This window comes from Terrapene carolina, unplaced genomic scaffold (genome assembly GCF_002925995.2).
Source record: "Terrapene carolina triunguis isolate 2854851 unplaced genomic scaffold, T_m_triunguis-2.0 Scaffold69, whole genome shotgun sequence".
Lineage (NCBI taxonomy): Eukaryota > Metazoa > Chordata > Testudines > Emydidae > Terrapene > Terrapene triunguis.
This window is the reverse complement of record NW_020664420.1, coordinates 65,193,760-65,265,848: the sequence shown is the minus strand read 5'-3', so window position 1 is coordinate 65,265,848 and position 72,089 is coordinate 65,193,760.

Genomic DNA, 72,089 nt, shown 5'->3' with positions numbered 1-72,089 from the left:
CATATAGTGGCATTATAAGGTTTCTTTATGCCTCTACAGAGACAAAATGCACAGCTTATCACTTTAACTGGAGTTAGCAATCATTTTAAGTCAAACACAGCACTGGCATGGGTTAGATTACAAGTAAAACAAGTTTATTAACAAAAGAATATAGGATTTTAAGTAAGTTCAATTATAAAGGGTAGATTTAGAAATGGTTATAAACCTTTGTTCAAGGCAGTTTCCTACCAATATATCTTCTAGCAATATGGCTGACCACCCCTCTGGTCAGGATCTTCCAGAAAGTCCAAAATGCTTGTTTGCTTTGTCATCTTGGGTTCCTTGCTCCTCTCTTTTATAGTCCAGTGAACATTGGAAATGGATTCTTCTGAAGATTACACACCCCACCCCCGAACACACACACACAAAAAAAGTTTCATTCAAGCTGTGAGGAAGGTAACATGGAGTATCCTGGTGAAGATAAGAGAAAATACCATAATGCCACTATATAAATCCATAGTATGCCTACATCTTGAATACTGTCTGCTGTTCTGGTTGCCCCATCTCAAAAAAGATATACTAGAATTGGAAAATGTACAGAGAAAGGCAAGAAAAGTGATTAAGGGTATGGAACAGCTTCCACATGAGGAGAGATTTTAAAAGACTGAGACTATTCAACTTGGAAAAGAGATGACTAAAGGGGGGGGGGTATGATAGAGATCTATAAAATCATGAATGGTGTGGAAAAAGTGAATAAGGAAGTGTTATTTACACCTTTCATGTAAGACAAGAACCAGGGGTCACTCAATGAAATTAATAGTCAACAACCTATTAATTAAAACAACTAAAAGGAAGTACTTCTTCACACAACACACAATCAACCTGTGGAACTTGTTTCCAGAGGATGTTGTGAAGGCCAAAACTATAATTGGATTCAAAACAGAATTAGATAAATTCATGGAGGATAGGTCCATCAATAGCTATTAGCCAAGATGATCAGGGATGCAACCCCATACTTTGAGTGTCCCTAAGCCTCTGACTGCCAGATGCTGGGACTGGATGACAAGGGATGGATCACTTGATAATTGTCCTGTTCTGTTCATGCCCTTTGAAGCATCTGGCATGGGCCACCGTTGGGAGACAGGGCACTGGGCTAGATGGACCATTGGTCTGATTTACTATGGCCGGTCTTATGGTCTTATTCAAATGTTTTTGAAAACTTATGGACATCACTTGAATAAAAAAAAAGCAGAATTTAGCTTACATTGCACACAGTGTAACATTTGGCTTTCAATCCAGTGAAGTACTCCCTCCTGCTGTCTATGACTGTAATGAGCAAGAATGGCTGGAAGATTATAATTAAGAAGAGGGATGGAGCTACTGCTGTATATCGGGGAAATAGGATTTTAATCAAATAATTAAAAAACAAGTCCAGCAGCTATTCAATGTATTTACCTTTTCCTCTAATTAGGTTGTTTTCCCACACTGAATTTTTGAGAAACCAGTATAGTGTGCTTTTATGGATTTATTAAAAGAATAAGCAAACAAATATAAAGCAAAGCAAATATGACACTAATTTACTTCTAATTTCTCTAAACTAATCAAATATAACACAATGCAATGATCAGATTAACAGCGCATTTGAAATTGAATCAGTAGATCAAAGGTTCAATGTATCTGGCTCACCAGTTACTACAATAGGTAGTTAAATCAATGTATAAGGTTAACACAAGAATTACTTTAATACTTTATAGGAAAGTTAAGGAAGAACATATTTCTTTTAATCTAATTTAGGTTAGAGTCTGCAGTTGACTCTTCCCTTTGTTTTAAGGAAGTACAACACTTAGAATGACTTCTTAATAGTTTAAAGCTTCGCATTTTGTTCCACCTTACAATTTCTGTTAGACTCTGTTTACTTAGCTTATTCACCTTTCCACATTAATTTAATGTCTGCATCTGTGATGAGGTGGTTCTGGCGGAACCCAACTGAGAGTGCCAACTCAGGACAAATTGCTCAAACAGGGCAGTTACAGCCCAAGGCTGGGGTTTTTCCACCTCTAAGGCAAACCAAACCAGCCAGACTAAGAGGACTTCGGTCTCACCCCACTGGCTAACCGCAAGTCTCACAAGCAATTTAGACACTCCAGTTTCCCAGTATCACCACCAGTACCACTCGTTATGGGGACAAATGGTTATGAAAACTAATACCCCAGTAAAAGAAAAAAAAGGTTCTCCTGATTCCAAAGGACCAAGCCCCAGACCCAGGTCAATATATAAATCAGATCTTACCCACAAATCACGCTGTTGCCAATCCTTTAGAATCTAAAATCTAAAGGTTTATTGATAAAAGAAAAAAGATAGAGATGAGAGTTAGAATTGGTTAAATGGAATCAATTACATACAGTAATGGCAAAGTTCTTGGTTCAGGCTTGCAGCAGTGATAGAATAAACTGCAGGTTCAAATTAAGTCTCTGGAATACATCCCCTGCTGTGATGGGTCATTCAGTCCTTTGTTCAAAGTTTCAGCTTGTAGCAAAGTCCTTCCAGAGGTAACAAGCAGGATTGAAGACAAAATGGAGATGAGGCATCAGCCTTATATAGTCTTTTCCAGGTGTAAGAACACCTCTTTGTTCTTACTGTGGAAAATTACAGCAAAATGGAGCCTGGAGTCACATGGGCCAGTCCCTGCATACTTTGCTGAGTCTGAAGGCAAATTGGCCTTCTCTCAATGGGTCCATTGTATAGCTGATGGTCCTCAATGGGCCATCAAGCAGGCTAGGCAGAGCTAATCCCAGCTTGTCTGGGATGTCACCCAGAAGCATAGCATAAGTTTGCCATACAGACAGTATAGAGCCAATATTCATAACTTAAACTACAAAACTGATACACACATATAGACAGCATAATCATAACCAGTAAACCATAACCTTGTCTTAGACACCCCATTTGACCCCCTTTATACAAGATTTGGGTGCCACTACAGGACCTTGGTTGCAACAATGATCTATATGGTCCCAGTTTATGTCAATAACGTCACAGCATCATTCTGAAACTCTTACAAAGATGCAGAAATCAGGCTGTTATAGCAGCTTTGGAATAACACACTATTAACCCAAATTAATCTCTTACTAATTAGATAACTGATTTTGGGAGGAGGTGGGGTTAGTGTGTAGCTGAAGAAATGATTAGTGACACACAAAAATACATTTCTAATGGAACGGTGAATTCAGACTGCTCTGAATAAAATACAAAAGCACACTCATGTTTTCTTAGACTCTCTAACTCTTGTGATTAGTCTTAGTTGCAAATTAGTTCTGATGTTGCAAATAATATCATCTTGTTTCACATGCGGGAAGGTGGTTAGTCTCTCCTCTCTCTTGGTTGTGGGCTTCAGAGTTAGGGTCTTTCATTTCCCCCGGGATGGCCAGTCCAGAGAAGAGAGCAAGATACAACTTCAGGTGGTGCTGGGGGGAGGCACTCTCACAACAACTTTCCTTTTGTAGGGTTAGACTCTTTTGTAGGGTACAGTGTCCCCTGGCTCTGCCTCAGAGACCACCTTGTCCAATTAGAGATTTCAGCATGTTGGCTCCTCATGGACTAATAATTTGGTAACTCGATCTGAGATGGATACTTTCTTGCAAGATATCCGGCTTATAAAGAGCAGGTTAGAAAGCGTTGGCAACAGACATCAGGCTAATGGAATAACGCTCATTCTCATTGTGCTAAATATAATTAATGGCTCATCAATTACCCTTTCACGCACTTCCATTCCTTCCTTATAACAAGTGAAAAGAGAGTCAGGGAGGGACCAAGCCCATGGTGAGTGCATGGCTTACTTCAGTGCCTTTTCACCTAAAATCAAGATAAAGACATGGAATGTGTCATTATTGCTGTTGTCTTTCCTACTTTTTGATCCTTGAGGTATGTGTATATTGTAATCAAAACAGCCTGGCATGTTTCAACAAAGTTCTAAGGAAATGAACCCAAACATCTCATGCTGAATGCCTCATAAGAGGAGTAATAATGTTTCATAAAAGATTGAAAGTGCTGATGTGATCAGTGACAGTCAACAGCAGTGTAGTGTATTGTATTGGAAGTTGGAAGAGAATTTTAGTATCATTAGCAGGGGTACACAATGATGGTTATGTCAGACATTGGTGCCTGGTTTTATTCTAGCATTGTGATGAGGAGGAAGAAACAACTTGATATGGGGATGTGGGAAGAGACAAAATAGGGGAGGGGAGAGCAGGTGGTTTGTGAATGGGAACCCTGGCTCAGCCACTCAAGGTAGGAAAATCGTTTTTCTCTCTATCTTTTCTTCTTCCCTCATTATGTGTGTTTTTGTGTGTCTCTCTCTCTCCTCCTCCTCTTGTCCGTTTCTTTTGCTATATGATTCAACCTCCACAAAGTTGTTGTCTGTCTCCATGTATGCTTTGCACTATTCCTCAGTTGTGCTTTGCGCATGCTAAGAGCAGCAGAATGAAAGTAAAAATATCCCAATCTCTGAAGTGCTCTGTATAATTTCTTCAGTAGGAGATAGAAAGGGGAAGGAATTGTCTCATTCTGTATGATAGTCACATATGATAAAACTTCTTGAAACAGCCCAAGTTAATCTAAAACACAGCAGCTTGTACATTTAAAAACTAAAACCCTACCAAAACTATACACTCCACTGCACACACACTTTTCCTTTTGGGGAGAGAGAGAACATACCACTCATGACAGATGTTAGTCATGTCATTTTGCACTACTGCAAGGCACTCAGATTCCATGGTTAGGGCAGTATAAGAACCTATACAAAATAGTCTCTCTAAGGCCATCAGACTGACAGGGCTGTTTTGGGGGCTTCCCACTTTTCCCTCTTTTTCTTTCTATATCTTCAAAAATTTATATGGAAGTTAAACATGGTTCCCCTCTGTTAGTCTGTTTTTTGTGGCCTCAGCTTACTTCACAGTCACCAAAATAAATCACATTCAAAATCAGAAGCAGGAATCATGACACAGCAATGCTGCTCTAATTGTTGTTACCCTCTGTGTATTTCATCAGCACTTCCATTGCCTCCTGTGCTTAGAAATATTTAAATCCCTCATTGGGTATCAAGTATCAGGGGGTAGCCATGTTAGTCTGTATTCACAAAAACAACAAGGAGTCCGGTGGCACCTTAAAGACTAACAGATTTATTTGGGCATAAGCTTTTGTGGGTAAAAAACCCCACTTCTTCAGATGCATCTGAAGAAGTGGGGGGGTTTACCCACAAAAGCTTGTGCCCAAATAAATCTGTTAGTCTTTAAGGTGCCACCGGATTCCTTGTTGTTTTCATTGGGTATAACTTCCTCAATTTGTTTAGACCCTCCTTCCCCCACCTGCATGGGGCCCTTAACTGGATTAGAGAGTCATATTTAAACAACATTTCAGTTACATTTTACATGGTTTAGATAAGCAGGTGTGGCTGAGCTAGGTTCCTAGGGGAAAGCACATTTTAACATGGTTCCACCTCATCCACAGAAATTGGCCAAAATTAGTTTAGCTGTAGCCATATTTACAGCAGGTTTCTCTGTATATACCCTGAATATCAATCAATTTTTATCATCTTAAGACACCAGTGAGGTAGGGAAGCGTTATCCCTATTTTACAAATGGGGAACTGCGGTGAGACGGAATTGAACCTACACTGCCTGAGTTACATTGTGGCTCTCTAGCCACTAGACCATCCTTCCTCTGTATGGGATCCTTACTCATCCAACAGTTCAATGCATAAGGAGTCTATGGCACTTCTTAAAGTTAATAACAAATAGAGAACCTACCAGACAACCTAACTGGAACTGGGATGCTTTGTTCACTTAAATTTACCATGCTGGGAAATAGTTTACTGCTGATCTATTATAAGCCTTATTTAAACAGCTGGGTTTAGAGACTGGACATTATATTACATAATGATATTTCTATTCAGTACTCATGAGATGTATGAAATTCCTTATTTCCACTCTCCAGTTCCCAGTGAAATCCACAGAAACTTTCCCATCCTTTTTGTAAGGCATGTCCTCCCTTTCATTCCCTGTGGTAAAGGATTTTCCTGCATTCCAGTTGAAGGGGAAAATATTCATCCCAGTTAACATGCTTGAATTTATTCTTCCACTGGCTACTGCCAACATAATATCCCAAACTGTGGATAAATCTTACTAGCACTTATATTTTAAGTTGATCACATTTTCTCTTTCTCTTTAGAATCTCTCTGACTCTACAGGACTGCCAGTTTCATTTCCATGCCACAGATTCACTATCTCTTACCAAGCTATAAACAGAGTAGTGTATGATGGGGGGAGATATCATTTGTGGTGTCTATAGCATATTTCTGTTTCAGACATTGCTTCTCTTAGCCTCAGACTTTCAATATATTTTCCCTTTAAGTCTTATTCTTTCTCAAAGAGCCACATAACAAACTCCTTTAATGCTGAAGCTGCAGCCGTCTCACGCCGTGACAGACACTTCATTCAGTCGTTGGCGGGGCATTTTGGCCAGACGGGTGCAGCTGTGGAATTAGAACTTTCCAGTTAGTGAGTAATTACATTGGTGTGGGATTTGTGACCTCTGGATTCAGACTAAAAGACTAATATATTCCATATATTTCTACAATACCATAACAATCTAGAAATGGATTCATTGGTGAAAAGACCCCTACCGATTATGTCATTTATTTTTCTCAGAATGGTAGGGACAAAAATTCAACAAGAAGCATTCAGCAAGATATTTTGAAGCAGATTTATTTTCTCTTTCTGCACCATTCCCACACTGCCATGTTAATAATTTATAAATTTTGTGCTGGTTGTCCTGAATATGTACATAACTATTTTCAGTTAGTGGTAAATGCCTAATCATCCTGTTCTGTGTGGCTTGCATTGAACTGAAAGCCATAACAGGTTGCAGCTATTTTCCATATATCCTCAAATGACAGAAACAAATTCCCTATGGCAACCCGTCAATTATTCTAAAAAGAATTATTACATTCTTCCGGGTTGCTTTCAACTGCTTGGATATGCAAGCGTTGAGCACCCAGGTTAAAACTAGCATATCTAAACTGTAATATAACTTACTTTCATTTCATGTGGGTGTGGGGGAAAGAAATGATTACAAAATGTATGTTGTGTGGAAAGTGTATGCTTCTGGACAAAAGGCATGAATATATTTGAGATGTTCTGAATTGTTCTAAAATTCAAGCAGCATTAGAATAATTATTTTGATTATGATATTTTGTCACTATGATTTAGAGAGAAAGGAGAAAATATTCACATGGTGTTCACTGATCTGGAAAAGACCTTTGACCAAGTTCCAAAAGAAGTTATCTGGTGGTATATAATGGAGAAAACGGTACCAGTATTTTTCATGTGGCTTGTTCACACCATGTATTTAGGTGCAAAGTCAATTGTCAGAACTTCTAGTGGTGAAACAGATCAATGATCGGTAAGGGTGGGAGTGCATCAGAGATCAGCACTAAGCCCTTTCTTGTCTCATTCTGGATACCCTCAGAGGGAACATACAGAACGAGACACCTTGGTGCATGTTGTTAGCAGATGACATCATGCTATGCAGTGAGAAGAAAGATAGTTTAGAAGAGGATCTTGAGAAATGGAGAAATGTGTTAGAGAGTCATAGGCTCAGACTAAGCAGAGGAAAAACAGAGTATATGGTATGTAATTTCAATAATGTGAACACTGAAGAATTATCTCTGAAACTAAATAGAGTCACAGGACAATGGAGGGTTAGTAGGCAGCAGAACATGTTACAAGTTGTTGTAATGGGCCATAAAACCTGTGTCTCTGTAAGTCCTTTTTTGTGTCCAGCAGAGTTATGAATTTAAATTCCCAGACTCATCTTTTGAAGCTGTTGTGCAGGTTTCCTTTGAGGACGAGGAATGATAGGTCAGATATGGAGCAATCATTTGGTGAAAAGTGTTTGCCCATGGTTAATACAGGGTTTTTGTCTTTTTTTATAATTTTTCTGTGTGAGTTCATTCAAGAGTGTAGTGATTGGATTCACCCACATAGTTGTTGAGGCATTTGATGCATTGGACAAGGTACAACACATATTATGATAGGCATGTGTAGGGCCCATGGATCTTGAAAGGTATGTTGGGAAGGGTATTGATCATTGCAGCAGTGGAGATATGTCTGTAGGTTTTGCATCTGTTGTTCTGACAGGGTCTGGTGCCTCTTTGAGTTTGGTCTGCCCTGGTCTGTGGGGAACTTGGCAAAGTTCAGGGATTGTTTTAAGGCCAGAAGAAGGTGTTCAGAAAATTTCTTTTGGGATGTGGTCCCCATCAGGTATCGGTTGTAATTGTTTGATACTCCATATGAGTTCTAGGTAGGGGTGGGGGCTAGGAGCGTGGGGTCAGTGTTTTTTTGTTTTTTTTTCTGTATGGAAGCAGGTTCTCCTGGGCTATTTGGGTATATATCTGTGAGGCATTTGACTTTATACTGCATGACATTTTTAATTAAGAAACTAGAACCATACAAAATCTATGTGGCCCATATGACATGGATTAAAAATGAGCTATCTGATAGGCCTCAAAATATGATTGTAAGTAGGGTCCTGCAGGGATTGGTTCTTGGCTCTTTGCTATTGAACACTTTTATGAAATCCATCAGGTTTAAAGACAACACAAATATTGAGGAAGTTGTAAATAATGAGGTGGACATGTCCATAATACAGAGCAATCTAGATTGCTTGCTAAACTGGGCACAGACAAACAATATGTTTCAATTCAGCCAAATGTAATATCATACATCTAAGAACAAATAAGGCAGGCTGTACTTAAAAAAGAGACACTATCCTGGGAAGCAGTGATTCTGAAAAAAGGCTTGGAAGTCCTGGTGTATAATGGTCTGATTATGAGCTGCCAGTGCAATTCTGTGGCCAAAAGGACTGGTATCAGCCTTGGATGTATAAACAGGTGACAATCAAGAAGGGAGTAGAAAGGCTCTACTATGTCTTCATCTAGCACTGGTGCAAGCACTAGCGGAATACTGTGTCCCATGCTGATGTCCACTATTCAGGAAGGATGTTGAAAAATTGGAGATGGTTCAGAGAAGAGCTATGAGAATGATAAAGGGGTTGAAAATATGCTTTATACTAAAAGACTCAAGGAGCTCAATCAATTTAATTATCAAAGACCAGATTAAGGGGTGACTTGATCATAGTCTGTAAGTACCTACATGAGGAACATAAATTTGATAATAGAGGGCTGTTCAATCTATCAGACAATGGTGTAACAAGATCCAATGTTTGGAAATTGAAGTTGTAGAAATCTAGACTAGAAATAAGGTGCAAATTTTTAACATTCAATGGTAGTTAACAGTTGGAACAATTTACCAGGGCTGTGATGGATTCTCCATCACTGGACACCTCAAAATCAAGATTGAATATTTTGCTAATAGCTACACTCTAGTTCAATCTGGAGTTAATTCAGGGAAGTCCTACAGCCTGTGTTAAACAGGATGATCAGTGGTCCCTTCTAGTTTTATAACCTATAAATCTATTCAAATCATGGCATCTAAGCACCTTTACACAATACAGAGCTGCCCTTCTAATACAACTCTTGTCATGTACGTTTTGCTTTGCAGTGTGTTGAGGTGTTTACTCCACACAGGAAATAAAAGGGTTAATGTGGGCCTGAGAGGCCAATGAACTTACCTGGTTGCACCTGGAGCATAGGCCAGGACTAATTGAAAGTTGAGTCCAAGTTGAGGAAGGAGCTGGGTGGCTAGTTTAAAGTGAGAAAGTCTAGAAAGGAAAGGGAAGAACTTGGCAGTCACTCTCTAGGACTAGAGAGCAGGGAACCCAGGAGAAAGAAGGGGAAAGAGTAAGACTTGGAATTCTTTCTGGAATAGAGAATGCCACTAAGTTGCCAGGAGAAAGACAAAGCAGCCATTGGAGTGGAGCAGGCTCTGGTGGGAAGCCCTGATAAAAGGGGTAGGATCAGGACTTCCTGAGAGAGAGCCCTGGGAGGTTTTTAACTGAGAAACTGTTCAAGGGAAACTTAAGAGGGATGACAGGTGAAACCTGAGGAGCACAGAAGGAAGTTTGTTTGTATTTTTGGGTGGAGATTTATTGGTGAATTCCAGTTGTGAGTCCTGGCCCTGAGACAAGGATAAACCTACCAAACTTGTGGGAATAGGCCTGGTAAAAAGCTATGATGGGAAGAAGCCCAGAGAGGTAGCAGGGTGCATCTGAACAGAAGACCTTGTCTTCTCACTACAAGGTCCCTGGGCTTATATCAGGAGGGATATCAGGGAAGGTGTTAAGTTCCTCCTTTCTGCTGATAGAAACCATTAGAACATGGGAAAACCCTGAGCCAAGAGGGGATGAGGACCATGCAGCACAGAGCTGGGGATGTTTGGACTTTTATTTGTTGAATGTTGTTAATCTGAATGGTGTGGGACTAAATCATGACCTGGCTGGAGGGCTGAGTTATGGGAAGAGAAATCACTCCAGAGTGGCCATCAGCTGGAGGTGCTAAAGAGGAGAGCAGCTGCTATGCCATGTCCACCTATGAGGAGGTGCTCTAGTGGTGAGTCCACTTTTCTACATGCAGACTGAAGGGAAAACAGCTTCAGTCAGTATTGCTGTTCTACTCTATATCCAGATGGTGAAAAGTTGCAAGATGTGCACTTAAAACCTCCTACTCTCTCTTCTACAGGCACCGAGACATCACCCTCTCTACACTCTTTGCCTTTACTGTTAAAAGTTTTGGATTTGGCCTAAACTAGTCAGGTAGTTTATTAAATACCTTGCAAATTAGAAATGTTTGAAAATCAGGTCACTTATAGGAATCGAGTTTAGTATGTGTCATCTCTCCAAACCCACCACTCTTTCAGCCTTACAGCTTTCCCCATGTACATACTGGCTTATGCCATCTTCCTTGTGGCTCTTGTTGGGGATAGTGCTCACAGATAGTTCCTTCACCCTAGAATTCACTGTAAAATTAAGACCATTTTTGGTAGCAGCTTACATGCACTTTTTGCCCAGAGGGGAGAAACTACCCAAGGGGCAAGGCAGTAGAGAATCACAGATGCTGAGCCACATCCTCAGCCCCTACTCATGTTACTTTATTCCACCAGTGTGATGCAAAATGACTTTAAAGTTGCCCTAGCAGGACAGCTGAAGATTTCCCCAGCTTTGCACTTCCACAAGGACTGATCCCTTGCAGCCAGAATGGTCCCTAAGGGGCCGTTCTTGTTGTCAGGAACAAGAGCACCCTGTGACTGCTCCGCCTTGCACCACCATCCCAAGCAGTGGGGGAGACATGACTCTTAGCAGAACCTTTGCCTTCCCCTTGCACAAAGTATGAGTGTAGCCTATCTGAGGACTGTACCCAGGACCTCCAGCAGTACCTAGCACTGAATATCATCTAGTTTAATAATTCAAATTCAGATAATTTTAATCAAGCAGAAATAAATAAAAATTAGTTAATATAAACACACCTCAGACCAGGGCCGGCCAAAAAAAAAAAAAGGTGCGATTGGCGGCACCTCGGCGGCAGCTCTATTGCCACCGCTTCATTCTTCGGCGGCAATTCGGCGGCATGTCCTTCCCTCCAAGAGGGACTGAGGGACCCCCTGCCGAATTGCCGCCGAAGAGATGGACGTGCCGCCCCTTTCCATTGGCCGCACCAGACACCTGCTTACTGCGCTGGTGCCTGGAGCCGGCCCTGCCTCAAACTAACATCATGGAGCAGACAAAAGCCTTAATTTACCAAATATGAATATCACAGTCCTATAATTTAGATGCAATATCATTTAAATCTTCTTGACAGGTAAGGCTGTATCTCTGTGTCCTGTTAGTTCCATATCACATGTCCCAAGTGCAGAGTGTCTGTGTGCACCCTTCTTTCCCAATTTGTCCTGGAAGTGACTCCCGGCTTTGTAGAGAGGTTGCTTTGTTTCCTCCTGGTCTGATTTTAGGGAATGTAACACCTTTGCAATGCAGCTTTTGTCATCCACTGTTGGCTATCCTTTTCCAAACAGAGAGAAAAGAAAGAGTCACTTGTATACTCTGTCCTCAATTTTTATTCATATAAACATCAGAGCTTGCCCATAAGTTCAGCACAACATCATACATCATATTTGAAAATATAGTTATAATCACATACAAATTGTGTGGCCACTGAGGACATTCTTAACTCAACTCTATAAATCACTTAGCTGGTAAAGTTCTTTTAAGGCCCCTACACAATTAAATAGCAGACACCTTTATTCCTTACAGGACAGTCATTTTTCATGACTGACATGTTGAGATTATGTTCTCCAGCCTAGAAGTCAGGATGTATGACTTACTCCCAAGAACTAGCAAGCCACAGGAGCTGCTGTAAGAAATATAAGATCATTACCCTCCACAATGACCATTGTATTTACTTCCACTTGCTAGGAGAACTTGAGTCCTAAGATCATGCATGGGCTCAGACAAACTTTCCCAGTGAAATGACCAAGCACAGTGATAAAGTGATTCCAGGCAAACTTTAAAAATAATTTGGACAACTCTTACCTAAATCTTCAGCAGGTTTGCTCCTGCTCTATCTAATTTAGTGAGTGGGTTTTTTGTTTGTTTATTTGTTTTTTGTTTTAAAGAGAGAGCTTTCCTTAGAACTTACACAGGTACTTCCACAAAGTTTTTTATTTAGGGTCGGAGTTCTGTACTTTGACTCACACTAAGTACTACTTTGTTCAACAAGTAGCCCCACTTGTAGAGAAACTACTTGTGGAGTAAGGTACCACTCAGTATGATGAGTAAGTGTACTAGGATCTGGCCCTAAGTGTCCATCTCAAACTCTGTATGCACTTTTACATTTTTAAAATTCACAATGGGCCTGATCCAAAGCCTACTGAAGTTAATAGAAAGGCTCTCGTTGACTTTAATCGCTTTGGATCAGGCCTAATAGCTGAAAAAATTCAAGTTATGATATAATAATCTACTTATCTCACTGTGATAATTACCCACTCACTACAATAACAAAGCTCCATGTCCCCCAGCACATCTTCCCCACATACTAATTCCTCCAGTCTACCAGTATAATCTTGGTTTTATGTGGATTCAGCCTCAGCTTGCAAAGTTTCCTGTAATTTCCTTTATGCTTTCATAGGTAACCTGTCCCTTAGCATTCCCCCTTTCTAGCCAAAAGAGTAATGTATGCTCTTAACACAATAACATATAAGAACAGCCATACTGGGTCAGAACAAAGGTCCATCTAACCCAGTATCCTGTCTTCTGACAGTGGCCAGTGCCAGGTGCTTCAGAAGGAATGAACAGAACAGGTAATCATCAAGTGATCCATCCTCTGTCACCCATTCCCAGCTTCTGGCAAACAGAAACTAGGGACACCATTCCTGCCCATCCTGACTAATATCCATTGATGGACCTATCCTTTTCACTACCATGCTTGCTGTCAAGGTCCTTCAGGAATTAGACTGTAGAGTGGTACTTCTATTCCTATAAACATGTTTAAAGAGAACAAAGAGCTGGGATGTTACTGCATTTATGTTGGGACCTATGAATACATTTTTATAACAATTGTACATTTAATTGATAAAATGCCTTTACCTTACAATAGTGATATTTATTTTGTTGGTCTTATGTCTGGTGTCTTCTCTGTTAATTGATTGCATTTCAGATTTCCAATAGCATTTTTTTGAAGTCTAACTCCTTCAAGATACCAAGGTCAAATCTCTATGTGAAGATTAATTTTGCTCTGACTGAACTTGAACTCTTAATATACAAGGCAAGATTGACAACATGATTTCTTTTACAAGTATTTTAGTGTTTGGAATTAATCTCCAAGATTCTTGTAAAATTCATTCTAAAGAAAATGAGCTCTTTACAAATAATACATCAAATGGAAACCTTTACAGGATGGTTTTAGATTATAAGGGATAACAACACTTCAGAAGGCTGATATAACTTAATCTTTTGAGTGTCAACCAAAGAAATGGTGAAAATGAGAAAAAAGTTCACTTTCTGCCTTGCTCTACTTAAGGGACTTGTGCACTGATCATGTAGCACAACTAGGTTTGCCCAAAATTAATTACTAAACATTCACCAGAATTCATGAACCAACATTGGCATGACTTTCAAGTGTTAGCTGATCAGGCCAGAGGATTCTTATTTAATGATGCTTAACGTGTCTAATTAAAGTTAAAATAGGCAGTGCAGTAGCGCTACAGCTCATTGCTCCAGTAGCACTAGTATTGATCTTTCTGCATATAAAGCCTTGAATCTGAATCTGAGCCATAAGAAAGGCCAAGAGAAAAATTCACCAAAAAGCATTTAGCTATCAAGCAACGGATGGGTTTGAACTTACAGCTAGCCTAAACTGCTGGAGTCAGCCATCTTAACAGCATAGCACTGTGATTTAGTCCCTCCCATTACAGCACACAAATTCATAGAAAAAGTAAATGCAACACTGGTTGTAAGAAGCAGAAAGGAAATGTGGTTGCAATGTTTCCAAGTTCAACAAATATTAAAATGCTGCATTTTAAGAATCTGCAAGTTGTTCCGTAGAGTATTGCTCACATGCTTCTAAAATTTTGGTGCCCTTAATTTTACCTATTGATTTTGCCCTTCGATACAGCAGTTCTTTGTACATTCACAGTCTCTAAATACCTTGGTATCCAGCGCCATGTTTCTATATAATTCCTTTAAATGTCATAGCTGGAGATACCATTTCTGAAAGGAAAATTACTATGTAGGCCAACATGAATAGGCTGTTTCTGTAAATTATGTCACTATTTGAAAAAAGGTGAATGCAGGGCTATTTTTGTGATAACCACAGATAAACTAAAACAGAAGTTATTTTAGTATTAGTCCCTCTCCACTATTTCTTTAATATCAAAATAAAATGAATTTGTTAATGGGAACAAATATATATTTTCTAAAGTCTTTGAAATATCAATAGATGTATAAAGGAGGAACTGTGATAATGGAGTTAATATATTTCAGTCAAATCCTCATGAAATCTGGAAACTCTCACAGCTCTAAGTTTTAGGACAGATCAGATCTCTAATTAGGAAAAACCCAAACTTAATTTGCTATTTAGATCTAACATTTAATTTTAAGGAAAGCAGTAAATATTTCATCTGGTTCAAGTTTGTGATGTAATACTTCACTGGTAATTCACTGCACAGAATAACATCTTTAATAGAAATGGCAGATTAAATGTATGTTCTATTTATAGTAGCTAACATTTTTGAATGCCAGATACTCACTGGTTAGCCAAAATGAGATAAAATTAAAGACTGTACATTAAACTAAAGTGATGGAAAAACTGTGGTTGAGGTGAGCCGTTCCAAGGGGGTTGACTCCCAAAAGGAACAAAATAAACGTAACTGCAATGTACAAAATGTATTTTTAGTCATTTAATGTGTCCAAAACATCATTGCAAAATGCACCGATGTACTCACATATTACCAAATTCAATTTATTGCAAAAATGCTTGTTTAATATTTTAAAAATGTGAAAAATATGCCGAAGCTTGATACCAACCAGATGGACCACACAATGATATAGGGCTGCAGAGAGGGGAAGAGGGATTAGTTTGGGAACTGCTTCTATTCTCGCAGGATTCATACTTCCATCTGCTGGGAATGAAACCAAACCCACTTGGCCCTGTGCATATCTAGTCAATGCTAGTTCATGTTAGAAGCTGGATTTAGAGGAAGTACTTTGTGGCTTATCACTCGCAGGGTGGCGGAATTAAGGCTGCAATAGAAATTGAAAGTTGGTATTGCCTCATCCTCTTATGTACACATAAGCAACATTTTAGTTACAGGGAAAACATGATTCTGTGAATCACACATATATAACACTTATTCTCTGAAATAGAGTCATGTTCTCTTGGGTTAGCTGAGGATGTGACTGTTTTGGAGAACGGGGGCTTTGGATAAGTTAAATCCGAATAACCAGGAAATCCTACTGGCCAATTCCCCAATTATCTGCCAGGAGCAATTCCCAACGAAAAAGGGCTAGGAAGCAGAGAAGGAGTCTGAGCACCAAGTGTGGTTTAGTAAGGCCCTGTTTCCCAAACTCATCTTTCTGGGCACCTTCCATGATAAATAATTGAGGGACCAGGCCACTGACACATTGGCTAGTCTGATTAGTCAAACCTCAGTCTATCTGAAGCTTTTGGGTTCCCCTGAGATCTTTGGGTAATTGGGATTTTGCTTCATTATAGTTTGCTTCAAATGGAAAAGTTCATTATTAACCTATATCAGACTGAGACACCTCCACATTTTCAAAAGTAACTAGTGATTTGGGGAGTCTCAGCTCAGGGGGCCCAGTTTGAGACATCTTAATGATGCCTAGTTTTCAAAGGATGATTGCTAGAATGAATATACTTACTTTCCATTTTGTGTACGAAGGGACTGAAGATGACAAAACTTTAATCCCTTAGATTCTTTCTCCTCACCTGATAAAATAAGGTCTCCCTTTCTTCTGAGGGACTTTAAAAGATTATAGAAACTAGAGTCCCCAACACCAGGGATTATTGTTTACACATTGAAAACAATTTGATGTAGGTCAGTTACTTTCCCAGTCCCCATCTCTTGTTCTCTGGGCTGGAAGGGACTGCAAGTTTCACAGAGGGAGAAATAGCATTCAGTTCCTGGGCCCTCTTTCTCACTACAAATTGCAGCACAGAATCATAGAAATGTAAAGCTAGAATGGACCTCAAGAGGTAACCTAGTTCATCCTCTTGCACTGAGACAGGACCACTAAACCTAGACCATCCCTGACAGGTGTTTATCCAACCTGTTCTGAAAACCCTCCAATGACAGGGATTCCACAATCTCCCTCCATAACCTATTCCAGGGCCAACTTTCCTTATAGTTAGAAAGTTTTTCCTAACATTTAATCTAAATCTCCCTTACTGCATATTAAGCCAAGGACAAGAAGTATCATCTTCAGTGTACAGAGAGAACAAAAGATCACCTTTCTCTTTATAACAGCCCTTAATATATTTCGAGATTGTCATCAGGTCCCCACTCAGTCTTCTTTTCTCAAGACCACACATGTCCTATTTTTTTAAACCTTTCCTCATATGTCAGGTTTTCTAAACCTTTTATCATATTGTTGCTGTCCTTTGGCCTCTCTCCAATTTGTCCCCTTAGTAACAGCATAACTGGCCCTTGAAACAAAATTGGGTTTGGCTCTCTTGTTCCAGTCCAGGTGTGCCTTAGTTTGGTATAATGAGAAGGACAGGGCTGTCCCTGGGAGTTATCAACAAGAGACGACCCAAAAGCAAGAGAGAGTTCAAAAGCAAGAGGCCAGCGAGGGTGAGAGAAGAGATGAGGATATCTAGAGAAGTAGAGAGTGAGAGAGAGCTCAGGAGCAGAGCTGGGCCGAGAGCTTTAGGAAAGGGATATCCTTGAAGAAAGGAGAGGTGAGAGTTCCCTAGCTGAACAGTGGATCCAGATCAGGCTGGTGAAAGCAGAAGACAGTCAGGGCATCACCTACAAACATTCCCAGGCCAGACAACCATGGCCAGAGAGGGTTGAAGGCTGAAAACAATAGAGGCAGATGCATGCTGTTTCTCTGAGCCAAAGAGCTGAAGTCAGAGGATCAAAGCGGGTTGAATGATGGAGGGGTGAACCCACTGTTGTCTCCAGGTGAGGGCTAGAGCCAGACCTGAGAATGAAAGAGGGCAAAGATGCACCCCAGCTAGGGGGCTTGAGGTGATGCATAGTGACAGATGCTAGAACTGTATGTGAGAAGTGAGGCATCGGATGCCAGAGCTGTACTTGATGTTGATGGACTTTTGAGACTGGAAAGATTGAATGTACTGTTTGGACTGTGCTGAGGATTATGAATTGTGGTTCTAGGATTTTTGTAATAAATTAACCCCACAAAGGGCTATTTATATTTAGAAAGCTTACACAGATTTACTGGGGACTCCACGTAAGGGGAAACTGAGGCAGAACTGTTCTGCCACAGCCTGATGCTAGAGGCTGTTCCAGGCACGGTTGCCTTTTCACATATGGTGGAAAATTCAGGTAGGTGATCACCAATTAAGAAAAGGGGACCTGTGAATGCCTAGAAGAGGGAAATCAAGGCGGGGGCCACTTGCTGGGCCACCCTGAGATCATGAGGGGTCACTTTGGAGGCAGCCTCCCTATGATGGTCTTTCCTGAAGTGCAACACTCAGAACTGCAATACTCCAGCTGCAATACTCCAGCTGGGGGGAGGGATAGCTCAGTGGTTTGAGTATTGGCCTGCTAAACCCAGGGTTGTGAGTTCAATCCTTAAGGGGGCCACTTAGGGATCTGGGGCAAAAATCTGCCTGGGGATTAGTCCTGCTTTGAGCAGGGGGTTGGATTAGATGACCTCCTGAGGTCCCTTCCAACCCTGATATTCTGTGATCTAAGTGCTGAGTAGACTAGAAGAATTACCTCCCATCCCCTACATACAGCACTCCTGTTATATCATTCTAGAGTGTATCTTGCCTTTTTTGCAACAGCATAACATTTTTGACTCAAACTCAATTTGTGATCCACTGTAACCCTCAGATCCTTTTCAGCAGAACTACTACCTCCCCAGTTATTCCCCATTTTGTATTTGTGCATTTGATTTTTTTTCCTTTCTAAGTGAAGTACTTTGCAATTGTTTTCACTGAATTCTTCTTGGATAACTGGTCAAGGTTATTTTAAATTCTAAAGCTGTCCCCCAAAGTGCTTATAACTCCTCCTAACTTGGTATCATCCACAGATTTTGCAATCATACTCTCCACTCCAGTACCCATTAATGAAAATATTGCATGGTACCAGACCCACATGGATCTCTGCTAGAAATGTCCTCCCATTTTGACAGCAATAATTATTATAATTATTCTGAGTGTTTTTTGTCAACCAGTAATGCACCCCCAATTCATCTAGACCACATTTCCCTAGTTTGGTTGAGAATGTCATGTGTCAAAAGCCTTACTAAAATTAAGATACATCATGTCTCCTGCTTTCCCCCCACCCTCCCTCCAATAGGCCAGTAACCCTGTCAAAGAAACAAATTTGGTCGATATAGCATGATTTGCTCTTGACAAATTCATGTTGGTTATTACTGATCATCCTACTATCCTCTAGGTATTGTAAATGATTGTTTAATTTTGCTCCAGTATTTTTTTGAGAATTGGTGTTAAGCTGACTGGTCTACAATTCTCTGGGTCCTGTATGTTCCCTTTTTTTAAAGATAGGAACTATGTTTACCCTTCTCCAGCCCTCTGGGACCTCCATGTTAGAACACAACTATGAAGAGATGAGTTAATTAACGTGAATTTGTGTTTAGTGCCAACAAGCACTAGTCATGTACAACATTCTGTCAGCTAGTCATGGTAAAACTCAGGTTTAATCTAGTTGACATAATGCTTGTTGAACCCAGTTTATCCTTCACTGCAATGAGCGCAAAGTCCTGGTCAGCATCATGTAAGTTATCTTGACTCTTTATAGATAAATTCTAATGTGATACAGTTTTGTTGTGAAGACAAGCTGTATGTGGAAGTAAAGCCTCATGTTGCTTAAGAACAACCCAATTGTTTAGGTATGGTGTCTAGTTTATAGGTTTCAAAGGGGATCTGGTGGCTTTTCTTGGACTAGAAAGACAATGGTTATGATGCAGGATGTTAGCGGATAGTTGGCAGTAAAGCAGAGCAAAACATTGGGGTATCTTTTCAGCTTCTAAAAAGGGAACTTTGGAAAGAACATTCCCCTGTGGAAGAAACACTGAGATTCTGACTGTATGAGTATACATTTGATTTATCCAACTTAGCAATGGTTTGAAAGATCTCAAGTATAAAAAGATGAAATTATAATATCAATATGCACATTACAGCTAAATGAAAGGCGAGAATGTTAATTTATTGTGTTCAGCTGAATATCCCAATTATTTATCCAAATGTAAACCCACACCAGGGGTTGATTAAATACTCGTTATTAATGTATATAATGTAATATAAATCTTATATTATTTGCTGACCAACCATTTTGGGGGTGAATGTTTTTATGTGGATGTACTGGTGTAACAAGTAAAAATAGGTAAGGTCATGAACTAAACTAAGTAAAATTGGTACCCTTTTCTGTACTTGTGGCAACTGGAATCAGATAACTTCAATTCAATCATGCTGTGAACCAACTTCTATCCAAATAGTCTCATTCCCCAGGGGTGCCATAGCAAGCATAATATAGATTTGTCTTGTAGACTGAGGAAAGTTATTACTACCACTATGGTAACTTGGGAAAACCTGCTTGGTGAGTTTTATTAAAATCAGACTAAAAATTAAAAATGAGAAAACATTAGGACAGCAAGAAATAATATATGTATGTAAAAAAAATCAGTCTGTTTGTAATAAGTCCAGAAGAGCCAGGTGCCAGTTGGCATTTGTGACAATTAATTTATATCAATTATTGTGCCTTTTAGGAAGCTAAGGACCATCACTTCATGTTGGGCCAGACTCTGAGGTTCTCTCTCAGGTTTTCCTCAGTCCTTACTTAGGCAAGTTCCCAGTGACTTCAATGGGAGTCTGCCAGAGGAAAGATTTGGCCCTTAGTGGGGGGAATTTGGCCACGGTAGCACTGTGAACAGCATTTATGTTAAGCAAGGTACATGTGGAGTCAGAGTTGTGATTGTGCATAGAGAGCTTCATCCTTTAGTCTTGTGATAAAAGTAAGAATCCTGGAAAAGACTTGGAATATATGGGCTAGACTAGAGAAGAATCTCCATGTACATGTTTTATGAAACCCAAACCAAACACCCACTAAGGAACAGGGAATTCCAACAGTGAGTCTTGGTGTTTACTGGCTGTACGCTAACATCTAAGTGGTTTCTGACCATCACCTTGCTCATGGATATGGGGAATGGGCTAGGACAAGGATAAAGAAAATCAGGTAGGGAAATAAATATAAATATTGTTTATTAGGCTTCCATAAGTCTTTCCTCTCCTTGATTAATGATGACTATAGCAAAACTAACCCCCTGACCAGGGGAGGGAGGGAAGTAGTTGTATGTGGTGCTTTTACAAACTGTGTTAAATAATCCAATCCTTTTCTCTCCCTGCCTGGTATCGTATTTGCAAAGAAATTACCATGTCAAAAAAGCATTAAAAGTGCTGAGTTGAGGTTCAGTCCTCACCTATCAATTTCTCACCCTCCCAGAACCCTTTTGGAAAGACTTCAAAAGATTCCACTTGGACCCCCCTGATTGTTCTTCCCTACTGATTTGTCAGAGGTGGACTCAGTAGATGTCACTGTACCTAAAATACAGCAGTCCAGGGCACCAGCAAGGTATGTGCAACCTTTGAGGAATTCAGGCAAAAGAAATAATAGTTACTATATGTGTGGGATCTATTGATGAAAGCAAGAAAGAGCAAGATAATTACAGCTTTTAAGTATGTACAAGTAATTTGAAGGGTGAAAATGCCAAGATAGTAAAGAAGTTGCTTAGGAATAATTGAAAGAATCTGAGCAAAAATTAGGCTATGAGGAAATGTTTTGAAATAGTGAGCTGTATGAAACTGCAGTAGTTTTCCAAGAGATTTGGTGGAAGTGACATTACTTGAATCATTTTAAAACTGGAACAGACAAGCACTCAAACATATGTTAGCGGGAACAATCCAATGTAGACAGGGAATGGACAAGATGACTTTGTTTTTCTCTCTCTCCAATTTCAGTGATTCTATGAGCCTGACACCCTCTATGCTAGATTAGTGTGATTCAGCCTTGTGTGTTTCAGTGTCTTTGCTCCAGTCCCAAAGGATTTGGCTGGATTTTCAAATTCCAGTGGCTGCATTTGGGTCAGACCCCACTCTCCTTGAAATCAATAGGAATCCTTTCCATTGACTCTGGGTGAAGCTGGTTTGGATTCTAAATGACCTGCCCTCTTTCTAATGAGACCCAGCAAGGTCAGATACTCTTTAAAAAGAAAAATTATGAGATCAAACAAGAGTGGTGTCAATCTGAATTTCCTGACAATCCAAATTTAATGGTAAGCCACATTGGTACTTTTAGACTTCAGATGTGGAAAGGAATTTCCTGTATCTATTTGAAAATAAAAATAAAAAGCAATCACATAAGGAGAGATTTTCAAAATCAACTAAGGCCAACTCCCATTGTCTTGCAGTGGTAGCTGGAACATAATTCTTTCAGGTGTTTTTGAAAATCCCACTCATAATAATAATAATAATCGAGAGCATGTGTTCCTACCAGTTTCTGCACCCTGATGATCTTGCTTAGATGATGCATCCCTTTCTCCCACCCTTCTATGTCTTGTCATTTTGGACAGAATGCTCATCATGGCAGGGACTCTGTCAACGTCTGTGTTTGGAAAGTGCCAGCATAGTTTTGGCTGCTTCCACAATCTAACTAATAAAGAAAAGAGCAAGCCTAATCAGCTAACAATAGTGAGCTCACAAACTAGTTGTGAAGGAAACACTTCAGTAGCAACAGAGATATAACAACAGTACATTTCTTAAGGGCCAGAATCTACCACCTTAGACTCCACATATGAGTAATCTTACTCCACCACTAGGCTTATTGGTTTCAGTGTGAGTATGCGTCGGCGAATATAGCCCTAGATCATCAAGAAGACAAACTGATGGAAGTAATCTCTTCTGTCAAATTATTGAGAGGCTTTTGGAGTCACAGGCCTTGTTTCTACAAGGTGCTGAGATGTGCTTAAAGTTATGCATGAACTTAAGTGTTTTGCTAGACTGGGGATAGAATAGGCCAGGGTCTTGAAGGATTGAGCCAATTAAACACATGACAAAAATATAACATTTTGACGTAATTTAGTAACTATTTTAGACATCTTAATTTTAAAGATGTGCCCAAACTGCCAACTTTGGATGCAGATGCAAACTTTCCCAAAAGTCTGGGGGGACAGGGAGATATTTTGGATCTTAAGCAACCTGAACCCGTCTCTAGTTTGTTTGTTTTTAAATCTGTCTCAAAGCAAAAACATTGAAGACAAAAAACTGGAAGTGTTTTTTGAATGATGTGTTTTATAAAGAATTCTTGATGAACTTGATGTATTGCCTAAAGCATTATCAAGTTGTATGCTTCAGTAAGCCCTTTCACAGCACAATGTACCTGTTCTTCTGAATGGGGAGGGAGGAGGGAGAAAAGATTAGCATTTGCTTTTTATGCTTTCCTTTCATTCCTTGTAACATGATCACCATCTGGATTTTGCATACTTCTTGCTTTATGGATCTGTCCCCTCACAACTGTATCTGAAAATCATGTGTCCCAGGTTGTTGTTTTTTGAAAGCATCTATAGTATAGAAGTTGAATAATGTCTATTGTATGGAATCCAGATACATGGATATGAAAAAGGAAAAGATCAAAAGTATTTTTAAGACAAAAAAACTCTATTCAAGTTTTTACTAAGAATTCTTGGGTTACATTTTGCAAGGTTAAGGAGGGTATGATATTGAACAAAACTGGGCACCTAAACAATGTGCAGCCTCTAAATTATATGTTGTTCCTTATAAGGAAGAGCATGTGTGTGTTTTCACATCCTCTGGTCACTGTATCTGAATGATGAAAGTAACTCATCTGAGGTCAGAATAAAAGCCACAACAGTAATCTATAGAGAATGGCATATTCTCAATTTTACTTATACACATGTACAATACGATGCATCAGTCAGACACTAGTGAACTACTACAGCAGCTTTATGCCACCTGGGTATTCATCAGAACAGGGACAAGTGCACTTAAAGCAGGGCTGGCCTATTATTTTCAGCTGCATTAGTCATTTTAGTTGTGTTTATGGAAATAAGATTTTTTTGGAGGAATGCACATAGTAGTCATTGGGACTGGTCTCGGAATGTGTGCACATGCAGAATTCCAACTGAAGTCAATAGGAGTTCCCTGCACAGAGGGCGTAAAGAATAAAGCCAATTCATTGAAAACTGAGTCCTCCTCTGGAAATAATTTTTTGCTTTATTTTACTTCTAATTATCCTGCACTGCTTCAAGGGCAGCATGCAACCCACAGATGAGTCAGCCATTCCACCAGTTTAGTCCTGTTATTTGGCAGAACAGCATGGAAAAATGGTAAATAAAATTCCAGCCAAGAGTGGGAAAATGTTTTAATCTGTGCCTCGAATTGATTTCTACACACAAAAATATGCAGCCAATCCCACCTATGTCCTGCAGTTAGAGTGTATATAATCAATGTGTCTATTGTATTTATTGCTACCAACTCCCATATTAGCGTTTCATTGTAAAACCACAGGATGTTCACAAAAGGGAAATGGGTCAACTGCTCCACTAATTTTAATGGGTCTCCATAGTAGTGAAAGCAATTTAAATAATTAAAACAATGAAATTCATTTATATTTTGTTTTTGTTTGCTTATCTCTTATATTAGTGCTTTTCATCTGTATAAAATTAATATTATATTGTGCTGTATTAGACTTCAATCTAGTCTACCCTTCCACTATTTGTGGAAATATTGGAAAGAGTCCAGCGGAGGGCAACAAAAATGATTAGGGGTCTGGAGCACATGACTTATGAGGAGAGGCTGAGGGAACTGGGATTGTTTAGTCTCCAGAAGAGAAGAATGAGGGGGGATTTGATAGCTGCTTTCAACTACCTGAAGGGGGGTTCTCAGTGGTGGCAGTTGACAGAACAAGGAGCAATGGTCTCAAGTTGCAGTGGGGGAGGTCTAGGTTGCATATTAGGAAACACTATTTCACTCGGAGGGTGGTGAAGCACTGGAATGCGTTACCTAGGGAGGTGGTGGAATCTCCTTCCTTGGAGGTTTTTAAGGCCCGGCTTGACAAAGCCCTGGCTGGGATGATTTAGTTGGGAATTGGTCCTGCTTTGAGCAGGGGGTTGGACTAGATGACCTCCTGAGGTCCCTTCCAATCCTGATATTCTATGATTCTATGATTCTATATTTATGTGCAGACTCTTCAACTTTTCCTGGGAGTCATTTCCTTTGGGATCTCATGCTCTTTCTTGTGATTTTTGTCAGGCTTCTCCTTGATTCTCTTTTCTAGAACCTAGTGAAACAGCAAGCATGCTTTCTATTCTGGGTTGGAGGTTATTTCTCCTGGCAAATGTTATCATTTCCCTATCCTCCACCAACAAAATGAATTGGCGAAAGGAAGGAGGCAATGGCCAAGCATGTCTATTTTATCTCTAACTTCTAGCATTCATTTTTACTTACTAATAATAGGAGGTTTTGTAATCATTTCTAGAGGTTTTGTAATCATTTCTAGCCATTGGGGGGGGGGGAATCTGTGATATGTGCACAATTTTACACCTAATAATTGCATACCCAATTATCATGGATTAGACAAAGTACTCGCACATGGACATTTTGTATCTGATCCTGCTCCCATACAATTCAAAGGCAAAGCTCCCTTTATTTTACTGGTTCTGGATTGAGCCTCAGTTGTTTATATATAACCGTGTGCATCAGATACTGTGAGGAAGAGTTGCTCAGTTTGAATGCAGACAGGAAAACTGGGCTTTGCTATTACTTGATTTATTTATATAGAAAATTGGTTTCCAACTCTTGGTGCTTCATAAAATGACTATAACATAATCCACAAAATAACAATATCCTTTTAGATGAAAGAAATAGCTCAAAGCCTCCCATACCTATCAGATATCTAAGATGTAGATGCATGCACATTTGTGGTATTTGCCTAAAAATATATAGGTATGCAATTGTGCACATGGTCTTTCATCTAGACCTCAGGCCTCATTTTTTTTCTCAACATATGTCCATTGTTGCCACTTGGGGCTACTAACATATACTATTAAAAGCTGCAGAGAGTGAGAAAATAACCCAGGTGTTCCATTAGGGCCAGATCATGGCCTGTGCTGGGTGCCCATGCTGGACAGTATGGGGGCAGATGGTATTTCCTTACTGTGTTATGCCAGCTACTCACATCACAGAGAGACGCATGGGGGAAACAGCTTCCACAATGTTCTTCTACCTCATCTCACCCACATGCTTGGGGAATGAGAGGCAGGAGTGAGGAATAGGCAGACACTTGACTTCATCCCATAGTGAGTGTGGGGACATACACTGAGATAGTTATAGGGTTGGCCCAGCATATGTCAACTCTCCAGAACAGGGAAGGAACAGGGAGGCAGGGCTGCTCCTGGGGCAGCACAACAACAGGCTGCCCCATGTACAGAACATGTGACAATTTATCTCTTAATATTAAATCACAATTCCATTCCCCAGCACAAAGGAGGATCCTGGTTACATGAGGTTTTCCTGACCAGCACTAAAGCAATAATACATTATTTGAATGTTCTATTCCCCTTTTCTTAATAGAGGTCTCCTATTTCATTTCCTTTCTTTTACTTAGCAGGGAGACTAGAAGAAATAGCTTAAACTAAAGTGTATACAACTCTCTTGGGCAACAGCCTTTTAGGCTGCTCTAGCTTGCACCAGGACATTAGCGGAGTGCAGACAGGCTCCAGGAGGATTGTGGGAGGGGGCAAAAATAGATTACAGCACCTTGGCACCCATCCATACTCGGCTACACAAGCAATCCTCAGCTATAGTAGGAGATCTGGCCTGTAATGTTTTATAGTCTGCTCCATGGCATCTGACTGTGTTGCTTTTGCTGACAATTTCCCTCTCAAAGAGAGGCACTGTTTCTGTATGAGACAGTGAAACAGTATTTAATGTGACCATTGCTTGGTAGACTTGCTCTTAGCCTGAGGGCCCAGCTTTGGACTAAAATAAATAGTCTGTGTAGCCGGTTTCCATGGTCTGCTGGATTGCCATGTAGAAAAAAAACGGAATTGTTTTGACGAGAGTTGGTGAATAGGCTATGTTTAGACAGGCTTGGCCTATTTTTAGCAATTTAAAAATACTACTAAAACTGTTGAGCTGTCATTAGAAGGCACTTACAGGGGGTTCAGGACAAAGCCACTACAAGTAAATTGGCTTTTTGCATCTGGAAGCTGAGAGTCTGAGGCTATGTCTACACTACAGAATTAGGTCGGATTTATAGAAGCCGGTTTTATAGAAACCGGTTGTATGCAGCCGATTGTGTGTGTCCCCACCTAAAATGCTCTAAGTGCATGAAGTCGGCGGACCGCGTCCACAGTACCGAGGCTAGCGTCGACTTCCGGCGCATTGCACTATGGTACCTATCCCACAGTTCCCGGAGCCTCCGGCGCCCATTGGAATTATGGGTTGAGATCGCAATGCCCGGATGATGCAAAGCAGTGCCGCGAGGGGTTCTGGGTACATTGCGTCAGGCCCCTCCCCCGCCGTCACAGCAACGGCAGACAATAGATTCGCGCCTTTTTACCTGGGTTACCTGTGCAGACAACATACCACGCCAAGCATTGAGCCCGCTCAGCTCAGCTCACCGTCACCATATCTCTTCCGGGTGCCGGCAAACGTGGGACTGCATTGCTAAACAGCAGCAGCAGCTTACTGCCTTTTGGCGGTAGACGGTGCAGCATGACTGGTAGCCTTCATTGGCGATCTGGGTGCTGGCAGCTGTGGGGCTGGCAGCCGTGGTGCTGCATTGCACCAGCCCCTTGCCTTTTGGTAGAAGATGGTATATTACGACTGGTAACCGTCGTCATCGTACTGCAGTGGCTGTCGATCATGGGCACCCGGGCAGACAATGATGGTTATCAGTCGTAGTATGCTATTTTCTGCCAAGTGCCCAATATTGTCTGCTAAGCACCCAGAAGAGGCCGAGGGCTATCTGGGTGCTGGCAGACATGGGGCTGGCAGCCGTGGGGCTGCATTGCACCAGCCCCCTTGCCTTGATGATGATGGTTATCAGATGTATTATTCGCAGGATGGGGCAACATTGCTACACAGCAGCAACCCCTTGCCTTTTGGGCAGAAGATAGTATATTACGACTGGTATCCATCGTTGTCATACTGCAGTGGGCATCAGATCGTGCAATATACCTGAAGGCTTACTGCCAAGCGCCCAGTATTTGCTGCCAAGCACCCAGAAAATGCCAAGGGCTATCAGTCATGCTGCACCGTCGTCTTAAGATGTAAAAAATAGATTTATTCTCCATTCATTTGCTTCCCCCCTCCCTCCTGCTAAACCCAGGCTTTTGAGTTCAATCTTTGGGGGGGGGGGGGCATTCTGTGTGACAGTTGTTTGTGTTTCTCCCTGATGCAAACCCACCTTTCTTGATTTTAATTCCCTGTACCTGTACGCGGTGTCACTCGCCCCTCCCTCCCTCTCTCCCTCCCTCCCTTCTTCCCCTGGTCCGTCAGATACTACTTTCGCGCTTTTTTTCAGACCAGACGCCATAGCCAGCACTGGGATCATGGAGCCCGCTCAGATCACCGCGGCAATTCTGAGCACTATGAACACCACGCGCATTGTCCTGGAAAACATGCAGAGCCTCCTGGACATGCCAAAGCCAAACCAGGACCAGCTGAGGAGGAGGCGATTGCAGCGCGGCGACGATAGTGATGAGGAAATTGACATGGACCTCTCACAAGGCACAGGCCCCAGCAATGTGGAAATCTTGGTGTTACTGGGGCAGGTTCATGCCGTGGACCGCCGATTCTGGGCCCGGGAAACAAGCACAGAGTGGTGGGACCGCATCGTGTTGCAGGTCTGGGACGATGCCCAGTGGCTGCGAAACTTTCGCATGCGTAAGGGCACTTTCATGGAACTTTGTGACTTGCTTTCCCCTGCCCTGAAGCGCCAGAATACCAGGATGAGAGCAGCCCTCACAGTGGAGAAGCGAGTGGCGATAGCCCTGTGGAAGCTTGCAACGCCAGACAGCTACCGGTCAGTCGGGAATCAATTTGGAGTGGGCAAATCTACTGTGGGGGCTGCTGTGATCCAAGTTGCCAGGGCAATGAGAGACCTGGTGATATCAAGGGTAGTGACTCTGGGAAACGTGCAGACCATAGTGGATGGCTTTGCTGCAATGGGATTCCCAAACTGTGGTGGGGCGATAGACGGAACCCATATCCCTATCTTGGCACCGGCGCACCAAGCCACCGACTACATAAACCGCAAGGGGTACTTTTCAATGCTGCTGCAAGCCCTGGTGGATCACAAGGGACGTTTCACCGACATCAACGTGGGCTGGCCGGGAAGAGTACATGATGCTCGCGTCTTCAGGCAGTCTCTTCTGTTTCGAAAGCTGGAGGAAGGGACTTTCTTCCCAGACCAGAAAATAACAGTTGGGGATGTTGAAATGCCTATCGTGATCCTTGGGGACCCAGCCTACCCCTTAATGCCATGGCTCATGAAGCCATACACAGGCAGCCTGGACAGCAGTCAGGACCTGTTCAACTACAGGCTGAGCAAGTGCCGAATGGTGGTGGAATGTGCATTTGGCCGTTTAAAAGCGCGCTGGCGCAGCTTACTGACTCGCTCAGACCTTAACGAAAAGAATCTCCCCATTGTTATTGCTACTTGCTGTGCGCTCCACAATATATGTGAAAGTAAGGGGGAGACATTTATGGCGGGGTGGGAGGTAGAGGCAAATCGCCTGGCCGCTGATTACGCGCAGCCAGACACCAGGGCGGTTAGAGGAGCACAGCAGGGCGCGGTGCGCATCAGAGAAGCGTTGAAAACCAGTTTTGTGACTGGCCAGGCTACGGAGTGAAACTTCTGTTTGTTGCTCCTTGATGAACCCTCTGCCCCTCCCCCACCACCCTGTTAACTCTACTTCCCTGCAAACCAACCACCCCACCCTCCCCTACTACCCTCCCCCCTTCGAGCACCACTTGCAGAGGCAATAAAGTCATTGTTGCTTCACATTCATGCATTCTTTATTAATTCAGCACACAACTAGGGGGATAATTTGAAAGGTAGCCCGGGATGGGTGGGGGAGGAGGGAAGGAAAAGGACACACTCCAATTTAAAACTTTAAAACTTATTGCTATGGAAATCATCTAGGGTGGAGTGAGTGGGTGGCCGAAGGCCCCCCCACCGTGTTCTTGGGCGTCTGGGTGAGGAGGCAATGGGACTTGGGGAGGATGGCTGCTGGTTACAGAGGGGCTGTAGCGGCGGTCTCTGCTCCTGCTGCCTTTCCTGCAGCTCAACCATACGCAGGAGCATATCACTTTGATGCTCCAGCAGCCGGAGCATCGACTCTTGCTTTCTGATTACAAGTTGACGCCACCTCTCCTCTTCAGCCCGCGTTTCAGCACGCAACTTCTCCTCTTCAGCACGCCACCTCTCCTCTCGCTCATATTGGGCTTTTTTAAAATCAGTCATTGACTGCCTCCACGCATTCAGCTGTGCTCTGTCAGCGTGGGAGGCAGTCTGAAGTTCAGTAAACATTTCGTCACGCGTCCTTCGCTTCCTTCTTCGAATATTCACTAGCCTCTGCGAAGGAGTAAGATTTGCAGCTGGTGGAGAAGGGAGAGGTTGTTAAAAAAGATACATTTTAGAGAACAATGGGTAGACTCTTTCACGTTAGATTTTGCTGTTCACAACATCACACAGCACATGTGCTTTCGTTACAAGGTCGCATTTTTCCTCTTATATTGAGAGTCTCCTGGTTTGGTGTGAGAGATCACTCACGCAGTGCCAGGACACAGATTTCAGCTTGCAGGCAGCCATGGTAAGACATATAGTCTTTGGGCTTTTTTAACCTTCTTAACATGTGGGGATGGTTTCAAACAGTTCTGCCCTCATTTCCCATACCAAGCACCCGTGCCATTTAAAATGGGTTTGCAATGTAAAAGGAGGGGCTGCGATTTCAGGTTTAACATGCAGCACAAACCCAACTAACTCCCCTCCCCCTCACACCCAATTCTCTGGGATGGTCACTTCAACCGTCCCCCCCACCGCGTGGTTAACAGCGGGGAATATTTCTGTTCAGCAGACCAGGAAGGGGCACCTCTGAATGTCCCCTTAATAAAATTGCCCCATTTTAACCAGGTGACCGTGAATGATATCACTCTCCTGAGGATAACAAAGAGTGATAAGGAATGGATGTTGTCTGCATGCCAGCAAACACCGGGACCATACGCTGCCATGCTTTGTTATGCAATGATTCCAGACTACGTGCTACTGGCCTGGCGTGGTAAAGTGTCCTACCATGGCGGACGGGATAAGGCAGCCCTCCCCAGAAACCTTTTGCAAAGGCTTTGGGAGTACATGAAGGAGAGCTTTCTAGAGATGTCCCTGGAGGATTTCCGCTCCATCCCCATACACGTTAACAGACTTTTCCAGTAGCTGTACTGGCCGCGATTGCCAGGGCAAATTAATCATTAATCATTAAACACGCTTGTTTTTAAACCATGTGTAATATTTACAAAGGTACACTCACCAGAGGTCCCCTGTGTGCCCTCAGGGTCTTGGGTCAGTTCGGGGGTTACTGTTTCCAGGTCCAGGGTGACAAACATATCCTGGCTGTTGGGGTAACTGGTTTCTCCGCTTCCTTGCTGCTGTGAGCTATCTATGTTCTCTCCATCCTCATCTTCCTCGTCCGCCGAACCCGCTTCCCCGTTTCCAGAGAGGGACTCATAGAACACGCTTGGGCTAGTGGTGGCTGCACCCCCTAGAATGGCATGCAGCTCCGCGTAGTAGCGGCATGTTTGCGGCTCTGCCCCGGACCTTCCGTTTGCGTCTCTGACTTTGTGGTAGGCTTGCCTTAGCTCCTTAATTTTCACGCGGCACTGCCGCGCGTCCCTGTTATGGCCTCTGTCCTTCATGGCCTTGGAGATCTTTTCTAATGTTTTGCCGTTTCTTTTACTGTTTCGGAGTTCGGCGAGCACTGCTTCATCTCCCCAGATGGCGATCAGATCCTGTACCTCCCGTTCGGTCCAGGCTGGAGCTCTTCTGCGATCCTGGGACTGGGACTGGGACTCCATCATGGTTACCTGTGCTGATGGGCTCTGCATGGTCACCTGTGCTCTCCACGCTGAGCAAACAGGAAATGAAATTCAAACGTTCGCGGGGCTTTTCCTGTCTACCTGGCCAGTGCATCTGAGATGAGAGTGCTGTCCAGAGCGGTCACAATGAAGCACTGTGGGATAGCTCCCGGAGGCCAGTAATGTCGAATTCCGTCCACACTAGCCCAATTCCGACCCCCTAAGGTCGATTTTATCACTAATCCCCTTGTCGAGGTGGTGTTAGGAAACCGGTTTAAAGGGCCCTTTAAGTCGACAGAAAGGGCTTCGTAGTGTAAACGTGTCCAGGCTTAAGTCGATTTAACGCTGCTAAAGTCGACCTAAACTCGTAGTGTAGACCAGGCCTGAGTCTATACAGGCTAGTTAGCCAAGATCTAGTTAATGGTTCAGAATTCAGCCCCAACACCTACATACATCAGGGACTGAGTAGTGGGGGGATCATTTTGTTCCAGAGTCTGTTTTCAATGTATTTTGCTGCTGGAGGAAGGAAATAACTCAAAGCCTCATACATCAGTCAGTAAACTGGGCAATGTAATAAAAAAAACCTATCAGAAAAGGAGAGAGGAGAGGAGAGGTGGGCCTTGTCGACAAAAGGTTTTGTCCACTAAGCAGTGGAGGTGTACACGCTGAAATGTTCCTCCTGCCGATGTAACTCCCTTTTTATGCTGACATAATACAACCACTTCGACTAGAGGCGTAGGGCTTATGTTGGTGTAGTTAGAGTGATACAGTATCTGTGTAGACACTGTGTTACTTACATGGGCTGTTGGCTGTCATTCTTGTCAATTTAACAGTTCCATTGGAGCCATGAAATTGACAAGAAAGCCGGGCTGCTGTCCACCCACTCTCCACCTCAAGCCGGGCTGCTGTCCAATCTCCAGGTTTGAGTGGCCATCTGGGCTCCCAGCTGGGAGCCCTGCTGCCCCCGCGGTCCCACCTCCCTGCTCCCTTCCGGGAGCATGGCAGCCAACCTGACACCCAGTATGGATCTCCCCCATGGAGGTGAGAAACACTGGGGGGCAGCTGGGCTCCCGGTGGGGAACTGTGTGGAGCTGAAACCCCTGGCTCTGAGCCCCCCACACTGCCTCTCTTCAGCTGGTGGAAGCGTTCCTGGTGAGGCGCACACCACTGACAGAAGGAGGGTAGTGTGGACATCAGCCACCCCAGTAATTAATGCAGTGGCTGTAAGTCGACCTAACATAGGTTGACTTATTTTTGTATTATAGACATAGCCTTAGAATCTGGGTTTCTGCTGCCAGTTAGCAATACTATATATAGTTATCATGGAGTGAACGCATTGACTTTGTGGACTCGGATTAACATAATCTTGCAATGCAAAAATCATTGTAAAAAAAGGCCAGTGTTGCTCTTTGAAGTATCAATAGGGGGGAAATAATAAATAAAAGGAGGAAATAATTATAGTTTACATTTATATATTGCCATTCATCATAAGGATCCCATAGCACTTTATAGACAATGGGCCAAATTCTCTACAAATTTACATTCCACACAACCATATTAATTTCTGTAACACCTGTGCATTCCTTGGACAACTAGCATCCAAGAACTGGCCAGACCAGACACTGCTGACCAGATCTGCCCTAGCCTGAATGGAGGGATAAAAGCAACAAGAAAAATATAAGGAAAGGTGACAACGATGTTATAGTGCTTGAAGAATGTCATAAAATGAAAGACAGAAAACACTAAATTTTTATAGTCTAGAGAAAAAAAAGCCCATGGACCAGGTAATCACAGCCTAAATTCCTTCAAGGTTAAATTCAGCCTAAATTCCTTGGCAAAACTGGGCATTTGTCCCACTTGCTCTTGCCAGTTGATCATCACTTGGCAAAAGCAAACTGGAGAAATGCACAGTTTTGTCAAAAAAGTGGGATGCAACCCTTAGCAGGGTGTGGAGGAACATGCGTGGGCGAGTGGCAACGCCGGCCCCGCGTGGGTGGGGCAGCAGGGGTGACTTGGGCCAGGCCCGAGCATAGGGGGGGAGAAGGGGGCCTCAGGCTGGTCCCACGCAGGTGGGTGTCAGGGCGGCACGGGCCAGCCCCGAGCATTGGGGGGGAGAGGAGAGCCTCAGGCTGGCCCCACGCAGGTGGGTGTCAGGGCGGCACGGGCCAGCCCCGAGCATGGGAGGGAGAGAGGGCCTCAGACCAGCCTTTGCAGTGTTGTTTTCCCTTTGGGAAAATATGATCACCCTAGATATTAAGGATATTTTCAGCACAATTGGGCAACAGAACAGACTGACTAAGGAAGGGGGGAGATACCTTTAATGGAAATTTTCAAGAAAAACTTAAATGTAGCGCTCGTGGGAATGATGGAGTGAGCAAGCCTGTAAAATCCAGGTTGATCAAAGTGGTATTTTCTAGCCCTACTTCCTTTGAGACAGAGCCTGCCACTTTCTCCACAGCCCCAGAAAGGCCTGCCTGCCATGGGACTAGTACAGCAGTAGGTGTGTGGGAAGCATATTGGATTCAAGGAGCTATTTTCATCTCCACACTCAAGGATTGTGTGTAAATTCTTCTCGCACATCCAAGTGTGAGCCAAGCTGTTTGAGTACATGATTGTATGCACAAAAGGAAACCTCCATTTTAACAACACAGTAGGAAAGGAAGATCGAAGTTTCTGCTATTTTAAAAAATAACTTGCTAAAGGGACAATGAGATTAATTATTTATCAGCAAAACATGGAAGTTGCTACAGTAACAGAAAAAGAACATCTGTACTTTAATTATCCAGTGGCTCCTGTAATACTACTTGTACATGTGTATTTTTGTAAAATATAACAGTCATTTTCCAAGCTGTATTTATTACTAACGAGATTCGATAGTATAACAGAATACAATGAAATGCTTGCAGATATGATAGAGCACTATGTCCAGACTCTCCTTAATATTATTAAAGTATATTTTGGTGTTATTGAAAATCAGAGGCAGAGAGCAAGTTATGGCATTATGCAACTTTCCCCCCACATCTCTGTAAGTGCATCTTACCTTTACCTACCCTTTACCTTACTCCTTACCTACAGCAGGTCCTGTGTGCTGTTCCAGATTGATTTGTGGTCTTAGGATGTGGATAAATATGACAGGAGGGGATAGATTGAGACCTCCCAAACCATTTCACTTGAAATGGATTTAAAACCAGGTCACCACTGGTGAAAAGTTAGTGCATTCACTCCAAGGTGTTGGCAGTTTGAGAGAGCCAGCCATGGAAAAATCTATCTTGCCGTTCAAAGTAATTAAACTACTGCCCAGCCAGATTTCTTCCAACATCTTTTCAACAAACAACCTTTATGCTAACATCAGCACAGTTGGATGTTTTTGATCAATCAAATAAATTATTGAATTTTTTCTCACTATTGAATCACAGTTGCATAAAGCTTGACTAATTTACTATCCAAATATTAGCATGATATGGCTCTTTACTTGTATAAGCTGCTTACTACTATATCAGTCTAGTGCAGCAGAATGGTGAAAGTGACAAAGAAAAGATCTATATACTGGCATTGTGCTCAGCTAATAAAAGGGGCCAGAAAAGTTGCTAAGACACTGGTAAGGTATTAAAATATGAATATTTCATATTGATACACAGCATATATGAATGCTAATCTTGCTCACTGTAGTTCCTACATACTGTAGCCTTGGGGCATTAGGGAATAGTATATTTCTGATTAATCCAGGGCCCATTCTATACAAGCACATGGGCATAGTCCTGATAAAGTAAAAAATGTTTTTCCATATAAACACATTAGTAGTCTAAACAATTTAGAGATATGAGTAGCACAGAGGCTTTGATACTAGATCATTGACTTTCCTAACTGTGTGTTGGGTTGACTCCATTGGAATTCATTAACAATTTCTAGAACAGTTCAAAAGTCTGTAAATTTGAATTTTCAGCTGGGTCTGTGTGCTCACTGTTTACAGCAATTCAAAAGTTTCAGTCATAGGATTCAGATGTAAACTTCCACAAAGCTTAGGGCTGTTTTGATTTGAAGTTTTGATTTGGACCCAGTTCAGATCCTATCACCTAGAGAGATTTCTTCAGTGTCAAGACCACAACTAGAACGACTAATAAAAGTCCTGGGAGAACCCTTAGAAATCTCATATAGAGTCAAGGACTAGCAGAGAAAACTCAAAGGCAGAAGAAAATATGACTTTACAGTGGATCAGAGATAACAGCAACTAGATATTGTGATGCTAAGAGGAGTTATGCACCTTGTTTTAAATTAAATCTGAACAATAGGCTGAATCCTCAGCTGCAGCTGAAGAGTGAGGGCAAAATGTGGTTTAAGGATCCCTATACATCCCACTGATTTCCCGCACCCCCAAATCTTGGCAGAAGCCAGCTCACCTCCCAGTGTCATTTAAGGCAGTCCAAGATAGCATTCCAGCAGCTGGATATTATCAGAGTGTGGTAGTGCTCCAGTCATGCCTCCTTCACCTGCAATTCATTGGCTACATTCTATTCCCTACACTGAGGAAATCTCCAATGAGTTGGTTAAGCTAGCTTCTGCCTGCCTTAGAGCAGCATAAAGCAGGCTGAGTGGGGGACAAGATCTGTCCCCATGTGCTTAGTTTTATGGCAAAATAGTGTATGTCCCTATGAGCTCTGGTGTAGGGGGGAAATCCATATTCAGTGTTTTGTCCTTTCCTTCATATTGTATTCTGAGTTCCTCTGGAATGCTTCCGAGACTTGAGAGAGTATTTGATACTTTTCCAAATTGCCGGAAAATTGTACATGTGCTAGAAGGTGTTAAAGTTTCTGTAAAACTGTTTTCAGGAATTTTGCGGTGAGATTAGAGTTGAGACACATTACAGCTGTATATTAGCCACAGTATGAAAATGCAAGTGAAACACTTCTGCGTGTTGCTGAGGCTCTGTTTCATTCAAAAATTCAACATGAAGCATCTTCCTCTGCAAACAAGCCAGCTGCTCTGCATTTCTAATTATTTTGGTCAAGTATGATATTTCAGCCGAGAAAAATCTGCGATGCTGTTGGGGAATTTATAGATAGCATATGGAAATTATAGTCACATTATAATAAAATACTTACTTTTAATAATGAAATACAGACATTATGCCATGAAACATGTACTGTAGGTGAAACCCTGCCCTAGTTAAGCATTCAACTTCCCTTGAATACAAAAGGGCTTATGTGTACATACATGAAGGCAGAAATTGACCCTATAGATATTGTCTACAGAAGGAAATACAGACCGGAGGCACTCACTATTTCTACTGTGCCTAACACATATGGTCCCCAACCTCATTGGACCTCTGGGTGCCACTCTAATACAAATAAATTGTAATAATATATGGAAGCCTGGAGAAAGTATGTGTTATGGTGCACTAGATAGTGAAGAAAGGAACAAAATTAAATTAATAAAGAGAAGGTCAGCGGCAAGAGTCTTGTTTGTTAGCCCATCTCTTCACAGAGAGGAGGCTAAAATGGACTCAGCTAAGTTTAGCAGCAAACCAGAGGTGACCAGTGAAGAAAAGAGAGATGCTCAAATCATCGTCATCAGTAACATCTTGCTCAATAACAGCTTATGTAGGTAAATGGTAGTGAGATGACTTGGGCTGGATTTAAAGACTAAAGACAACACTACCATCCTGCCAGTCACTCAGGTCTGTAACCTAGACGTCATCTTCAACTCAAACCTCTCTCTAACTCCTCACATCCAGGCTATGACTAAATATTGCAGATTCCATCTGCATAATACCTCGAAGATACGGCCTTTCCTATCCATCTACACAGCTAAAACTCTTGTCAAGCTGTCATCACCTTGATTAATGCAACATCCTTTTCTCTAGCCTTGACAAATGCATTTCTCCTTCGACCCATATCCTTTCAGAATGCTGCTGCCAAGATGATTTTCCTAGACCGTTCTTTTGACCATGTCACCCTCTCTGCATCCCTCCACTGCCCCCTTGTCTTCAAGTTCAAAGGCCTTCCTGTCCTATCCCCAGTCCCACCCCACCTATCATTTCTCATTCGCTATTGAGAGATCAATTCCCAATCTTTGATTGGCCAATAATGCCAGCCTCTATTACCCACTGGTTAAATTTTCAAAAAAGCACTTTTGTGGCTTCTCTCATGCTGCCCCTCATATTTGGGAGAAGCACCCTGTAAATATCTGCAAAGCCACTTCATTTTTCTTCTTCAAAGCCCTCCTTAAAATTCTTCTTTGCCATGAGTCCTACAAAAATTATGATTAGGCTGCTGGTGTGCAGATACCATTGCCTATTGTGTTGTCTAATGTTGTTGTTTCTTTGTACTCCCTGGTCTTTCTGTATCCACCTGTCGTCTTATATTTGCATTGTAAACTTCCTGAGGCAGAGACTGTCTTTTTGTTCTGTCTTTTTGTTCTGTTGTTCTAGCACAGTGGGCTTTTGGTCCATAATTAGGGCTCCTAGGTGCCAGGTTAACACTATAATCCATAAAGAGAAAACTGTTAAAGGATATTTGAGAAAATGACAGATAAATTTGATTGACTGAACATGTAAATAAACATAAGAGGAATATAGGTGTAGCAAGAAAGAGCAAGAAAAACATTGTATGCTTCTGAGAAATTGCCAGAAATTGGAAAGAAAAACTCCTAAACATGCACATGTCAACCTGAGGAGTTATGAGTGAGTCAAACATTAGCCTCTTGTGGCATGAGGCATTCTAAGAGTGTAGTTCCAGAGTGGACTCCAGTGGTGGAGTACGGTACAGGAGGCAGATGCGTGGTTAGATGTGACTGGCAAAGAGGTGGTGTGAGTATTAAATGGAGGTGGAGTTCTGGGAGGCATATCCTTGGCATGATAAAGACTCAAAATGTCTGAGGATGAGAAGAAAGCCAGAATATAGAGTGCTAGAGACCATCCCAGACAATCTTTGAGAGGGACTGAGAGACAAGTGTTCAAATTGAGAAGTCGGGGGGACAACTAGAGATGGTATAGCTCCAGTCTCATATCTGATACACAAATCTGGGCTCTAGTTGCCAGCTGACCCTTAAATGCCAGCTGAACATCTCCATCAGAAGACTTTGCAAAGCAGAATAACCATGTAATTTGTAAAACAACATTCTGTACTGTTTTGGAGACTGCTTTCAATCTCAGCCTTTGTATCAGCCTTCAATGAAAGAACTAAAGTCCTTATTGTCAATACTTCTGAAAAGAAATCTTGCCTCACATTATATTTTCAAAATAACAAAAAGCCCTGTCAAAGTCAGTGCAGATTATTTTGGAAGGATTCTAATGGAGAGTTGGATTATTTAGGGATAACCAGGCGGTTTCGATGTTAATTAGTTTGAAAGAGTTATTAATGTTAATAGCTGAGAATTAATCACCCATTCTGAAATAATCTGAGTCAGTTTAATAATTCAGTCAGAAGCAGACTTTGTATTGGTTTTAAATGGTTAGAGTCATAGGACTAGTTTAAGATGCTTCTTGTATATTGCACCAAAGGTTTTAATCCTGAGGAAGAGAGAAGGGAAAATATTTTTGATTCACTTAATGGAACAAATGCACTTACAAATGATTGTTTGGCTATATTACAAAAAACATGTTTTATTTAGAGAACTGAATACTTCAAAACTGTTCAGAGATAGGAACTGTTCACAGTAACAAGTAAACTTAACTGCAGAAACAGCTTGTTGTGTCCAAAAAGGAAATGGTTTTAACTTTTGTAAATGAATGTGTGTGACTTGATCCTTTCTGAAGCTCTTTTCTTCTTAACAAGGAAATAATTTGCAAATTATTGTGACTAAAAGGGGGCTGCCTGGAGAGGGATGGGCTCCGCCAGGTTAGAAATTTGCCCAAGACACACCAATTTGCCCATGTCAACCATGTCCATACCGGATTGGTCGCAGCCTGGGTTAATTATGACCGCGCCATCCATCTCCCACCAGGGCAGACGTGACAAGTATACTACTGATGAAACCCCAACAAAGAGGATCTGTGGAAGAGATAACATCACCATAGCCACATGGAATGTATGGACATTGAGACAAATAGGAAGGTTGAAAGAATTCATGTACGAAATGGAACAATACACCTGGCACCTCCTAGGAATCTCTGAGGTTAGATGGAAGGCACTCACAGAAGAAGGCCATGTACTCTATTACAGTGGAGAGGACAAACATGTCAATGGCGTAGGATTTCTTGTGTATAAAGATATCAAGAATTCAGTATTAGGATGCCACCCAATGCCCAGCAGGCTTATTTCCATCCGTCTAAAGGCAGTAAAGTTTAATATATCCGTGGTACAAGTTTATGCCCCTACAACAAACTATTACGATGAGCAAATTGAAGATTTTTACAATCAGCTTCAAGACATCATTGATAAGGTACACAAGAAAGATATCCTGATTGTACAAGGAGATTGGAATGCTAAAATGGGTACTGATGCACAGGCAGATTGGCGAGATTATTGTGGCTCTTTCTGTAATGCAGTAACCAATAAGAGAGGATTGAGACTTTTGGAGTTTGCCAGCTATAACAATCTGGTTCTCGCAAACACATTAGGAGCACATAAAGCATCCAGACGATCAACATGGCACGCACCTAATGGTCTACATCACAGCCAGATCAACTACATCATGGTGCAAAACCGATTTCGTTCTGGGATTAATAGAGCTAAAACAAGAGCTTCCCCGGTGCTGATATTGTTGTGAAATCACTCAAGAATGGAATGGCCACAGGTATTGACAACATCCCAGTCGAACTGATGAAATTCAGAGGAGAAAAGGTAATAGATGTACTCACCAAGATCTGCAACAAGATCTGGCAGACCAGTGAGTGGCCCTCCATGTGGTCACAGTCACTAATAATCACTCTGCCAAAGAAAGGCAACCTGAAATTGTGTCAAAATAATTTGCCTTTTAGCCGCAAAATATGGCATTGAAATCAGTGCAGAGAAAGCCAATCTGATGACAAACAAATGTGATGGGATCAGCTCCCATATCACTGTCAGTGGACAAGAGATGGAGACATTGAAACAGTTCAAGTATTTGGGGGCAATCATCACTGATGAAGGATTCAAGGCAGAAATTTGGGCAAGAACTGCACAAACAGCAGCAGTGGCAAAGCTAAATCTGGAGGAACAAGAACATCTCCCTGGAATCCAAACTGAAACTGCTGCATGCATTGGTCATCTCCATTTTTCTGTATGCATACAAGACATGAACCCTTACAGCAGAACTTGAACAGAAAATACAGGTAGTAGAGATGAGATCCTTCCGTAAAATCCTGGGCATCTCCTACTTTGACCACGTCACTAATGAAGAGGTCCGCAACATCATCACCCAATGCACTGGGTCATATGAAGACCTCCTGACGACCATGAAGAAGCACAAGCTGAAGTGGTACGGCCATGTAACAAGATCATCTGGCCTATCCAAGATCATCCTCCAAGGGACAGTACAGGAAAAGAGAAGAAGAGGTAGACAGAAGAAGAGATGGATTGACAACATAAAAGAGTGGACAGGAATGGACTTCGCAGAGACTCAAGCACTGACACACAATCATCAGGGGTGGAGACAATTGGTTGATTCCTCATCAATGATGGTGCCCCAAGGACCAATATGGTTATGGGAGTGATGATGATGATGAATTTGCAGATCAGAATAAAAGCTCAGATTCCCAGCTGCACTGGGGCCATTTTGTGCCTGTCTACCAGATCAAGGCAGCTGTAAATCTGGCAAACCCATCCAGTGAAAGATTTCCCCTGTATATGGAAATCTTCCTGTAGTATAGGACTACCGTAGTGACTCTTCGTCCCCTCAACCACCCTTCCTGCACCTTCTCTTCCAGCTCCCCTGTGAAGAAAGAGCACCTATGGGGAAATAGGTGTGGCTGGGGTGTCCCTACCCCCAGTGATCATCAGCTGCTGGAATGACCCTTCAGGGATCTCTAGCAGCTGGCATAAAACAGCTCAACTTGACGCTGCTCTACTTAACACAGGACAGGGGAGCAACCCAGCATGTGGTCATCCAAGGACTGAGGTAGGGGGAAATGTTTCCTTCCTCTTGCTCCCCTTAAGCTGAGGCAAGCACAGTTCAGATGCAGCCCAGAATCTGATCCAATGTCGAAAGGCGTTACCTGTCCATTTTAGGTGGTTAGTTATAATTCAGACTTCTTTAGTCTCCTCGTAACTAGCCTCTAAAAACTTTAGTAAGGTTGGTAATTATCCCATAAAAGTATCTGCACTCAGACTTGGCAATCGGTTTTACCATCTGTAGGCAAATTTTAAAATAAGTCTCTGCAAAGATCAAAAACAGGTGTTTACTCTTTCCTAAATGCCTGTTCACAAATCTTATAGGATGGGGCCTAGGAGAAGGCAGACTCCAAAGTTTATATTCACAAAGATTTAAACAGAACAAACTATGTGAAAATACATTCTCATAGGCCTCAGTCCCCAGCTCAGTCATGCTTACACTGGGCAGCAGCTGAGGAAGGGTTGGAGGAAGGTTGCTTAGATCCACCCATCTCCTCACCCAATCCTGGGGTAGGTCTGGATCTTTAGGTTGTTCTGAGTTATGTCGGTGACAATGGCTTCCTCTCACCTTCTCCATGTACTTTCTGTAACTCCTACACTGAGGGGTAGAACAGGTGGCATAGAGCTTGCTATACGTCAATAGCATAGAGCATCTGGATCCAGGGCCAAGGATCTTGCCAATAAAGTTAAATATTTGAATAACATCAAAAAATATCAAAAGAGCAGTGCCCCTTTGACTTAGCTGATGTTGCCATCCTCAGTGATCTTTGTCTATGTCCCCTACAACCATCTTTGCACTTCTTTTGTGCCATTTATCATGCATGGAATGTCCTGTGATTTATATTTAAATATGTATTTTAATATACATAGAACAAAATTTGCCTTATAATCATTTGATGGATAAGCATTGTACCCAGGTGTGAGGGACAAAATGCCATGAGGTTCTGCCTCATATGGTAGGTATAGCATTTTGATATGACTCGAGGAACCACCATCTCCTTTTGCTGCACCAGAAGAGAAGCACCCTCATGAACTGATTTGAGAAGTCCTTTAGTAATGGCCATGTACTGTGATTACCTCTTTTCCTGTGTTGCAGAGTTTCCTGAGAGCCATGGTTCTACAAACCTTTTAAAGCAACTGTGCCAGTGCATACATGAGGCTCTGAAATGTTCTAAGCCTTGGGCACTGCTGCTGGCAGGGATTTTGTAGAATTCTGACATCTCTTTAATGGAAAAGTAAGTTTGGTGTATTGCAAATGCAGGAGCTCGAGACGGCATATGCGGCTTGCTTCCTTCTGAGATACTTCTAGTCTCATTTTCATCCTCCTTATGTTCCAACCCCATTACTCCTGCTTCTGATTATGTACTCTACTGCTGTTTGTCTCTCTCCCACACACAACAGTAGGGGGGGTTCTTTTTTGAATGACTTCTTGGAGCAGACAATGTTCCTGTGTGTGGCAGGCCCTCCTTCACTTTTCTGGCACTTGTTCTACAGAAATAAAGAGATTGTGTTTCTGTTGTAGTAAGGATTTAAAGAGAAAAAAGCATTTTACCCCAATGCTGCTAGTTTTCTTTTTGGGTTGCTTGGCAATGTTGCATATATCCTCTGCCCTATTCCTTTCAGTCCTTTAAACTAGCACAGCTTTTCTAGATAAAGAAAATGCGGTGGATCTAATATACCTAGATTTTAGTAAAGCGTTTGATACAGTACCGCATGAGGAATTATTGGTTAAATTGGAAAAGATGGGGATCGATAGGAAAATCCGGAGGTGGATAAGGAACTGGTTAAAGGGGAGACTGCAGCGGGTAGTACTGAAAGGTGAACTGTCAGATTGGAGGGCGGTCACCAGTGGGGTTCCTCAAGGTTCGGTTTTGGGTCTGATTTTATTTAATCTATTCATTACTGACCTCGGAACCGAATGTAGAAGTGGGCTGATAAAGTTTGCGGATGACACGAAGTTGGGAGGTATTGCCAACTCGGAGAAGGATCGGGATATTCTGCAGGGAGACTTGGATGACCTTGTTAATTGGAGTAATAATAATAGGATGAGATTTAATAGTGAGAAGTGTAAGGTGATGCATTTAGGGATGACTAACAAGAATTTCAGTTATAAGCTAGGGACGCATAGGTTGGAAGTGACGGAGGAGGAGAAGGACCTCGGAGTCCTGGTTGATCGCAGGATGACTATGAGTCGGCAATGCGACGTGGCTGTGAAAAAAGCTAATGCGATCTTGGGATGCATAAGGCGAGGTATTTCTAGTAGGGACAGGGAGGTGCTGCTTCCGTTATACAAGGCGCTGGTGAGACCTCACTTGGAGTACTGTGTGCAGTTCTGGTCTCCTATGTTTAAAAAGGATGAACTCAAACTGGAACGGGTACAGAGAAGGGCCACTAGGATGATCCGAGGAATGGAAAACCTTTCCTATGAAAGGAGACTCGAGGAGCTTGGTTTGTTTAGCCTAACCAAAAGAAGGCTGAGGGGGGATATGATTGCTCTCTTTAAATATATCAAAGGGATAAATACCAGGGAGGGAGAGGAATTATTTCAGCTCAGTGCTAATGTGGACACGAGAATGAATGGATATAAACTGGCCGTGGGGAAATTTAGGCTTGAAATTAGACGAAGGTTTCTGACCGTCAGAGGGGTGAAATTTTGGAACAGCCTTCCGAGGGAAACGGTGGGGGCGAAAGACCTCTCTGGCTTCAAGATTAGGCTAGATAAGTTTATGGAGGGAATGGTTTGATGGGATAACGTGATTTTAGTCAATTAGGCAGTAACAGCCATCGCTGGTAAAATGAGGGTCTGGCTAGAGAATCTTGCCTGTATGCTCGGGGGTTCTGCTGATCGCCATATTTGGGGTCGGGAAGGAATTTTCCTCCAGGGTAGATTGGCAGTGGCCCTGGAGGTTTTTCGCCTTCCTCCGCAGCATAGGGCAGGGGTCGCAAGCTGGAAGATTCTCTGCAACTTGAAGTCTTTAGATCACGATCTGGAGACTTCAACAGCAGAGTTAAGGGAAAGTAGGGGGGTCAGCTTTTGTGGCCTGCATCATGCGGGAGGTCAGACTAGATGACCATATTGGTCCCTTCTGACCTTAAAGTCTATGAGTCTATGAGTCTATGAGCTTGTTGCAGATGTTTTCTCTAGGTCTATTTCTGGTACGATCCTTCCCCTCTCCAAATTTTTCCTCTTACACACATCACCATCTACCTCTCTTCAACCCCGGTTTTTATTCACATTTATTTGTTTTGTTTTGTTTTTTGTTTTTAACATTGTGAAGCAAATCCTCAACTGGTATAAACTGGTGAGGATCTGGCCTTGTGTCTCTTTGGCTCTGTGACATTTTCCTTTAAGGATTCCTTAATAAACATCAAATTTTCATCAACGTTCTTTCCCCTCTTCTTGCTTACTGCTACTGCTGTGTTCCATGCAGACAGAGAACATTTTGGTGGTGTCCTGTTCTCAAGGACCGCAAACATGATTTGGCTTTTCACTTTGCAGGGACAAATCTTCACAGGTAGAAAGAAACCCAAAGGCTTTTCAGATGTCTCATTTTGGCAACTATGTTCCATATCATTTTAATTTGTATCCTGATTTTCCTTGGGTCTGAATCTCCACTCCATTAAGCTCATGGTGAGCTCATAAACAACAATAGAGAGAGACTTAAGAAACTGAAGCCAATGGAGAAACACTGGCATAACAAAGGCAGAATTAACCATGTGATTTTTTTACCTTACCACATCTATCATGCTTACATCTTGAAAGCTACTGGGAGTCATGTTAACCGTTGTTCCTGTTTTCTTCTCTCTCTCTCTCACATTATGAAATCATGCAAATAATAGCAAGCCTGATACATGTTTGTTGGTTTAGGGATCCCATTCCATTCTGTAGTTTGCAGATACAGCCTTTGCATTTAAACTTTTAAATAATTCAAACTTCTAATTAATTTTTATATTCTTTAACATATTAATATCAGGATACCAGTAATTAAATTGTTATTTCTGAAGACAAATCCTTTATTAAGTCTGTTTCTACTGATAAAATAAATATCACAAAGTGTCACCACATGTCTGTATGTACAGTGTTTCTGGTATGCATCAAACTTGAGTGAGTTTAACAAATATTTTTAGTACCCCATGATCTGGTATGTCAGAACAAGATAGACAAAAACAACACAAAAGTCTTCTCTCCACTGGTCATACAGATGTCTTTCTCATTACTATTAACAAGACATAAACACTGTATTGTGTAGAAAGCATGGTTACTCTGTCCAGAATGGACATTTACCAGCTCTATGAATTACATTTACCATATATTTGTAGTATTTCCCATTCTAAGTAGAATAAATCAAAACCAGTCAGTTGCACACCAAAAAATGAAAGCTTTAAGGGGTTATTATTGATAGAGATTGAAGCAGTTATAATACACATAGCTTGCAAGTGAAGTGATCTGATTTTTCTTGTTTTAAAGTTGATATATAAATTGCAAATTCTTGTATGAACTTACTATGCCTTTTCTTGTTTTAACATTTTCTTGTTAGATTGCAATAGATCTGATTATTTCTTTGAGTTGTTTTGGGATGATTGGAGTTTAGATCCCTCTTGCATACAGTATAGAGCATTGCCAGCAACCCCTTGATGTAGTAAACATACATTCCTTAATGATGTCCCCCGTGTTAAGGGATGCTTAGGTCTCAGAGCATCTAGGCTACCACTTTTATCTTCAGATAGCTAGAAATGATAGAAATTAGAGAGAAAAGACCAATTAGGTCATTTAATCCTTCCCCCTGCCAGTGCAGGACTGTTTTCTACAGTACATTAAAGAGTGCTTTATCCAGTCTACTTTTGACTAGTGATAGAATTGTCACTACTTCCCCTGGGCCTCATTCTGAGAAAGCATGCCTGTGTGAAAAGGGCTGTGATTTTATGGACCTGCAAACCACAGCCACAACATTGTAATAAAGCTCAGGCCACCTACAAAGCCGGCCAACTGACAGATACTGCTGGATAGGATATAAGGTTTAGAGAAGCAGACACCGGTTTGGGGCCACACAAGATTTCCACTGGCAATGCCTCTGCCTGTGGGGATCACACCCACTATTCTCATTCTATATTCCCTTGCAAAAACCTGCTGCAAAGGTCACATCCACCGCACATCTGTGGGTGTAGAGACCCATTGTGGAGGTTCTCTGCTGCTTTACCCAGCAGCACCATTGAAAGACAGAGTTGTTTGCTGCTTGTCGTGCTAACGAAACCACACAAGATAACGCTGGATTGGGCCCTTGAGAAAGAATTCTGTAGTCTAAATGAAACAATATTTCCTAATGTCCAGCCAAATCATCATGTTCATCTTGCGACACCTATTTATTCCCTCTCTCAGTCCAAATCATTCTCTGAAATGGCTCTCCTTACATAAAGATCTTCAAATATTTGTACCCAGTTATATTCCCGCTTAGTGGTAACTAGCTGTATTTAGTTCTTTTAACCTTTCCTCCTTCCTCAGTTCTTCCATATTCCTAAACATCTTTATCATTCTCTGAATTCCTTCAGTTAGTTAATGTCTTTCTTATACCGAGGCACCTAAACTGCATACAAATTAGCTGGACCTAGTGAGTATAAAGAGTGACTGTCAACTATATGGGGATCTCTGATGTCATTCAGGTTTTGGGGCAGAGATTAACTAGTTAATTTGAGTTTGGGGCACAGGTCACTGGGGATTCTTGTTTTTCTTCATTTGTGTTTGTTTGCTCTTAGCTGTAGACAATGGTATAAGAGTAAGTCTTTATCCCTAAGAAAAGGGAAATCTGGAATCAACAGAAAATGCTTATGACGACAAATATTCTTAAAGTCTCCTAACTGCTTTAGGACTGTCAGTAACTAAGTTAGAGTTAACCCCAACTTAAAAGATAGAAGAATCATAAACAAATATCCCTACATGACCAAGTGAAGGAAAGCTCTGGGGGTTTTTCATACTTTTAATTTGTACCTTAAAACATCAGCACAGTGATATTTGAAGCACCGTGATATCACTAAACTTAACATTAATTGAGAACAGGCCCTCCTTTATCCCTGATGTCAGCCAATGACCTATGCCCAGGGGTGAGATGCTGTTATTCCTGTAGAGAAATCTTTTGTTCAAGCAGGTGCAGAGGCCTCTGTGTCAGACCCTGCCACATGGTAGGTCTATCATTACAAAAACAATCATATCTGTTTGGGAAACAGACTGCTGGACCAATTGCAAAAGAAAAATAAACCCAGAGAGACTGGCAGTATTGAGACTTCTGGTGAATAAAGCAGTGATTGATTAGATCAGGGCCATTAATATCCCCTATCTCCATTGACTAAGCACTACTTATTGCTTTGGCACACTTGGTGGTTACAAGAACTTGGCTAACTTTGATCATACCATATGCCAGGCTGCTGGCTACAAGCTATTTCATTTGCAACTGTTGTCTATGGCTTGCCAGTCATCTAATATAAGGAAAATGTAGATGATGAATTGTTGACTATTATTTTGAAGCTCTGTTCAAATCTGATTAATTTAACTTTGTACCATGATGTATATCGGCACCTGATGAAAAAACATAATTTATATTTCAAGACTTGCAGTCCTTCCGATTCTATTGTTCAATTTCCAGCAGTTGGGAATGTTCCCTAAAGCCATCTAGCAGCCAACCTTATTCTGTGGTACAAATACATATGTCAGCATGGCACATGTGGAAGTTTTTGTTGGTGAAGGACAGGAGAAGATAACTATTGTGTTTATCTTAACAGCCTCCCATCCCCCACCCCACTTTTTAATAAGGGAATTCAGGAAAAACATCTTGAAGCATTGGTTATTGAGTGTTTATAATCTTATTACATTGTCTTATTCTTGTATGAAAAGTTTTGTTTCTTTTTGCACTCAAGGCTTTCTCAAGCTTTCCATTAAGATAAACTATATCCCAAACCAAAATAATAAAAAAGTCTGAAAAATACTACTGTGTGCTTTGTATTAGGTAAAATCAGAACACCTATTCCCAATGTTAGAGAAAAAATAAGGGAATTCCCCTAATTAATACTCATTACAATAGCTTCCCAATCACCAGGGCAAGGCAGAATCCTAACAGACTCTGTGATAGGAAGGCCTGGCCCTTCATGGTTTAAAGAGAGAACACATCTAGACAGAAATCATCCTGCCTTGAGAGTTCTCCTGTGAAGAGGGAATTTTCCATTGGCTCTTTGGCTGGTTTAAGGCTGCTGTATGCTTCTTATATCATGAGTGGTGGCCTTAGTGTAGAGAGACCAACTCAAGCTATTTTAAACCATTAATGTGAGCAATGTACTAACAAGTCAAAGAATTTAGTGCCTCAGAGAGGTAGAGGACTAATGGGCAGGAGTGGCGCCAGGGTTTTTGGCACCCTAGGCGGGGGTCCTTCCACGCTCCCGGTCGTCGTCGGCAATTCTGCGGCGGTGGAGTCCTTCCGCGCTCCCGATCTTCGGGGCACTTCGGCGGCGGGTCCCGGAGCGAGTGAAGAACCCAACACAGAATTGCCACCGAAGACCCGGAGCGCGGAAGGACCCCCCGCCGCCAATTGCCGCCAAGGGCGGCAAAATGCCGCCCCTCCAAATCCTGGTGGCTTAGGTGACCGCCTAGGTCGCCTAAATGGAAGCGCCAGCCCTGCTAATGGGAAGAAGAGAACTTTCTCTTATAAGACAGTGATGCATTCTGTGTAGTTGCTGTGTATGTATTGAGGATGAGGAGGATGTTAATACTTCATCTCCATCACCAGAAATCGTCACACAGCAACTGAAATATTGTAGCATAGCTGATATGTAACATTGGCTTCCTTTACAACCTCCAGAGCATGAGAAGAAGAGAAAAAGGTGACCTGGTTTGTTTTTCCTTAATAAAATAAACTAGAATCCAAGAGTTTTTTGTTTCTGTCCATTAGTTATCAGTTATGATGTATAAATAGGAATTTCAACATCATTAATCATATGTTTTCTTCTATTACATGAGCAATAAGAGGAAAGCAAATTTCTGTTATTGTGTGAGGAAATTGGCATGATGTTTGAAGAATCTGAACAGTGATGTTACAAGCTGCTGTGACATAAACAGCAGCCCTCTCTCTACACAATTGAGGACCCCCATGCTTTCAAGTACACTCTGACTACCTGTGATTGCATTGATAGGCTTAGCAAAACAATGCTTTAAGTACTTGGTAGCTCAATTTCAATAATTCAAGCTGAATTCCTATAGAGCGGTACAAATATTATTAATAATATTTATGATTATCATTGTGCTGAATAAAGTTAATCATACCTTGTGTTTGATCAACAGTGGCTCAGGAACCACTTTGTACTTTTGCTATGGGGTTTTTTGGGCAGGGGCGGCGGGGGTGTGTGTGAAGTAATATTGCTACTTGGTTATATTAAATATTTTGTAAATTTAGTACAGTGAAAATGAGAAAATAACAATGGGTAGTAAATTACATTCTTCACATTTTTCCTGTTCTTCTCTTGGTACATAAACATACAAGAGATGTAGAAGCATGAACAAATTGCTAATTTGACTGTCAGTGTTCACAATTGCAATAGCTATGTAAAAGATAAATCTGACTTCTGTGTACTGGGATCTCATTCAGGCATTGTATAGTTCCTTATTCTCACATGTGCAACAGAGAATATATTCTCTACTATGAATGGTGTTTCAAGGACAAATGGTTTCCAGAGGCAGCATGTTACAATACCAGAGAGAGTTCTATACTTACTAACCTCAGAAACATCTTAAGTAATCAATCAGCCATAGATCTAATTGTCACAGCTGAAAATAACCATAATTTAAAACTTAACATAAACAAATCCAGAGCACAGACAAGAGCTTGTTTGTGTAATCTTTTGGCAATTTAGCAATCCCATGCTGAAGCCGCCACCAGAATCAATGGAATAAACAGTTTCCATTGGAATACTGGAATAAACATCCCCAGGTCCCTTGAATTTCATTTGTTCATCCAAGTAAAAACAGAGGTATAGAAGTACTCCCAAATTAAAGAGTAAACAAATATTCACATTAAGTTCCTGGATGTTTCTCATCAGATAAATTCTCCCTCCAGCTCATGAAAACTTGGTCCAAATACAGATTTCCCTAAATACGATTTTTTTATCACTGAGTACACCTTTTGATCTTCCTGAAAGGAGAGTTTACCATGAGTCTAGCCAGAAAAATGAGTAAGGGATGGTTTAGTCCAATGAGCATTTCCAATATGTATTTCTGCAACATTCAGGTAAAAATAACACCACTCATCTAAATGTAGTGTTAAAGATAGCTTAAACTTCATTAGTCCCACTTTAATTTATGTTTTTCATATGACATTATAACTCTGAATCAGATCTGTTAGGCAGAACCATTTTTCCATTGCATCCCCCATGCTAACCAGTGATTAAGGCCACAGACTACACATAGATAGTACTTACTTTGTTCTGACCACCAGACACATTTTCTTTAGCTCTTTTTCTTTAGCTCTTTTTTTTTTTGTAAGGGAGAATATAGTGAACTGCCTACATGGAAAATCTTGATTTTGTCCAATTCTATGTATTTTTTGGAAGAGAATGTCAGCGAGATCCTGGAGAGCATTTTTATAGTAGTTTTCAGAGGTTATGAATAGGTTACATTAAAAATGATCCAGGGAACAGACTAAAATAACAAAACCTAAGCCCCCAGTTGTGCAAGCAGAAATAGGTGACCAGATAGAAGGGTGAAAAATTGGGACGGGGGTGAAGAGTAATAGGAGCCTATATAAGAAAAAGGCCCGAATATCAAGACTATCCCTATAATCAGGACATCTGGTCACCTCCATCTTTGACAAGTAAACTGATGGTAATACATGACTGCATTAACCTGGTAGCTCCCTTTAAAATATTGGAATTGTAGTAGCTAGAGACTAGGTACAGCCTCTTAACTATGGTATAAGACCACCTGCTTATATACAGTATCTGCAGTAGAATGTAACTCTTGCAAATAAGCAAGGTAAGTGTTTTATTCAGCTGTCATACATTCAAATAAACTAGAGGTGACATGATAGCTGTTCAGCAGGATATATTGTTTTTATCTATGCAATTGTGGGTTTTTTGAGTTATAAACTGGTAATGTCTTCTTGTTGGGATTTACTGGTTGCATGACAGATTTATACCAGGAAACAGATGTTCCTTGTTTCTTAATAGCTATGAAAGAGCTATGGGTCCTGTAGAATTGAAAAATTATCTCCACATAGTGGGAATTGTATCTCTTATTATTAGAAATGGACACAAGCCAAGTGATCTCTGTGCATTTTAAAATGTGGGAGCTGTTGAAAATCATTATCAATTTGGAAAGTTTCACTTGAAAAAAATGTTTTCAGCAAAACAATGCTCAAGTTAATCATTTCTCTTTGACTTTTTTCCTCTCTCTCCTTTTGTGAGCTTGTCACAGTGTTCAGGGGAAACTCCAGACCAGTGAGGGGTTGAGTCACAACCTATCCCATAGCCCTGGGTGCCTCACAATACCTTGCTGTTGTAGCTCCCAACCTGAGATTCTCACAGCCAGCCTACAAGCATGCAGGCCTGAGCGTCTGTGTGGCTAGACACCCCTGGTTCACCATCTCTGACCCCAGCAGTCTGTCTACAACCACACAGCCCCACTCTGACTTCCACGACCCTTGGTGACTACTTGTAGGGTGACCCCAGCACACTCCCAGTCCTGAATTTTCCCTATGCTGTGCGCTCTGTAGTTTCCAGCCCTCTCCTGGGCAGTTCAGAGAAATAATAAGATTTGTTTGTTCCTCTGAAGACACACAACCCACCAGCTTGCCACATTAACTGGAGTTAACATTTACTTCAATTCAAATGCAGTGCTGGTGGTTTAGATTAATAGTAAAACAAATTTATTAACAAAAGAATATAGGGTTTTAAGTGAATTCAAGAATAAGAAATAAAGTTAGAAGGGGTTACAAGCAAATAAAAGTGAAAACACACATCTAAAAGTCTAAAACCTAATTTAGCAAGGTACAGACTTTGTTGAAAATTATTTACTCACCTATATTCAGTGGTAAAAGAAAAGGGAGCTTAATTTGTGTGATCAAAAGAACCACCTGCTCTTGACCCTGGAGGGAAAAAAATGAACAAAAAGAGTTCAGTCTCTTCTGTATTGAGTTTAGTATTTTCAAAGACTCCTTCCCACTTTTGTTTTTATCATTTGCTCTAAGGCTCTCCTAGACTTTTGAAAAAAATATTTTGATACATTTTCCCTGTAGAACTGAACAAACTAGTCACTCATGAATTTTACAGAGGCTTGTTGTGCTTCTTTGCACCGTCTCTTGGTTATAAATTTTAGATCCAAAAATCAAAGTGATTTCGTAAGAAAAAAGAGAGAACACCAGCTTATGACCTCTATAGCCTTAGGAAGCTGGTTCAACTGTGGCATAAATGCAGTGGCACATATACTGCAGTATTTGGGCTAGTTGGTAAATTTAATGTAAGTCTCAGGGAATTGCTAATGAGATGGGGTGGAAACAACAAAAACGAACAAACAAAAACCTTTCTCCTACAAGTCAATTAGCGAAAATGAGGACACGGTCAATAATGACAACCTTGTTACCATTTTTGATGATACATATGATGGCTGATTAGTGACCTGAGTAGGATAATATTTTAGTCTTGGTCCAGTTTTTAGGAGACAGGAATCCACATCACAAAACTGCCATCACAAATGGCAACTTTATTGGCATTCTCTGTGGAGAAGTGAAGGACCAAATGGGCATTGGAAACTCAAATATTCTGTCACCTGTCAGGACTGCGGTACATTGGTAAGGTGGGAAAACTTGCCCCAATGCCAGCAATGTTCTACCTATTTTGTGCATATATAAAGGACTTTACTTGTCAAGACTATCAGTTAGGCACCTTTCATAAACATTATATTCAATTAAATATTTAGAGTTAAAAGTTTAACTGTACTGCCAAAGCATGGGCTGAAAATGTGTTACCTTTAATGAGCTCATTTGGGAAAAGGCTACACAGATTAAACAGTTAATGGGTATTTTTGGCTTATTTACCTGTCAGGTGTACTTCCTAATTGAACTTTTCTTTTTAGATTTTTGGCATGGTTCTCTGTTCCTTTAGGAAGGTCTCTTACTGCTCAGTCATATAATTAAGTCTTGCTTTTTACCTTTAATGATTAATGATTATATATATATATATGAACACACATAAAATACAGCTGTGCACCTTCCTTCCTTCCCATACCCCCAACACAGATGCACACCTTGTGGTAGAGAAGAGAAATGTGAATTAAGTTAGAATGTTAGTGAATGTTAGTGAATGTGACTGTGATTCTTTAGGCTAATGGACACAGCCTGAAACTCTGCAATTTTCTCTGGCTCTCAGGTTGAGTAAAAATGTGTGGTTCCTAGGATCACCATGCAAGATCCCCTTAAGTCTAGCCCTGTACTAAACTATCATGGAATTGACTAATGACTGCTCTACACCTTCTATTACTACACACACACCTCTAAATATGTAAAGCATGCTTGAGCTATTTAAAGGGGCCCTCTTTCTCACCACACTTTCATATCTCATGATCTTATGTATCTTTAATACAGCATTTCTTCATTATACTGTATACTGACTCTAAGAAATTCCATCGGAATTACAGAGTTAATAAATGCCTCATGACTATTTTGGATTGCAGATCTATTCATGAATAAATTATCCATGGTCTGTTAGGTTAAACAAATTCTTGGGTGCTGGGTTTGTTGTTTTATGCAATTCTCTCTGTGACATTTTGATGTTTTTTTTGTCATATAGATATAATTTCTTTAGTATATTACATTTTACTTTAGAAAACCTCTAAAGGAATCAATTCTATAGTTTTGTCTAAGGGCTGGATTCTGATGCCCATACTCAGATTGACTTTCCAAGCAGCAAGTTCAATGTGACTACCCTTGAAGTAAAGTGCTATGCAACATGAGAATTTGGACTACAGGATCAAGCCCTTAAAGTGAAATGGGAAAGCACAAGTAATATGAACAGCAGATTGAGTAGTTACTGTCTGTTATGTTTAAAGACCACTGATAATGTGGTCAGCAATATCTCTTCTTTAAAAAGAGGGATAAGAAAGAAAACAATAAATCATCTAGCTCTTTTAAATGGAATAAAGAAACTTGCCATTCCTCCCATATCAATCAGTAGTTTCCATTGCAGACTGCCCTCTCATATATGAGTTAAAAAAAAACACTGGTGCCTTTTAACTCACCATCAGGAATCTATCCATGCATGCTTTACCACTGAAATGACCATAAGTTATTGCAAACATAGCTGCTGGGTCTGTAATATTTCCTCACTGGCTAACTTCCCAGCTGTTAATGCCATCTGTCTGAAATTCAACCCAATGGGAACAGGAGTCTAGCTAATAGAGAAAATAGTGTATTGTATTTTAAATTGTTTATCATATTATTAACCAACAGCTTTGTCAATAGCAGAGGTAGTTCTGAGGTGCAAAATGTGAACCAGATCTAAACTTTTCCAAATTTCAGAGGTGTTCCAGCCTGTGGTTTTTATTTGGACCCATCTCAAGTAAACAGATTTAAAATATCTGTTTAAAATATCTCATTTGGATAGTAACAATCAGCCTTTTGTGATTGGTGGGATTGGGATCACATTATTCATTAATTGGGAGTACTCTGACAGCAATCAGCTAGTTGTAAAAATGTTAGCAAATCCTGAAAGTTTTGCAAAGTTTAGCACTGATGACTATTCTCTCCAAACTTTGGACTAGTAGTGTTTTATTTGCTGTTCTTCTTTCAAAAATGTGTCATTCACCTTCAGAGAAGAAACAGTGTCATGTGACTTGGGCAACCAATCATACACAATAAATAAATAGTGACCAGCCAACATGGCCAGTCCACAGATATATCCTAGTGGGAAATTAGTCACCCAAACTTTGCTGAATACTCACAAATAAAAAATATATTCAAAGAACATCAAGATCACCTGTGAAATGATTTAACCATATTAAGGGGCAACATCCATGGTGAATAGCATTCATAATGAATAGTTTGATAGCTCTGCCTTATACTATGTACTTCAAGTAACTATGCAAATTCAAATTTGTATTTTTCAATTTTTCTTCTTCTAACAAAATATCAAAATGACCCACATGAGAAAATGACACATTAAAATATTTATAAAACTATATAAAAAATAAAGTAAATGAGGCAGCCTGTCTCCATATCAGATCGAGATGTGACAAGTATAATCAAATCAACCTATCAGGAGAGGAGAAGGGGGCTTTCAAGTAAAATATGCATAGGCATCACTGCTGATTAATTTCTCTTTCTGGAATGATGGCAGAACACTAAACTCCTAGCACATGGCTTGAGTTTTGTGTTCCCTTTAGGACTGGCTGGTACAATGCTACGTGACCCGATACACAAAATAATGGCCTCATTCATTTTGACGAGATTTTGTATGTATATGAAAGAGGGGGAAAGAGAGCGAGAGAACAAGACTTTTACTAACCTTTGAAGAAGCTCCCAATCCATGCACATGTTTCCCATAAAAAAGTACAAGTACTGAGTAGTGAAAGAGGTCAAATAATGGACTAGGAACACTTGAAGAGGAAGAGGTTAGGAGGATGCTTTTTCTCTTACTGTATTAGGAGCTATGTAAGAAAGAATTATTCATGTCAGCTGAATGATTTTTGTGCTTCTATATTAATTTCTATTATTGAAAACCCGTCCCACATCTGTTTTGGTGCCATTTGGGTAACTAATGTCTACCAAGTGTTAGTTCAGAGGCATCTGGATGGAGGGTAGACAATTTACTGTGTTGTCTAGTTCCATCCTTTTAATACATAGCCACCATTACTTACTGTTGATTGTATTACATTGACATTATTGCCTTTGAAAACAAAGCACAACCTCAGAAACTTGAGGATAGAATGCATCCAATGCAGCAATCCTGGCACTAATTTCATTTCTGTGAATCCCCAACCCTGAAAAACATTTAATTCACCCTGCTATATATTTCTTGAAACGTTGCTTTTTAAAAACTATGCAGGGCACCCTGTCCTCTGTACTATAGCAGAGAAGGATTCTGACTGAGAGCTAGTTCACGTACCTGTGGTGATGAGAACGTAATGGTGTTGCTTTCTTCCATGCAGCTACATAAAGTTAATAACTTGGTTTTTATGGAGAAGATAGTCTGAGGAAGACTATAGTGACATCGGTCAGCTCTACTCATGAATGTGTATGTTAGGATGCATAACTCTCAACTCCGACTCATTTCAAGGGACATTATCACTCACTTTAGTCCCAAAGTCCTTGCATCACACACAAATCTGGTGACCCCTCTTGTTCATTGTTGAAAAATATTTACATCAGAAAATGTGGTTATAAGAATAGATATAGATTGGATTCTATTTTTGTTTTCTATGTGAATACAAATTTTTGTGCCCCACGTTCTGAGCTTTAGCAGGTTGAGAATTATGTTAGGGTACTATGTTTGCAGAGAAGACAATCAACCAGACAAAGCAAGAAAAAGTCCCATAATTACATAAGAGAACTTCCAGCTGTGGGCAGTTAAAGATTTAACATATTAACAATGAGAATCCTTCAAACAGAAGGAAGAAAGGTAATTAGCATAAACTCCACTCTCTGTGGAGATAATGGCTATAATCAACATTTTGGCCTATCAGCCTTTATGAGGTGGTCATCATCATAAATAAAATGCATGGCTCTGGAGGGCAAGTTAAGTGCAATTTCAGATCACTTTGAGCACATAGCCAATAATGTATGTTTTAAAAAGAAACAATGAGGATGTTTTATCAGGATATCGCCATCTTTTGTTGCCAGAAAAGAGGAGCAGAAGACCGCCAGGAAGATAAATACTCAACTGTGAGAAGCATAGTCTTATTAGAGGGAACTCGTAAGCCTTTGAATTGATTGGCTAGTCTCCTCCAGCCCAGGCCCTCCGAGGTTATGCAACCCATGTTGCTTTTTGAAAGAACTGATTAATACATAAGTCAACTTTCCCACCAAAACAAACCAGGTTCCCATTTGGGCACCAGTTTCATAGGTTCCAAGGCCAGAAGGGACAGTGTGATCATCTAGTCTGACCTCTTGTATAGCACAGGCCATAGAACTTCCCCGATATAATTCTTAAAGCAGATCTTTTAGAAAAACATCCAATCTTGACACCACAACCCTTGGAATGTTCCAATGGGTAATTACTCTCACTATTAAAACACAAGTTATGCCTCATTTCCAGTCTGAATCTGTCTAACTCCAACTTCTAGCCATTGGATTGTGTTAGACCTTACTCTGCTAGACTGAAGAGCCCACTATCAAATATTTATTGCCCATGTTGGTACTTAAAAATTGTAATCGTCACCCTAAGGGAGGTTAAGAAGGTTAAGACCTTCTCTTTGGTAAGCTAAATAAATTGCGCTTCTTGAGTCTATCACTATATAAGGCATGTTTTCTAATCTTTTAATCATTCTCATGGCTCTTCTCTGAACCCTCTATGGCAGTGTTTCTCAAACTGGGATCACCACTTGTGTAGGGAAAGCCCCTGGCGGGCCGGGCCGGTTTGTTTACCTGCCCCATCCGCTGCTCCGGGCCAATGGGAGCTGCTGGAAGCAGCGTGGGCCAAGGGACGTACTGGCCATCACTTCCAGCAGCTCCCATTAGCCTGCAGCGGCAAACCACGTCCAGTGGGAGCCGCGATCGGCCGGACCTGCGGACGGGGCAGGTAAACAAACCGGCCCGGCCCGCCAGGGGCTTTCCCTGCACAAGCGGCGACCCCAGTTTGAGAAACACTGTTATACAGGATGGCTGTCATGACTCTTGTTTCATTCAGCTTCAGGAAGCTGGTACATGGTTGAAAAGGTTAGTGGGTGGTCTTGTCAGATCTCAGATGTTTTAGTATTCACAGTTTTACTGGCTGGCTGGCCAGAGATTATTTGTTTGTAAATTTCAAATATTAGATGTTGCATGTTGTTGGGCTCCAACCATCGATGGTCATCCAAGACGATGGCAGAAGCACATGCCTCTTTGTCAGGCATTCAGACACTGGCAGCAGCCATGGGAGGCAAGCAAGCCAAACAAGTCAGGAACTAAAAGTAAAGCTTCTTCCTTTAATTCAGTTTTTGAAGATAGCGAGCTGGTTAGAATTTCCTGTTGGGAGCTTCCCCCTTCTTAGTGAATCTGAATGGGACACTCTCCTACGATCATTGGCATCACCCTATGGGGTGGGATTCTGTCACCTTTATGTAAACAAAGAACCTCTCACTGCAATAATTTCAGGCTTAGAAAGTCCAGGGATCCAAAAAATAGATTGTGTCAGTCAGTCATTAGGTCTGCAGGAATTCTGAGACATTTGAGATCATGGGTCAGTCCATAGGCATTATCTCGACCATCCTAAAAAAACCCAAATAAAAAATAATGTAAAAAATGCAAGGGTGGCAAAAGATTGGAATTGAAATCATAAGAAAACATTAATGATATATTCATTCAGCCATGCATGTGAAGAGACAGCTATTCTACAGACAGATACATAAAACTTTCTTTTATATTTTGATACCCAAAACCCAACTTTGACTCAATTTTGAATAGCATTTTTAAACCGAAAGTCTGGGCGAAATGTTAGACTATACCTTATCAGAGTAAAAAGCCTTTTCCTCCTAACCACTCTATATCAGGATTCAATTTTTATATGCAGGCCTATCTGCCTCACACAAGGTTTGTGCAGTTTTACAGTATTGGTTGTCATCCATATAAACCCGGCAGTACAGGTTTAGGAAAAGATAAGGAGAGTTGCAGCAATTTTATCTAAGTTGATGCCTTATATTTAAATATCAGACTATAGTTTTAAATATCGGATTATCAGAGCATGCTTACTTGCTATCAGTATTTTTATGTACCTTATTTAGTTGCTCCCACCCCCTGTTGCCCAAGACTTGATAGTCATCATTTACTCTACAACAGGGTCACTTAGGATTTTTCAGTCACAAGCAGAGATACAGCTCAGCTATTACTTCCCCAAATGAACAGAGATAAGGGATAAGTAGGAGACTCTCTTCCTTCATTTGACATAGCATGAGAGTTTGCAGAGACACATTTGAGCAGGTCTGCATGTGTTATAATTTTTTGAAGCACACAGATACTGTGATGACATTGGTTTATGAGTGTAGATTACATTCAATAGACAGCAGTGCCCAGACAACCTTTCCTGAAAGTAGCCGTCTAATTGTGAATATTGGTAAAAATATAAGATATTTTGAAGATATTCTCTAGTCTCATGTGGCAATGCAGACTGAAGCCTGGATTTAATTTTCTGGAGAGAGCTATTGGGTTTGTAGGTAAAGCCATAGACTACCAGGGCTAGAGGTTCTAAATTCTGCTTCTGCCTGATCAGAGATTTCAATCTTGACATCTAGCTTTCCAAGGAAATCGGCTTGAGATTGGATTTGAGTCAGGATGGTCTAGCCACGTTTAACACAACAACATAAGCATAATATGATTACTTGTCTCACAACCACAGACAAACTTAGCAAGAGTTGCCAGGATATCATAGAAAAACCCTGCAGATTCAGAAATAAGGGGGGATGTGTAAAATTAATCTTTACTGTAATCATTTCATGACAAGTTTGACCTATTTGCTTGGTAGTTAAAAATCTGTCCTTCTCACAGACTCCTATATTTTTCCCCAGTTACAGAAGTATTCAAAGTTCATTGAATTGTGTGCTAGTTCATTCATAATAGTCTCTCCCAGCTGAATCTGCTTCCGTTTCATTGAGGCTGTATCCTCTCTTTGTCAGAATCCAGTTTGATACAGGCATCAATGTCCCAAGAGGAGATTGAAATTATATATCACTTTACTTGTTATCAAATGTTATCTGGAAAAAAGTCAGAATTATTTAATAAGATACACACATTTCCATTGTATATAATATGGTGATCCTTGCCAAGCAATGGTATCCCTGCTTGCTTTCTGTCTCAGTATCTGAGTGAAGAAGGAATCTGGATAGTTGGTTCAGGTTTGGTCTAGGTATGACTGGAGTGATACTGGCCAGCATGGGGAAGTATTTTGAAGAACTGACAGGAATTCTGGCTTCACACTCAGCTTTAGGGTATTTGTTTTCCTCTTGTCAAGATGGTGAGTAAGCTCAAGGTGCTATTAGACTCCTTTCTTCTCCTGGAATTCACAGGTAGCAACAGAGGCTAGAAATGCCTCCCCCGACCACCGCCCTTCTCAATTTCATCTAGCAAAAAGACTGGCTCTCTCCTCGAGATCTAGCATTAAAGATCCATACCCTTTTCACTTCCAGACGACACCACAGTACAACATACTAGCCAGTGCTACTTGTAAGTCTGCTCAGAAACTGTTGCAGTTTCAGAATACAGCAGCTTTCCTTCTAGTCAGGGCAAATCAATGAGACCACATCTTTCCAGTGCTCTGTACTCTCCACTGACCGCCAATTCAATTCAGTGTTTAATTCTAAGTTCTGGTGTTAGGCCTTTAGGGCTACATAGATGACTGTCTCACAATGCCTGTCTCCAGGGCTGGCCCTAGATCAAATGGCGCCCAGGTGAGGAGCGACTTTGGTGCCCCCCCTTCCATTTGTTAAACTTTTGAATATCTTACAGCACCCCAGGCAGTTGCCTGGGTCACCTGCCCCTAAATCTGGCTCTGCCTGTCTCCTTCTGAGGAGGATTTGGCTTTGATTCTGAAGGTAGAATTTTCAGGGGCAGGATGCACATGCACCCTGGAGATCCATCTGAGCAGAAGTGTAGGATAGAATAAAAGACTCATCTCTTTGCTCTATCTTTCCCCTTCCTGCATTTTAGAGTGGTCCTGCCAACACTATCTGGATGCTATCAGGGTTTGTTCTGTTTTTGACAGAAGCAGCTTTAAACAAAGATTAGGAGGAGGAGCTCACTTTGCACCATGGTGGAGAATTTCTGTGTTTTAGTATCATAGACAGGAAGCCCACATGCTACGCTGATTGCCATCAGAGAAAGGAGTAGGAGGAAAAGAAATACATAATAGAGTAAAATAACTAGTTACGAATAAGTTTCAAAATGCAGTCTAACATGGCTAGTTACATTTGCTCTTTGTGTGACAACACTGATTTTTAAGCAGTTGTGTCACACGACACTTTTCTGACCAGTGTGTGCTTGAAGAAAAGGCTCACTGCTGCAGGTAGAAATAAAATCAATGTGGTCCTGGTGACATATATCTGATTGATTGCCATTGTTAAACATGTGCTTTTTTTACCTCCATCTTCATCAAGTATGGTGATCCCATTAAGATTCAGATGATCTTTCCTACATATTGTGCTAATGTATTCCAGGTCTATCAGTATTTCCAGCAGGGCCAGAGAAATGTCAGGGGGCATAGTGGAACGAGTGAGGGACTGAGAATGATGTGGAGTAAGCAAGAGAAGAGGAATGGGAGAGGGAAGCAATAGAAAGAAGGGCATGGGAGTGTTACAGGAAGGATAGGGATGAAAAGTAAGGGGAAGATATTGAAGGAGAAAGGAGGAGGATATAGATTATGTACAGGGGTCCTGGCTTTTTCTTCTTTTTCTTTCTGGGCCCAGCAATTCTCCTGCCAGCTTAGATTGTCATCAATAAAACTGCTTCCTCACAATTACAATATGTATCTGGAAACTAGCCACCCTTCTTGTTTAACCACAGTACATGCTTTGGAAATTTCATTTAAATGTCAGAACTGTCTGTTTGAATTGAATTGAATTCTATATAACTGTTTTCTTTTACTGAAGTCAACCTGCAGTGCCAAAACCGCTTCTTCTAACGTTTAACTTCTTCCTCCCCAAATCTCGCTTTCTGTAATATGTCAAAATCCACTCTCTCGTCATAACTAAATGCCATTTTTTTTTAAAAAAGCCATAGGGTGGGATTTGCAAAAGCACTGACAACTAGCCTAAACACTGCATTTAAAATTGACCATTGTTGCATCACAGAACTTCTCACATCCAGTAGCTCAGTGACTCATGACATAAACCAGTACAATACTCCATTTGTCTCACCAGACTTCAATGCCATTTTCCCTCAGTTTACTTCATCTTATTGGTTCATGAGGAACAAAGCATCATGTTCCATAGCACTACTAGTGGCTCAGCCCTGCCTTCTGCCTGCCCTCTATATTTCACAATGATTGGGGTTTGCAACAGCCTCTGCGGAAGATGACGCTGCGTGGTTTTCTTGTGAACTACCAATGAATCAAGGATATTCAACAGTTTTGTAGAAAAGCAGTTGGACTTTTAAAATAATTATTTTCATACTTACATAAATATTTTTAAGCTACCTCCAAATTTTTGAAGTGCTTGTCATTCATTTTGTTCAGCAACCATTAAAATGACCAGTGTAGCATCTCACTGGAAGACCTTTCAGAAACTTATCTATTAATAAGTGGGAAACAGTTGGTACCAAAGCCACACCATATGGTAGTCTGTGATATAAACAGTGATATAGACCTATATGAGCGTTCATGTCACCAGTATCTCTGGATTTTTTTTCAATCACTATTGTTATATATATAAAAAACATGAGAGTTCAATTCAGAGGATTTCTGTCCCACATAAACACTTCTTCTGGTCTGGATATAGATTTTTGATGCACTTCCAGGTCCAGGCTGATTCAGTTTATAGTCACTACATAAATGAGTGGACCAGTGTTTTATGGACTAGTACTGTTTGTGTAGCCCACTCTGAATAACCTGCTTTCCCTGTGATATCTGAACTTTTTCAGCCTTCTCGGCTGTTTTGCTCTATTATTTTTTAGAATATATGGCACAGAATATGGTTTTGAACAACTTTGGAATTCTTCATTGCTGTACTTCTGCAGTATTTTACATACTGAAATGTCCTAACGGTATTCAGTTTATTGTGCAAAACATGGGGTGAAATCCTGTACCCAATGAAAACAACAAGGAGTCTGGTGGCACCTTAAAGACTATCAGATTTATTTGGGCATAAGCTGTCCTGGGTAAAAACCTCACTTCTTCGGATGCATAGAGTGAAAGTTACAGATGCAGGCATTATATACTGACACATGGAGAGAAGGGAGTTACTTCGCAAGTGGAGAACCAGTGTTGACAGGGCCAATTCAATCAGGGTGGATGTAGTCCACTCCCAATAATGGATGAGGAGGTGTCAATTCCAGGAGAGGAAAAGCTGTTTCTGTAATGAGCCAGCCACTCCCAGTCCCTATTCAAGCCCAGATTAATGGTGTTAAATTTGCAAATGAATTTTAGTTCTGCTGTTTCTCTTTGGAGTCTGTTTCTGAAGTTTTTTTGTTCAATGATAGTGACTTTTAAATCTGTAATAGAATGACCAGGGAGATTGAAGTGTTCACTTACTGGCTTTTGTATGTTACCATTCCTGATGTCCGATTTGTGTCCATTTATTCTTTTGCGGAGGGACTGTCCGGTTTGGACAAACCGGACAGTCCCTCCGCAAAAGAATAAATCGGACATCAGGTAACATACAAAAGCCAGTAAGGGAACACTTCAATCTCCCTGGTCATTCTATTACAGATTTAAAAGTCACTATCATTGAACAAAAAAACTTCAGAAACAGACTTCAAAGAGAAACAGCAGAACTAAAATTCATTTGCAAATTTAACACCATTAATCTGGGCTTGAATAGGGACTGGGAGTGGCTGGCTCATTACAGAAGCAGCTTTTCCTCTCCTGGAATTGACACCTCCTCATCCATTATTGGGAGTGGACTACATCCACCCTGATTGAATTGGCCCTGTCAACACTGGTTCTCCACTTGCGAAGTAACTCCCTTCTCTCCATGTGTCAGTATATAATGCCTGCATCTGTAACTTTCACTCTATGCATCTGAAGAAGTGAGGTTTTTACCCACGAAAGCTTATGCCCAAATAAATCTGATAGTCTTTAAGGTGCCACCAGACTCCTTGTTGTTTTTGTAGATACAGACTAACACGGCTACCCTCTGATACTTGTACCCAATGAAGTCAATGACAAAACGTACATTAATTTCTGTAGGGTCAATGTTTCTCCAATAGTATCTGAAGAGCAATATTTTCTATATACTGATTTAACCTTCTGTTGATATAACTAGAAGATAGGCAGAAATTGGCTCTAACAGGGCCAATGCATTACTTGTTGTGGCAATGTTGTCATATGAGTGTCGAAGGTCACTGCCACCTCTAGTTTTCCAATCTCAGACACTGCTGGAACTATAAACATTTTTAGCTTGTCATTCAAGACTTGAAGTGACATTTTCTTAAACTTTTCTTATATAGTTTTTCAGGTAGGAATGATATAAACGTGCCTGCGTCCAATTCCATAATAGTGGGCTGGCTTTCTGTTCTATCTTCAGCAGGAGTGCCACCAGCTTTTCTGCTGCCCTAGGCGGCAGAAGGTCCTGCCACCAAAATACCGCTGCGGTCGCCGCCCCCCAAATTGTAGTGTCCTAGGCGACCGCCTAGGTCGCCTAATGGGTTGTGCCGGCCCTGATCTTCAGTAATAACTTGTGTGGCCTTTTTGATTTTACAGTCTTCAGAATAGGACTAGACAATTCACTTAATCCCTTTTCTCAGCAATTTTGTTTACTCTTGCTATAAGTCTATATATGTTTTAGTTTGGATACCTTGGTGTTTTTGTTTTTTGTTTTATAAACTTGCTTTGTTTCTTTCTTCCTAGCTGGCATTTATTTATTTTCTGTGCTGATTTGCTTTTTTTGTGTGTCCACCTAAAGTGTCCAATCCCATGACATTTTTCATTTGTATAATAACATACAGCACATGGATATTTTTGTTTGCTTCAGTGACAACATTTTACTTGTGTTAGTTTACCTCATGAATTAGGCACTGTACATTTTAAATCATTAGCCTGATTATCTATTGTCTCATAGCTCATAAACATCCACATCCTTCTGTTAATTTTGCTTGGGCTAGTAGCTTCCTTGTTTTTAATATGGATTTATCCTCCAGAGTTCTCTATAGATCCTCTAATAATTGTTCAACGTGGTAATACTCAGTCATTTGTCTTAGATCTGCTAACAATGGGAATAACAATCACCTTGTTTGGTTTCCTTTGCTGTAATGCACATCTTTCAGAGATCATTGGCTTTGTAGCTAGGTGTATTTTAACCAAAGCACACATTTCTTCTTTTTTTTTATGTTGAAACTCTTAAGACTCTAGTGGCATGAGCATTTAGAGTGCAGATGTGGGTTATAAGGGCTTGAATCTGCAAGTTCCCTCAATTCCATGAGACTGAAGGTGCGCAGCATCTTGCACCAAATACACACAGGTATATGCCTCCATTCACCTCTAATCTAGAAATGTGGGGCTCACTCCTCAGCTGCTCTGAGTTGACACTCATATTCTTTATAACACATGGCACAGGATGTCGTCATACTCAGTGCAGTTGAGAAGGTGGAAGTGCAAAAGTAGCTCTAAAACACCTTTCCACTCTCCCAATCCTAGTCTGGCTGGGAGCTGAAGTGGCTCTGAAGCTGCTCTAAATTACCCCAGCTACAGCCAGCAGCTGCCCAATCTGAATATCTATGGAACAGTGTGTGCTTCACCCCCTCCCCCTTGCCCCCACACTCCCTTCCATGCCATCTTTGCTGCTCCTCAGGATTCCCCTAGGACATGGTGAATCCTTAGCTGCTCCTTTACAACAGTTTTCTAGTGACTTTGTGCTGCTGTCAGAAAAGAGCCTAAGATTTAGCCAATGGCCTCCCCTCATATTTTCATCAAAAAAGTGATGGTCTAGCTCTTCCACATACTCTCCCCAGCCTTCTGTTTCTGTTTTCCTATATGCTTTCATAGGGGAAAGTACCCAGCAAATTATTTCCTTCCTTTTTCTTTTTCAAGTTTATACAGTGGAAATGTAACCAAATTGTATTCTTGGGTTATTTATTTGAAAGAAATTGAAATCAGTCACTTACAAATTATGTAAACTGATTTTACACAGCCTACTGAATTTCAAACGTCAATAAGACCACTTAAAACATCACAATTCCTGTTTCTGGGGTTTTATAGCCTTTTCCCCCCTAAACTTTATTTTCTCTTAGAAACAACAAGATCATCACTTTTTTTTTAACTCAACGTGATTTTATTATTGAATAGGGAGTAGGAAGAAGATACACCAGAGCTGAATTTGGACCATCCGTTTTTGTTAAGCAGAACTGAAAAAAACTATATTCTACTTTTGAGTTTCTACTCAACATTCTACTTTTGACACATTCTACTTTTGAGTTTCTTAGGTTTTACACTGTTGTAAATAGAAGCAGCATTTGGCCTATATATGGTATGTTAAATATCCACCTTAAAAATATTCAAATACAGTACTGCACAATTTAGCAACAATGGTCTTTTCATGGCAGAAACTAAGGGATGAGATTGACTGGAAGGACTGTATTTCCTGAAGATCACATTGAAGTCACATGCAATGCTCTGGGAAGGGAGTTTGTAGGTCTATTGCCTTATCTGTCAAATGTGCAAACACTCATTCACTTAAAAAAAAGTCTGAACAATCTTCTTCAAGGCACTTTACCACAGCTTGCTCCTTCAGGTTGAAATAAATTTTCCATAGTTTATATTTTACTGTCATGAAGCTTTAGAGTCCATCTGAACTTTATCATAAATTTTAGAGTTGACATGGCAGTCGGTGTAAATTATGCATTCATTTATTATTTAATGTAGTGAGACAAATTCACTATAACATATCCATGTATAGCTATAGATACATATATAGTGCAGTGTTCCTATAGAGTGTATGTGTGAGTATATATAATATACATAATGAGTGTTAGTACAGGCTCACAGATCGCTAAAAATGGATTGATCAGAATTGCAAGACTATTTGTTTCTTCACAGAAAGTTAGAGCACATTGATGGGGTGCTTGATTTATCCCTGCTGAAATTCTGGTGGTGCATCTTATATTCCTTTGGCTGCTCCTTTTAGTATTGAAAAAGTCTACTATTTCTGGAAAGCTTCCAAAAATATAGTCTACCGTTTCTTGAAAAGGTTTACAAGATGACAAATTATGTTCCAATTGAGAGCTAGGAACTCTGTCATATGTAGACAACTATATTTTCTATTTGTTGTTTCAGGACTTCTTATCATATGTCTGCATGAGTGATTATCAGTGAACTTTATTTTCATATGTCCTTCCATTTTGAAGGAAGCTTTGTTATTTGCACATAAATAATAATGACAAAGAAAGTTAAAATTTAACTGTCATTTTTTTCATTACATCATTATTATTTGTTATTCCCTGACAATTTACTATGTACAGAAGTCTTAATAGTTCTATTTGTCAGGATTTATATAGTAAGAAGCGCTGTACCTCATTACAATGCACTGTCAATGTACAACTTTGTGGGTTTTGGTGCAGCATACAGGTGTTAATGGAAGATTAGGCTGCTAATGCTAAAAGCAAACAAACAGAATTAATGCAGAGTCTAAACAAGGTCAAATAAATCTTCAGACAAGATTAGATGACTTGAAAGTGCTATTGCAGTAATTATGTGCTGGGTCTCTCCACCCTTCTACATCAAGCCCCCAATTACAAATGATGTAATGGTTTTCTGATAAGGAACCAGTAGCATTCCTGGAATAAGATAAAATATGATTGTTTTTATAATGCCTTTTTTTTACAAATGCCCCTCTAGGTTCTGATGAGCCCTCTGGACCAACCTCAGATATATAGGTCAAATAATTTCACATAAGGCACTACACACTACCATTTTGCCCTAAAGTTTGCTCCTATTTTCTTTGGGTTACATACTTTTGAGTAGCACATAATTAGGACAACAGAACCTCCAGCAAACCCTAGGATGTTGTGACAAGCCATGAAAAAATTAACAAACAGCAAAGCTTCACAGTAGCTTCATACAGTGTCTGTGGGTTGTCAGGGGTAAATCTGTCCATCTTAGTACTGATGCTTTCTATGTACAAAACCTTCTTATTTGGGTTTTGTTCAGGTAAGGGGTGAATTTCAGCTTTTGAGTATTAGTACACCTCTACCCCGATATAACGCGGTCCTCGGGAGCCAAAAATCCCTACCGCATTATAGGTGAAACCCCATTATATCGGGGTAACGACGGCAGGGATCCAGCGGTGATTTAAAGAGCCCGGGGCTCTGGCCGTGTGGAGCCCCAGACCCTTTAAATCGCCACCTGAGCCCCGCTGCTGGAGCCCCAGGGTAGCGGCGGCAGGGCTCCAGCAGTGATTTAAAGGGCCCGGGGCTCCCCGCAGCAGCCGGAGCCCCGAGCCCTTTAAATCGCCGGCCGAGCCCTGCTGCCGCAGCCCTGGGATACCGGCGGCAGGGCTCCAGTGGTGATTTAAAGAGCCCCGGGCTCCGGCCGCTGAGGGGAGCCTGGGCCCTTTAAATCGCCGGCCGAGCCCCACTGCCGCAGCTCTGGGGTAGCGGCAGCAGGGCTCCAGCGGTGATTTATAGAGCCTGGGGCTCCCCACAGCAGCCGGAGCCCCGGGCCCTTTAAAGCGCCACCCGAGCCCTGCTGCCGGAGCCCTGGGGTTACTGCGCTATATGTGAACCCGTGTTATATCGGGTCGCGTTATATCGGGGTAGAGGTATAATAGCAAAATAACTATTTTAGTGCATATTCCCTATACTGCAAAAATCTTGGATGCTTGAAGAGTACCTAGACAGCCCCAAGCTTAGCTATTTTGAGTCTGGCTATATGTGGAACCAGGCACAGTGAAATCCTGTCCTTCCAGAACATTGACTGTGAAGATGTGTGCACTCATTATTATATGAAAATTACAGGAAAATAGATTATTTCCAGGAATAGCCAGACAGCCCTTCCCCCACTACCGAAACACCTCAGCACTGCTACCACTCTGTATGTGTGTGTGCACACCCACACATACTGAGTAGTGGATCTTAAATGCTAAAGTTAAACCCATCGAAAATATAAAATGATTTTTTAAAAATGTTAGAAAAAACAATTGCAGTACAACTTAAAAGGCAGTTCTACATTTCACAGGCTTCAGAACAATGTTTCACTGATGCACACTTTCAAAATCATGTGATGCCAAATGACAGACTGTCACATAGAATTAAATCAGGCTGAATAATACTTGTCAAGAAATATATTGGATACATAAGTTTTGGGGTTTTTTTTGACCAGCTGATGAGCTGGATGAAAAATGTCCATTGAAAAACATATTAAATATATTTTTCAGTAAATAATTGTATCCACTATTTAACCATATTATATATATATAAAACAATCAGTGGTACATTTGAAGGTGAAAAATACATGTCTTATAAAAATGCCATAAGATAAACAGGGTTTACTTTGGACTAGCTATAAGTAAAATGTTAGGGCTGAAGATTATTTAACAAATTGTGTAATAATAACTGAAATGACAAAGAAAATGCCATGATTCGTTCCACATATGAAATACCTAGAATTATCTGTTATAAGATGGGTGCTTCCTGGTTTGTTAAAAAGTTTTACACTGAAGAAGGCTACATGAAAATGATTTATGTGGGCAATAAAGTTTGTCAGTGGTCCAGATGAAACAATTCCAAACTGTAGAGCATAAACCAATGAAATCAAGGGTCAGCATATACAGCAGCTTCTAAGCAATGCAGACTCTCCTCTCCCCAACCTGCCATGGCCCAAATGTGGGACTCAATGTGTGGCAAAAACCCCAAATGAGGGGCACAGAAAGTGTATCTGTGCAGAAGACTTAAAATGCTGTGGGTTTCCTTCCTTTGGTGTAAATGGCTTTTTCTATACCCTCAGTCTCATGATTCTCTATTTCCCATGTAATTATGAACCATAAAAGAGATGGAACTCCTAATCTGTATGGCATATAAGGAACTTCAGGACTAAAATGAGCGATGCCCCTCATTTGAGAGACCTGGAGATTCAGGACTATGTGACACTCAGTGACTTGACATGGTAAAAGAATCACTATCGTAGATCAGCCTGAGAAATGAAAATATAACATGCCTTCACTGCCAAAAAAAGGTGTGGTTTTTACATAGGGATAACTACCATGAATTAGTTTTCTCTCTTTAAATTCTACTGGAGAAAAGGCACAGGTAGTTTTTACATTTAAGTAGCTAGGCAAGGTCACCAGTATATCCTGAGCTCACCTACCTACATTTTGGTTAAAACTACCTCTGCCTTGTCTCTACTAGGATTTTACTGTGAGATAGCTATTGTGCATCATTATCTCACTGTAAAACTCACTTTTTTTTTTTTGGCAGTGAAGACATGGCCTCAGCCTATATTGGAAGCCAAATGGGACTATTTGTATGAGTGACGTGAGCAGGCGTTAGTGCTGTATAGTTCACACTTAGAGAAATCATCAACAGTAAAATGGAGGAAAATACGAAGAGGACATTTGAAATATGAAGAGGACATATTCTTTGGGGACAAAAAACATGACTTTTGAAAAATATTAGCAGAAGAGCAGGTCTTACATGTTTAATAGTAGTTTGGAAAATTTCCTGCCAGCAGATGTGTATTGCTGAAGGACCATTTTCTTTATTGCAATAACAGATGTACATAATTGTATCAAAAAGAAAGTGACATTGGCTAACATCAAGCCCATATGCTTTTTGTTTTAAGGTAAAAAGGTAGTTATGTTAAAACTGTTCTGCCAACATTGGTTCATTTAAAATGTGAGGCTGTTTCTTTCTAATCTAAAAGTTATAGCCTGAAATGCTATCTGATTTAAAATTCAAATGCACAGGTCACTATAAACTTCTGCAGTGGTGAACAGATGTTCATGTGAGCTTTACTTAGCTATGGAGTATTTTAAAAAAATCCATGTCAGTGGAATGTCCAAATTAAACTTCCAAAGGAAACGCCAAAGGGGCTCAGTCAAAACTCCAGCATCTGACAAAAATTTTAAATTTTGTTATTAGTTTTTGCTGTGACCTTTTGTTACTTGTCCCCTTTGTTTCAAATGGTATTAAAATCACAGACTACTTATTTCTGTAAGAACTTCTATTGACTTAGAAGCAAAGTTCCCAGTGTCACAGTTAAGTGTGGTTTTATTTGTGTGTGTGTGTGTGTGTGTTTTCCAATTTAAAATATTTTTATCTGCTAGGGTGTCCCGGGCTACATGTTTGCACTTGATTAAATACGTCTTGACATTTCAGAAATGATGATCAAAACAATCTTCATTTAAAAAAAAAACAGAAAAAGAAAAACACACTGTGAGCATTTCCGTTTTCAAGGATACATGAG